This window comes from Apium graveolens, chromosome 3 (genome assembly GCF_009905375.1).
Source record: "Apium graveolens cultivar Ventura chromosome 3, ASM990537v1, whole genome shotgun sequence".
NCBI classification, from domain to species: Eukaryota; Viridiplantae; Streptophyta; class Magnoliopsida; order Apiales; family Apiaceae; genus Apium; species Apium graveolens.
Window position 1 is genome coordinate 293,650,333 of NC_133649.1, and position 72,089 is coordinate 293,722,421.

Genomic DNA, 72,089 nt, shown 5'->3' on the forward strand with positions numbered 1-72,089 from the left:
TTTAATTTTTAAATTTTATTAATGATTTTGATGATCCAATCGTACAGATATTAAAATTTTAAGGATTTTAGTTATATTGAAATATTCATTAAAATTTTATATCTATATGGTTCCATTTTGTCAAATACACAGTTCCAATAACAAGTAACACGTGTTGTCCCCAATGGTGATTTAAATTTATTTTCGGCAATCCAGCCCTAGGATATTAATATCTGACGAATTTAGGCATGTGAAATATTATTCTATAAAAATTCTTATTTATATAGTATAATTATAATTTCGTCAAAGGTCAATCCAATAACGTATGTCTCGATATTGTCATTATTTTTTTAAACTCTTTTCCGACGAGCCAATGGTACGGATGTTGATATCAAATGATTATCAGTGATGTTTTTTTAAAATTAATTTATATTTGTAAAAAGTGTAATTTAAATTAACTCAAGTTTACATATTGAAAATATGTATAATGATATTTAAATGTTATATATTTTCACTTTAAATTTCGATATGTAATATATCTAAAGTTATATCAATTTTTGTATTTCACATATATTTTTTAATGCCCTTAATATTTCAAAGTTATAAACTAATTAAGATTAAAAAAGAAATTTATAATAATTTACCAAAAATTTAAGATACACAGAACTAGCACAAGGTGAAATTTGTGAAATTTGTGAGCGGTTAGTCTTCCCCCCTTAACGAAAATTAGACTCAAAATTAAGTTCACTCTCAAAATTCATCTCAGTCTCAGACATCATAATTCTCAGTCACGATTCTTCGATTAAGTACTCAACCATCTTCGATCTCAACCATCTTCGATTAAGTTTGGGGCATAAACTCGATTCTTCGATTCAGTACTCTTAGTCTGGAAAGCCATCTTCGATTCAGTTTTGGGCTTTGGTATATTCAATTCGAACATGTTTGCTTATTATGGTTTTATTTAATGAAATATGTTTGTTTAGGACTTTCTTATTTTGATTTAGGATTTTATTTTTAGATGTTGATTTTTAATTTTCCAGTGGTGATTTTATGTTTTAGATGGTGATTTTTGGTTTAACGGTGGTGATTTGATATTTTACGGTGGTGATTTTCTGGTTGTCATCGGAGGTGGTGGTGGTCGGAAAAGGGGGTTGCCGGAGGTGGTGTTGGTTGGTGCTTGAATTAGAATGAAGACGGCCAAATATTAAATGAATGGTGAGATATTAATATAAGGCATACAAATGAATGGCTAGGATTAATTCTCATATCCCACAATAATAAAGGTTCTCATTTGAGCGCGACCTTATATATTGTGACGCCCCTATATCCACCATTTTGTAGATTCAGGTCGCTACGATATCAAGCTTCACACACCTGTATTATTATTAAAAACCATAGCCAAATATATCATTTATTGTGGACACCACTGCACAGATCTCAGGACCGAGTCTCTCTCACAACCTGTTTATTACATAAGCCATAGAAACCTAATACAAGTATGGCTAACAACTTAACTTTATTACGTATTACAGTAATTATATAGCAGTATTTTAGATGCTGTCACACAAACATGTCCCTTTTCCTTCCTTTTCCTTGACTGATCAGATGGTCTGCCAACCTCATTCTTTAATATTTTGGAGAAATACAAGACTAACAAGAGTGAGCAATCGAATGCTTAACACATATGAATATTTGATTAAAATAATAGAAATAGGTGCCAAAAGCAACAATATTTTAAATACTAAAAGGAATACTCCACAACACATTACAAACATCACAAATAAGCTCTTATATGGCACGATGCCACATGATTCAAGATTAACTGGTCATTTTTCCATCCTCGGTACATCAATGATGCGATCAACTATCACAGTGTACCGTCCTTCTACGAATCTTACCCTCACCCGATCATGGCTCGATGTAAGAACGCCTAGTACATACTTGCTAGAATAAAAGAAGGTTTAACGTCTTAACCCTCGGCTGCACTTGAGCCGAATAACATGTCCACACATCGGACTTGTCACCATAAATACCATGGTTTAAATTCCACGTTGACGTGTATAGATAGACACATCCCAATTCATTTCTCAATTCACGTCACATCACAATGATTCAAAATCACATCACATATTCTGGTTCGAACAATAAACCAGTCTCTTGTTTAGTAAGGATATTATTTTAACATCGATATGAACGATATATCGATAAACTCCAAGCACATGGATTATCCAGAATTATGAGAATAATCATGTCAAAAAAAATATCCATTCTTTCCGATGATAAATATATTCGAAGGTGTTTGTGCAAGAATTAAAAGAAAGAATAAATGATCGATTTATCAATCATGCATTTTGGAAGGGTTCAATGAATTGATAAAAGTAGATTTAATAAAGAAATTAAAAAATCGATCCGACTGATGAATCGATGTAAATTCAAGGATGATATAAACGAACATAGAAATTTATATTTGTCAGAAAGGGACTATGGTAACTGTCATGAATGATAGGAGCAGTCAGGAACATAAATATAAGTTATTATTTTGTTATATTTATGAGATTCAACAAGTGGTCTATATTAGGAAATTTCATCAAAAGGAAATAATCGCCAAAAAGTTCTCCAAATTTTAAATCCGTAATATTCACCATCAGTAAGAAATGTATATATAAGTCATAAATAGGAAGGGAGCAGAGAAAACTTGTCTTGTCTCCGATAATAGCGCACTAGCAGTGAAAATTCACCTTTACGGGTTAAATAATTCCACTTCGGGTATTTTTTAAAATAATAAATCACACCAAAACATTTTAGTATAAATATTTCAAAATACATCCTCTTATAGACCTTAAATAGTGTTTTTATATTTATCCATCGCTTAAACTTCTAATTTCTTGGGTGCTAATTCTAGTAACTCATCTCAAATCAAATTTATTAAATATCGAAAGAATTATTTAGCCTTAGAAAATAACTCGATTAGTTATTTAAATAATATAAGGATATTCTTGTTCCCAATCTATATCTAAAAAAAATATTTCTCTTTTAAGTGAAGAAAATATCCCAAATTACAAAATATTAACTATTTACAAATAAAATTTCTGATTAAGTATGATACTTCTCAGTACACCTAAAGTATTACTACAACAATCCTAGGTCAATTAATTTTGTCTCACTATAATTATTAACTAAATCCCCCACTTACAAAATAATATTAGTTGTCGAAATAAAATTCCAAATTAAAGTCGAGAGACAATCTTGATTTAACCCTTTAATTACTTATCTTCAATAATTGCTTAAAGAATTTAATATTTCTAATGAGTTCCAATAGTTCGGCTTATTCAGTTATATACGATTCAAACTTACATCCCATTAATATTTTTATTTTTAGTAATTTAGTCTCTTGTACCAAATATTATTAAATTAATAAGCCGATCACAGTCTAATATCCCTCACAGTTATCATTAAAATCCTTTTTAATTTTAATTTGCAATTATTACTCATCACAATATTCCTCAATCTATTTTCATTTTAATTTATTTATTACTATCTCCTTATTTTATTATTTATTTTTCACAATTTTCCAACTATTATTATTATTTGATCCCTTTTTATAACAATTATTTAATGTAATGGCAAAGGACTGTTCGGCCCCTATATTCTTCCTTCTGCTTCACCCCTCCACCCAACTGCATCCATGGCGGCACCAACGGTGGTTGGCGTACGGTCGTCGTCTGGAAAATTTTCCGGCGAGTTCCAAACGCAGATATTTTTTACCCTTATTTTTTCCCCTTTTTCCGATCTATAGTTCTACCTAATTAGTTATTCGAAACTCGATCTCGAACTCCATATCCGGTCAAACTCTGACCACTCCATTTCTCTCTCTCTGCCTAATCGATCAATGCCACCACCATTGACGAGGGTGGTTTCGCCGTTTTCCCGCCACACATGCTCAAACACACACAAAAACATAAGACATGCACGCACACTCAAACACTCACACACATACACACACAACATAGCACATACACAAACACCTCCTCAATCACATAACCACCCACCTCCTTCTCCTCTTCCACTTCTCGGCGTCAATCGCCGCTGCCTCCACCGCCATCGCGGTGGTTCCCGATTTTCCGGCCTCTCGAACACTTATCGTCACTCCACATCCACCCACTTTAATTCCAACAACACAAAACCACCACTTCTTCAATTAATTTACTAAAATCAAAACAATAACCAATTTCACCCTTAACCCGAATTCTAATTTAATTGATTATCGGTAAGGCCCAATTTCTTCAATTTGGACCCTAATAGCCCAAAATAATTTTTATTCACTAATTAAGATATTAATTAGCTTCCAAAAATATCACACTCTAATTACTACATAATAATATTACTAAAATCACATACTCACTCATTCTTTATTCATTCATTTATGAAGCCACACAAAATGCTAGTTGCTTAATTAAAATTTCAAGGCAAATCATATGCTTCTACTAATTAAAAAAAATCATGGGTAAGGAATGATTACCTTAATTATAATCTTTTAGTTAGAGTTGAGTAGAATTTTAATCTTCTTAAACTAAAATTCTCCTTGAATCACCCAAACTCATCTTGATCTTCCTCAAACCACAAATTATGATCTCCGACCTAGCCAATTTTTGTGACTAAAAATATTTGGGGGAAAATTTAGGGATTTAGGAAGAGGTGATCATTTTAGTAAAGTAAGATTTATTTTATAGACTCAATTAACTAAGGTTAGCATACTAACCTAAATTGTAACTAGAGTATACTCTACCATATTCTAGAATTCTCCACCATATTCTAGAATTATCTAGACTTATTATTGCTAGGATTTGTTTTCTAAATATTCATAAAATTAAAAATATAATAAGAGAACCCACTAGTCACTCTTTTTCAAAAATAATATTTGCATCATCAAATAATTTGGAGAGTAATATGTGTTTACTTAATAAAAATAATTTAATAACAACCTTAACCAATTTTGGAAAAGATGAAAATAAAATAAAAATAAATGATATCAATAAAATGAAAATAAATATTGTAAGCGTCTAAAATCCACCTTTTGTTTTCCTATAAAAATATAATTTAGTATGCGACACAAATATTTATATAAAAGTCTTGACCGAGAGAAAATTCCAAAAATATTTTATTATTATTCTCAATGAATATTTACACCGGAAATATCTATAATTACAAATGTAACATTCACTTTATAATTTAAATGGTCAGCAAAAGTTAATATGAAGAAAAACCCTAAAAACGTTACGTTTTTTAGAATCAAACGTACGAACGAAGGCTTTATCGAACTCCGATTCGGGCGTGCTACATATCAAAACGAATCTCTTGAAAAATCCTTTCCGAATCCACCATCTTTTTTGAGCAAGAATCAAGGTATTTTTTCTTATTTAATTATTTTATTTCAAATTTATTAAAGATTAAATTATGAAAATTTATTATTGATATTGTTGATATGATTTGATGATTCCATCGTGTAGATAATATTTTTCTGGTCAATTTGGTATATTATATGTCAAAAACCGAGTTCAATAACATGTAGAAAAGTTTGTTTGATTTTTGAGTTTGAATGTCCTTGGTCTACTTGAGTAATTCACCGGAAAAAATTATATTCTGGCCGGATTTTTGATCCGTTAAACCTGGGTACATACAACTTGCATTAATAAATAGATCATGTTATGGGCAATCATATCATATGACAAATAGTATGTTGAAGGCCGAAATCGATCGTCGGAATCTGGGGAAGCTCGCCGGCGGTGAATCTTCAACCTCAATTTCCGGCCAATCGATTACGTTTCTGGACAGTTCAAGAACGGCAACAAGTTCCTGGCGATGTAACGATCAATCCCAGTTATTTTTGCATGATTCTGGGCAGGTTCAGTCGCAGCCGGCGAGCTCGATGGCGGCGGCCATGGCTGCCGGTGGTGAGGGTGGAGGTGGTGGTGAAATTATATTTTCATCACCCACCTTTCACCTATTTTGCATTTTAGTCCTTTCTTTTTAAAAACATTTCAAAAATGATATTCTGTTATTTTAAAAATAATTTTTTATTTAATTATTTTAAATTCAGAAAATTCTTTTTAATTATTTATTTACATAAAAATAAATCTGATTTATTTTATCAATTAATTTTAATTAGTTTTTAATTATTTTAATTAATCGATTAATTTAATATTAATTAATTAATGTAATATTAATTGATTAATTAATTAATTTTAATAATTAATAATTAAATTAATTATTAAATTAATATTGTACATTAATATTTCGTCGACTCTATTGTCATTAAATTATTGTTCATGATCTTTTGTACTTTTCTCAAAATTTCAACTATATTAGAAGTCAAAATCCCGCACTTGTTAAAAGCAAACAACATATTATTATATTGATTATGGCTCCCCAAAATGTGCTAAGTTTTTTTTACTGTTGGGACTGAAGTGTAGTAATAGTACTAACTATAAAATTTTGGGGCCTACACAATCGACCTAAATATCATCCCTCTGTGTCAGACCTGATCAATTCACAAGTTTCATTTACTAAAATTCGACTTTATATTTCGTTGTCAACAAGAAGAACAATAAACTAGAAGTGTGTTAAAATTTTGTAACATTCATCAATGTTCCAAAGACTATAATAAAACTAGCATGAATACCTGTGTAAAGCACGTGCCATATTATAATTCATATAATTATTTTATTTATGTATCATTAAGAGTTAATTTTTGGTACGATCACAAGTTTATATAATATTTTTTATATTATTATATGAAAATCAATAATCAAACGAAACTCTCATTTATTAACTTTGTTTACTGTCATGGAATAAAAACTAGGGTTCGTTAGTATTTAATGCTAGAATTTATGAGTTTCGAGGTTTAATGGTTGTTCTTGCTAGGGGTGCAAACGAGCCAAACTGTTCGTGAGCTACTCGAGCTCGGCTCATAAAAACTCGAATTCGGCTCGAAAATAATCGATCCGAGCTCGAGCTTTTCTAATTTTTAACCGAGCCGAGCTCGAGCTTTAAATTATTCGGCTCGTAAGGTTCACGAGTCTTATCGAGCCTTTATTATTTTTTAAGTTTTTATTATATGTAAAAAATTTTATATATGACTTATTTGTATCGAGTCGAACTCGAGCCGCACTTGAGTCAAACCGACCATATTTCAATTTTTTTAATATTTAGTGAATTAATTTGAGCTTTCGAGCCGAACTCGAACCTACCGAACCTTTTACGAGCCGAGCTTCGAACTTGAAACTGAAGGCTCGGTCGAGCTCGATCCCAAACTATTTTAATCGAGCTCGAGCCGAGCCGAGCTTGGCAGTATTCGGCTCGGCTCTATTACACCCTTAGTTCTTGCGGTGGGGACTGGCTGTCCTCGCAAGATGCCTACGTAATTCTGTATTTTAGAGAATCAAGCCAAAACGTAGTTCTAGGTTGAGGGATGGAGCCTTACATATAAAGGTGAGTCTATGGTTAGACTGGTGTTAGGAGACTTGGTGGACAAGTCTCCAACTTAGATGGTAATTAGGACTCCCGTAAGGCGAGGAATTCTAGATCTTTCCTTGTAGGAGTTAGTGTTCATGTTGGACGTCATGTCTCTGTTTTTTCAGCCATACTAGGCCTAGTCCATGAACAACTCATGTTCGTGGACCTTGACGACCTCTGCTCGTGGGCCTCAATGACTTTTGCAGTCTTTATTTCCTTGACCAACCTGGTCTGTATTGAACTTTGGACAGGAATTGCAATCATAATTAATGTGACATTTATTATGTCTTTAGGATATATTTTCTATCCATATCATTTGCCCCCAACTTTCGGGAATACTACTTGAGTTTTCATAGAAGTTATAATGGTCTATTCGCGACTCAGGGTACTTTCGTCCCTTCACGGGTATCGGCCCTTCATGGGTATCGTCGTTTTATCGTAAAGTGTGGAGCAACCTACACGCTTATAGGGACTTATATAGTGTGAGTATATACACTTAGGGCCTTTGCACAGGCTAATTGAACAGTGTTCAACATTAAACGGTCCTAATAAGGTCTAAAAAGCGAGCATTTATCACCCCTTAACCTTCGTCAAGGTCAATTATGGAGTGAAAGCTGCTAACAGGCCCTAAGCGAGGCAAATCGGACCTAAGCGGGGCTAATCTCCATGTATAAGCTGCTAATTAGGCTTAAAATAGCCTAATTATAAGCTAAAATACACTAATTGGCCTTAATCGAGGCTAATCTGCCCTAATTGGGGCTAATGGGTATTAACCAGGACTATTTAATATGCATAAACAACTAATTATCCCTAACCCACGCTAATCAAGTGTGCGAATAAATTAACCGGCCTTAAACGGGGCTAATTATATCATACGATCCATTAATTACCCTTGATTCAGGTTAATTACTTGTAATATACATTAATCGAACCTAATTGGGTTTAAATCTCACTAATAGGCCCTAATCAAGGCTAAGTTTAAAATCCAGAAAATTTCCAATTTTTTTTTCGAATTTTTCCCAATTTTTCTAAAAATTTTCAAAAATTTTCACAGGAGGTTTACCGGAAAACCTCAAGGAGGTCCTGATCGGCTAGAGCCTCCCATGTGGAGGAATCGGCCCTTCTTGGTCGGCTGGGGGTGAGCCTCCTGTTGAACGAGAGGTGGATGTCCTGTAATTTTTTTTGCAATAGGTTCTACTCGTCCTAAAGCCCCCCAGTATGGAGGACTCGGCTCCTCCTACTCTTGGTCGGTCATGGAGCCACCTCCATGGTGGTCCTGGTCGGCTGGATCGTGGAGCATCTAGAAACTTTTCTGTTCTGGTTCTCGTGAACGCTTTGTACTTGTTCTAATGAATGTTTTGCTCTTGTTCTAGTGAACGTTTTGCTCTTGTTGTAGTGAACATTCTACTCTTCACGAAACTTGTTTCGTGGACGTTCTAGTGTTCACGAAACTTGTTCTCGTGGATGCTTCAACCCTTGCGAAACTTGTTCTCGTGGATGTTCTAACCTTCACGAAACTGGTTCTCGTTGGACGTCTAACTTTCCACAAAATTTCAAGAGATTTTCTAGGAGGGTCACCGGGAATCCGTCAGGAGGCCCTGGACTAACATTAAAGGAGGTTCTGGGCGGCTCTAAGCCCTCCATGTGGAGGACTCAATCCTTGTACTTGGTCTGTCATGGAATCACCTCCATGATGGTTCTGGTCGGCCGAGAGGTGAACGTTCTCCGAACTATTTTGTATTTGTTCTTGTGAAGGTTCTAGGCTTGTTATGGTGAACGTTCTACTCTTTTTGGTGGTGAACGTTCGGCCTTGTTCTCATGAACGTCCTGCTCTTCACAAACCTTGCTTATCAGAACATTCTCGTAATCGGGTCGTGGCTATAGATGGCCATTGGTGTTGGATTAAGAGCTTGATCTTGCTCTAATCTTCATGATTTTTACTAATCTTGGTGATTAGTATGATTAATCACCGAATTAAGACTAATAACTTATGTTTAACCTTCCGGGCATTTCTTATAGGACTGATACGATAAGCGAGATTCTGAGTCACTTTGTTTGTTTATTATGTCCTTTCTTCTAATCTCTTGATCATTTTCCTACCATTTTTAGGTCTTTTTCCGAGAGATACTTGCTAGCACAAACCAAGCAGAGTTATGACCTGTTGTAACAGGTACCTATTCTTCTATAAAAGAAGATGAGAATTGCTCATTTTCATTCACATTTTCATTTCAACTCCTCTCAAATTCTCTCAAGTTTTAGAAGCTCTCAACTTCTTAAGTTTTTTAAGATATTTCAAGGCCCTAGCAAGCCCTCCATCTCGGCCAAGAAAGCCATGCAAAAGAGAACTACAATCTGATCTCTAAAAGGTATAGTTTTTGTTTCTCCCTATTCCCATAACCGTTGTTCCAATAATTTAAGAAGCATGCTTGATGCGCGGGATGATGAGTATCTGAGCATCATTCAATTTGATGCATTCAAGCATAAGAGCATGCTCGATGAAGAGGACATCAACGAGATTCAGTCAAGTTACCTCGGACCTGATTGTGTAGAAGTTTGCAAAACCAAGTATAAATTGTATGTGTATAAGGCAGCTTTGAAATCTGGGCTAAGGTTTCCCCTGCACCCCTTTATTTGGAGACTCCTCGCTATGTTGAAGGTTCACCTGTGTCAGCTTTACCCAACGGATGGGATTTCATTATTATTTTTATCATGAGGTGCAACGACATTGGTATTCCACTGAGTGTTTCAATGTTCTGAAGTATTTTCATGTTGAAGGCATCTCCTTCCTCCAGGCCCGACTGGGTTCTTCTACAACACAAGCCCCGTGTTCCTCACATTGTGAACACGTATTCTCTCAATGACTTTATTAACCAGTGGATAAAAGAGTTTGTGGTCTTGGAGTGGAAGTAGGGTGACTGGGGAGTTTAATTCATACGTGATTTCAGCTGTCCAGTAGATAGTGCTCACTACATCCTTCACCTCACAGATGCTGAGCTCTACGATCTTGATCTCCTTATTGATGATAATGGAAGGACCCCTTATTGGGAGTTTGTTATGGAGACGAAGCTCGTCGAGGCTGGCATTAACAACCTCTCTAGAGAGGATATTTATTTTTATTCTATCTCAAACTTGGTCAAGTTTGTTCCTATATCCATCTTTTCTTTGTTTTGTTTAAGCTGATAAGGCCCTGGATGCACTGACTGATAAGAGTGACATGATTACGGGAATGATGGCCAGGGAAGCTGCCAAGCAAGTTAATCACATTCCCAAAGTCCCAACATTCCTTGAGTCCTCCGACTCTAGAAAGAAAAGGGTCAAGGATTCAGATGAAAATGTGAAGATCCCCTTCAAACCTTTGTGGGGCATATCCATCAATGACTTGGTGTTCAGAAGTTCGTCCCTTGTTCTTGAATGGTCCAAGAATTGCATCACTCCATAGAACTTCTTCACGTCTCATCGGGTGAAAAACTACTCGAGGCCGGCCGGGACTTTCGGTGTTGGGGACTCAGCCCTCTTGAGTCTTGATTAATCTTAGTATTTTACCTCTATTCCCTTTGGAGTTAATCTTCTTACGACTTCTCTTTTTTGTTTTTTGTGCAAGGCCAATCCCTACTTTGTTGCATCTTCTACATAAAGCATCAAGATAAGGAGTGACTACACTGCACTGCAAACCTCCATGAAAAAGAAGAAGATCTCTTCAGATAAGTGGGAGTCTAAGTACATCAAGCAGAGGACAAAGCCGCTCTACTCGAGAAGAAGCATGCCAAGGAGATGAAAAGCATGAAGATGGAGTGGACAAAGCTTGTGAATTGTATCATGGATCCAATGAGTTTCTTTGGATGATGGATGATCATGATGATCAGATACGTGAACCTGTCTATGGGATGGAAAAGGGGCATCAAGGATGTTTATGACATGTATACAAATGTGGTTGATCTGAGCCTTTTCACTTGCCCTTGGAAAGTTACCGTGTTGGATCCACCTGGAAAGGTCTCCGGGTCCGTACTAGAGACCTCCCTCCAGCAATATCTATCTAGTTCGAGCCGCAGGGGTTCTGGTTCTAAGGGAAAAGCTCCTTCAGGAAGCCTTGGCTCCAAGGCGGCTCTCTACGGAAAGATCCGGGAGCCAGTTCCAGAGAATAACAGCTCTTCCTTTGAGGCTGGTTCAAATGAAGATGGTGAAGAAGAAGAAGACGAGGACGAGGTCTCTCTCTCTCTCTCTCTCTCTCTCTCTCTCCCTCTCTCTCCACCATCCAACGCCGACTCCCACCACCAACAATACCACCTCTGCATCTGCAGCCGCGATAAAGCATCGTCGCCTCCTTACTGCCATAACTCCCTCTCGCCGAAACTCTCCTTCTCCCCCTCTTCTTTTCCAATTTCAATCGTTGATTTTACCCGATTTATTTTTTCTCCGACAAAACTCAGATTTAAAATTACTAGTTTGATTTGATTTTTCATAGTTTTATATCATTTTTGTAATTTTATATAATATAGTATTGTTTGTTAGTCAAATAATGATGATATTTGAAATATTTGTGATTCCGGTGGTGGTGTATTGTTGTGATGAAGGCGGCGTATGGTGGTGGTGATGGGTGATGTTATTGTGGTGGTAAAAATTGTAGGTGGTGGTTGTGGAGTGTGATTTTACGGTTGATGGTGGTGATTAGTGATGATTAATGATGATGTTGTGGTGATTATGTTGGTATAATAGGTAAAATTGGTGACTGTGATCGAAATTGGTGGGATATGATAGTAATCGAATCTGGTAATCTTATGTTTTTCGGCGATGATTTTATATTTGTAAGTGTTGATTTTTAATTTTTCAGTGGTGATTTTATTTATTTGACAGTGATGATTTTTGGTTTGACGATGGTGATTTTATATTTTAAGGTGGTGATTTTCTGATTGTCGTCGGAGGTGGTGGTGGTCAGAAAAGGGGGTTGCCGGAGGTGGTGGTGGTTGGTGCTTGAATTAGAATGAAGACGGTCAAATATTAAATGAATGGTGAAAAATTAATATAAGACATAAAAATGAGTGGATATGATTGGTTCTTATTTCTCACAATAATAAAGGTTCTCATTTGAGCGCGACCCTATATATATGATATAATATATTTCAGAGTATATAAACGAATAAGTAAATAAATTTATCTTTTTAAAATTATAATTATTAAATATTATAATATTAATAGATTAACACTACTTTTATTATGATTTCAAGCCTAGATCATTATTATAAGCCTTCAAGTTCAATTAGTCATTTACCTACCCATCTGTTAGCCCGATTACTCTATTAGCCGCACTCCCGTTAAGGATCAGACCCTATCTCTCTGACTATTACTAAGCTTTGCTGTTATTTTAGTTATTCAACATTAACATGACATTTTTCATTTTCAAAAATTGCATATAATAACAAATCCCCAACCGTAAATGATGCAGTTAACCGCTTGCTGACACGGTTGCTGAAATAATTGTGCAAACAATATCTTGTAATGCCATGTATAACATTCAAATAATTTTGAATTGTATAACATTCAAATAATTTTGAATTGTTGGGTGGGAAGATGATTGATTTAATATAATGAAATAAATGGCAATACATGTATGTGACATGTGCTTTGTTCATGCAGAGATAAGAACCAAAGAAAATAAATTTATATATGTTGATAGTTCTAAAATAAAACATATACATAAGAATAAAGATTACAAATATTTTCCCCTAATTAATATGGGAAAACATACATATATAAACGTACATAGATCCAAAAGCCTCAATATTTTAAAAATAGCATATGTGTTAAATTCACTAACATAATTTTTGGTGTTTTGATAGTAAAATGGATGGCCTTTTAGCTGTTTCAAAAATTAGACAAAACAAAATTAATATAACAAAAATAAATCATATAAATTGAAAGACCATGAAATTAGTGAGTATTGCCGTAAGAAATTTAGTGACTATGATTGATGTGGTTAGTATTTTATGAAGGAATATTGTTATTGTTAATAAACTAATGTTCTAGGCGTAAGTTCATATAAAATTTTTTGAGTTTTTTTCCATTTTTTTTATAAAATGATTTCAGCAATTACAATTGTTAAAATTTAAATTGTTAGAAAATACAATCCGGGAACTTGAGCACCCTAATACAATTTTAGTGTGTTTTTTTCAAAAAAAATATTTGATTTTAATGTTGATTAATGTTACAAAAAAAACTATAATAAAATATTGTTATTATATTTTTTATTTTATAATTTAATTTTATTATTTTCTAAATACAATCGTGTCTTATATTTATTGCAGTATCAAGTGATTTTGTGTGTCAACTAGCATATTTGTCCAACATAATGAGTATAGGCAGTGACTATTAGTTTATGATACATAAAATCAATTCCATCCAATTCTCTCCTTTTACAGAAGTGCAAGTCAGTATAAATAAATAAAATGTTAAATAAGTACACATACTTCTACATATTCCTCGACATTATCAAATCTAACAAGTACAAACTACAAATCCATAATTTATAGTCTTATAATACAAAAATCCCTCCATAATACTAATTACAGAGATGAAGAAACAACTAAACATGTCTTCATCATTCTTCTTAGGCTTACCATAATTTTGTTGGATAAGAATAAAAAGAGGGGTGTTACAAAGATTGTAAATATTGGAGACATTGTAATTAAGAGCAATACTTTTGTTAGATAAGTGTGGCCATAAAATATAAGAATATGGTGGTTTTGGGGAGAGTAGTCATCTCTTCTTTATAAATTTTTATTAAGGGGGACACAGAGGGAGGCTATGGAACAAAATATCGAAAAGCATGTTGTTGAGGCCATGATCAACCCACAAGCAGTTCTTGATTATTGTTTTAGTTCCGATGAGTCTGGGAAGATTAAAGGGATTCAAGATATTCAGATGAAGGCTAAGCAACATTTATCAAGTCTTGTATGGATTCTTCGGCCAATGATGATACTCCTGCCTTTTTCTTCTACTCAATTCAAGCTAACTGACGAATCCTTCAAAATTACCATTCAACCAATAAATAAGAAAACTTAAATTCCTAGATAAATATTTAGACCCAAATGATACTTGAAGGCTATAAGTTCTAATAAATCAATTTAATGGTAACCGGGTAATTATATAAAACTTTATTTTTGTAACTTGTGGCCAATCTTAATATAAACTGCTAGGCACAATAGTAAAGTATAAGCACATCTTAACTAGTGGCCATTCCAGAAATTTGAAAATGAGGTACAAATTGCACAAATCAAATTATCAAATAACACTTATATTTTTCCCTTCAATTTTAATCGAACAAAAACTATATATTATAACATGGTTACTAATATTAAAGGCCTACAATCAATCGCCCCTGATACTAAAATAATATACTTAAAATCTTGAATGGAAACTCTAGAATAAAAGTAAATTGTAAAAAATAATTTGCACACATGACCAAAATTTCAAACCACTTATAGAGCTGGGTTATTTTCTTTTATTATCAATTTTTTATTTAAAATTTAGATCTTATCCAAGACACATCATATTTCTACCAACTATACTGTAAGGATAAGTTACCATACCAGCATATAGTGCAACATCCGATCTTCTCCACTAATAAAATTTTGCTGATGTATCAAGAACAATCCCTATAAAATAAAAGAACAATTGTGACCCTCCACAATTTTACATAAAAATCAACTCTTATGTGTAAGGTGTATAAATATTTTGGTCAATAATTACTTTTTTTAAAAAATCTTACAAACATAGTATTGCAGATAAATTGAAAACTAGGAAGATGTGGACCAATTTTACAAATTGAAATTATACCTAAGATCAATTTTTTCCTTTATCATCTAATTCACTATCTCCTTCTTCATCTTCATCTATAATGCCACATGATAAGTTTACCATCTTCCGGTGCCTAATAGTTTGATGGATGACACCAAGTTAGTAATAGATGGTGACTAAGGGACTACAATAATTTTGTATATATAGTGTAAGCCTGAATCTAGAACCATCTACAATGATCGCGATATATTTAAAATATGTTTTTAGTTGTTAATTTTAGAAATCTCCAGAAGTTATTAGTGAATTTAATAAAACTAATATCTAGAATTTTCTAGAGATATCTTTCAATTATGTAAATGAGTTCTAGAAGTATGTAGAGATATTATTTTTTAAAATTTATTATTTGGTGTTAATTTTAGAAACTTCTCCAGAGGGAGAGGGTGTTACATGTTATTAGTAAGATGAAATGGAATTAAAAGAAGAGAAGAACGTAGAGTTGTCTAGAAATATCTTTATAATATATTATTGGTGCAATAAACAGAGGTAAAAGATGCAACCTTAATTACCCCACTTTTTCAACTATCTCCCATTTTTTATGGCCTTTGAATTGAAGTTAAGTTATTTTTCAATAATTTAATAGATTTCAATTTTATTGATAAATCAAATAGACTAGGAAGAAAATCATCATTATAAAAAAGAAAGAACACTAGAAATAAGAATGAGATGAATATGTGAAAATGATTGTCTAATTAAAGAGTTAAAAAAACAAGGTGACTCAAGTTAAATTTTTGAAAACACATGTGTAAATGTCAATTAAATTTAAGCAATACCGTTCAACTAATATATAAATTTTATAAGGGATGATATAGATTAAAAGTTGATATGTGTTTTATAAAATAATTATTTAGAGGTTTATTTGTATTTATTAAGTAAAATAATCAATTAATTTTATTAAATAACTATATTATGACAAGAACATCCAAACAAACTAATCATAAAAATTCTAATATTTTGATTTTAATATAATAAACATGTCATTTCTCAAAGGAGGAGTACTTCAACATATCTACATATATTTAAATACACATATATCAATATATATTAGGAATTTTTTCTTACTTTTTATAATCATTATTTATTAAATCGATAAGTATTTTATACTTGATATTTTTATATATAATAATTATAAGAGCATTATATGAGATATTGTAATTATAATTTTTATTTTATATTTTTATTCAAATATTTTATAAACACAATTTATCATGTTAGTTCAACTAGTTCTAATTAATGCAAGGCTGGTTTTGCTGGTAATCGGACAATGTTATCATGTTAGTTTGGTTACTGTTAATTGATGTAAGAGGTTGGTGTAAACCAACATATTTGTCGTACATAATAATTGTTTTTTGTTAACTATAAGAGGCCTATTTGTCCTGCATTATGACTATTTGTTACAAACTATGGACTTTTGAGATTTGTTGGCCAAGAGCGGGTAATATTATACGAATTAATAACTTCTTAGCAAGCTTAACAAGGGTATCAGAACTTTAGATAACGGTTCATAACAATCTCAAATGGGCTCATAAATGAGCCTCAAAAGACGAAGGTGGGCTACCAAATGATGGGATTAAGGTGAATGCAGGTGGGCCTTATAGCATGGGTTTATGAAAGGTAGAGAGTCTGATAGTTCCGGTCACACCAAAGGAGACAGATTCGACGGTATCAAGGCCGATGTGTGAAGGGAAAGATTGATGAGAGTTGTCACACAACCTTTGTGAGATGGACAGTTTTCTAATTAATAAGTAGTCGGTGTACTCCAGTAGCATGAGGTGTTTTGGTATATGCCCAAAAATAAATAGACTCGACAACTAAAAACATCATACTAATATGGAATTAAGCATGCTCAACAAGTTCAACAAGTTTTATGGGCCTAGTAAGAGGCAAACAAACAACCTCAAAATGAGCTCAAGAGAAAGGGCCTATTCTGATTTGGTTGTTTGGCATATGCTAGTGCACACTATTGTGACCAAGATGTTGCATAAAGTAGATTAGAATAAAAAAGAGTCTTTAGTCCAATCCAAAATGGAATATAAAGTCTCATTGAGCTACCACAGACTAGTCGACTAGGTAGGGTTGTTCATCTACTGAGTTGTTCCTGAACAAACTCGAGCTCCTTTGACTCGGTTCGTTTAAAAACTTGAGCTCGAACATAAAAATGTGTTCATGATGCAAAACGAGCTTGAGCCTAGTTTTAATATGTTCGACTCAAAGTCGGCTTGAGATTGGCACGTTAATGCTTAAAAACATTGTTTTCTGAATTTTTTAATTATACTTATAACATATAATTAGTTAGATATTCAAATATATACATAGACTAAGAGAGATGAGGACAAGGGATTTTCATGTTCACAACCAAATCACAACTAAATTAAAAACACAACCAAAGAGAACAAATATCTTTAAACAACTGCTTACAAATTCTTCACTTCTTAATAAAACCCAAAATCTGAAACTGCACTTTGTTGATAAAATCCTGAATCAGAAGCCGCACTTAATTGAAATAAGGAGGAAGTAATTTTCCCATGTTAATCGTAGTAAACACCCGTCTCAACAAACAAGAGCTTGATACTAGGCTTAAGAATGGTGGAAAAAGCAAGTGGTGAGGTTATGGGGGTTGTTATAATTTTGATGAGATTTGACGATGTTTTCGAGATAAGTAAAAATGATAATATAGGATCAAGAACTGAGAACAGAGAACTTATGATAGGGCGATTGATAATATAAGTTTAGTCTTTTAGATAATAGGGTTGGGCTTAAATTAAATGTTTAGATACTTGGGTTGGAGTTGAATTGGTTAGGTTGGACCGACAAGGTTGTTTTTAATTTTTGTATTTTATTTGTCAAAGAGTTGCTCGGTTGGGTTTGAACTCAGCTCAACTCGTATTTGTTGGTGAACAATCTCGAGTTCGGCCCGTTAGTAAACGAGTTCGAGTTCGAACACGCTTTTTTATTCAAGAAAGAAGCTCGACTCAGTTCGATTCATCAGAAAAAAATATAAACTCGACTTGTTTATGTCTAAAATCAGCTCGACTCAGGTCCAGTATGTATAGCCCTATGATTAGCTAGGATCCAGTCGATAATGAAATATAGTATTTGGAAGTGTTTTATAACTTCCAAGATTTTCATGGTAGCTCATGAAGGAGTAAACCAGGGTTGATAATATGATTTAGGGCCCAACATGTACCTAGGGCTACCAGAATGGAATTATTGTATTGGCATGATATCGTTACCAAAGATAGCTCACAAAAGGAGCTAATGGAGGGGCCTCCCTGTAGTTTGTGAGGTAGTTTTTCGAGTGCAATCTATCTCCTGTTTATATTTTCGGCACTACGCCATAAATGCTCATATGCGATGTTTTTTTGAGTTTTGCAAGAAAAGCGTTGCAATAAATGTAAGATTTTGGCTTATCTACAACCATAAAAAAATAATGTTGCATTATATTTCATCTGACATTCCCTATAAAAAATGGCGTTGCAGAATTTGTGGTGTTGCATTAGCCATCTGCCAAAGTAATATATTGCCATGTGGCAGAGGGTCCCATGCATGGGACTCAGACTACTGACATGGCAGCTTTCGTGGCAATAGGGGGTCACATTTGTGGTACCTACGCTGCTTACGTGGCATCTTATATGGCAGAAGTGGGGCAAGATGCAATGCAACACACTGCAGACGTGGCAGCCCAGGTGACAGGTGCGCCCACACGTGGGACCCACAATACTGACGTGTCTGCTGACATAGCAGGTGTTGTGACGTGGTGGCGTGGCATAAAAGCATTGCATTTGAATGGTTACTGTTGTATTTGACCTTGCAGGGTTGCATTTACTAGTATCCATGTACTAAGTTTGTTCAAATTGTGATTTTAATTTTACAATTACATTTTTTACGATCTAACTTGAGATGTTAATTATTAATGATTTTCATGATATGAAAATTTAAAAAAAAAATTATGTACTTATTTGTTAGGATTTTGGTTTAAGGTTTAGAATTTGGGGTTTAGCATTTAGGGTTTCGGGTTTGGGGTTTTGACATTTGGGGTGCTTTTAATTTTTAAATTTTATTAATGATTTTGATGATCCAATCGTACAGATATTAAAATTTTAAGGATTTTAGTTATATTGAAATATTTCTTAAAATTTTATATTTATATGGTTCCATTTTGTCAAATACACAGTTCCAATAACAAGTGTTGTCCCCAATGGTGATTTAAATTTATTTTCGGCAATCCAGCCGTAGGATATTAATATCTGACGAATTTAGGCATGTGAAATATTATTCTATAAAAATTCATATTTATATAGTATAATTATAATTTAGTCAAATGTCACCAATAATGTATGTCTCGATATTGTAATTATTTTTTTTCAAACTCTTTTTCGACGAGCCAATGGTACGGATGTTGATATCAAATGATTATCAGTGATGTGATTTTTTTTTAAAATTAATTTATATTAGTAAAATATGTAATTTAAATTAACTCAAGTTTAAATATTGAAAATATGTATAATGGTATTTTAATGTTATCTATTTTCACTTTAAAATTCGGTATTTAATATATCTAAAGTTATATCAATTTTTGTATTTCACATATATTTTTTAATGCCCATAATATTTCAAAGTTATAAACTAATTAAGATTAAAAAAGAAATTTACAAAAATTTACCAAAAATTTGAGATACACAGAACTGGCACAGGGCAAAATTTGTAAAATTTGTGAGCGGCTAGTCTTCCCCCTTAAAGAAAATTAGACTCAAAATTAAGTTCACTCTCAAAATTCATCTCACTCTCAGACTTCACAATTCTCAGCCACGATTCTTCAATTAAGTATTCAACCATCTTCAATCTCAACCATCTTCGATCTCAACCATCTTCAATTAAGTTTGGGGCATAAACTCGATTCTTCGATTTAGTACTCTTAGTCTGGAAAGCCATCTTTGATTCACTTTGGGGCTTTGGTATATTCAATTTGAACATGTTTGCTTATTATGGTTTTATTTAATAAAATATGTTTGTTTAGGACTTTCTTAGTTTGATTTAGGGTTTTATTTTTAGATGTTGATTTTTAATTTTCCAGTGGTGATTTATGTTTTTAGGTGGTGATTTTTGGTTTAACGGCGGTGATTTGATATTTTACGGTGGTGATTTTCTGGTTGTCGTCGGAGGTGGTGGTGGTCGGAAAAGGGGATTGCCAGAGGTGGTGGTGGTTGGTACTTTAATTTGAATGAAGATGACCAAATATTAAATGAATGGTGAGATATTAATATAAGGCATACAAATGAGTGGATAGGATTAATTCTCATATCTAACAATAATAAAGGTTCTCGTTTGAGCACGACCCTATATATTGTGACGCCCCCAAATCCACCCTTTCGTAGATTCAGGTCGCTACGATATCAAGCTTCACACACCTGTATTATTATTAAAAACTATAGCCAAATGTATCATTTATTGTGGACACCACTCCACAAATCTCAGGACCGAGTCTCTCTCATAACCTGTTTATTACATAAGCCATAGAAACCTAATACAAGTATGGCTAACACCTTAACTTTATTACAGATTATAGTAATTATATAGCAGTATTCTAGATGTTGTCACCACAAACATGTTCCTTTCCCTTCCTTTTCCTTGACTGATCAGATGGTCTGACAACCTCATTCTTTAATGTTTTGGAGAAATACAAGAATAACAAGAGTGAGCAATCGAATGCTCAACACGTATGGATATCATATTAAAATAATGGAAATAGGTGCCAAAAGTAACAATATTTTAAATACCAAAAGGAATACTCCATAACACATCACAAATGTCACAAAGAAGCTCTTATATGGCACAATGTCACATGATTCAAGATTAACTGGTCATTTTTCCATCCTCGGTACGTCAATGATGCGATCAACTATCACAGTGTACCGTCCTCCTACGAATCTTACGCTCACCCGATCATGGCTCGACGTAAGAACACCTAGCACACACTTGCTAGAATAAAAGAAGGGTTAACGTCTTAACCCTCGGCTGCACTCGAGCCGAATAACATGTCCATACATCGGACTTGTCACAATAAATACCATGGTTTAAATTCCACGTTGACCTGTATAGATAGACACATCCCGATTCATTTCTCAATTCACGTCACATCATAATGATTCAAAATCACATCACATATTCTGGTTCAAACAATAAACCAGTCTCTTGTTTAGTAAGGATATTATTTTAACATCGATATGAACGATGTATCGATAAACTCAAAGTACATGGATTATCCCGAATCATGAGAATAATCATTTTAAAAAAATATCGATTCTTTCCGATGATAAATAGATTCGAAGGTATTTGTGCAAGAATTAAAAGAAAGAATAAATGATCGATTTATCAATCATGCATTTTGGAAGGTTTCAATGAATTGATAAAAGTAGATTATATAAAGAAATTAAAAAATCGATCCGACTAATGAATCGATGTAAATTCAAGGATGATATAAACTAACATAGAAATTTATATTTGTCAGAAAGGGACTAAGGTAACTGTCGTGAATGATAGGAGCAGTCAGGAACATAAATATAAGTTATTATTTTGTTATATTTATGAGATTCAGCAAGTGGTCTATATTAGGAAATTTCATCAAAAGGAAATAATCGCCAAAGAGGTCTCCAAATTTTAAATCCGTAATATTCACCATCAGTAAGAAATATATATATAAGTCATAAATAGGAAGGGAGCAGAGAAAACTTGTCTTGTCTCCGATAATAGCGCACTAGCAGTGAAAATTCACCTTTACGGGTTAAACAATTCAACTTCGGGTATTTTTAAATTAATAAATCACACCAAAATACTTTAATATAAATGTTTCAAAATACATCCTCTTATAGACCTTAAATAGTGTTTTTATATTTATTGATCGCTTAAACTTTTAATTTCTTGAGTGCTAATTCTACTAACTCATCTCAAATCAAATTTATTAAATATCGAAAGAATTATTTAGCCTTAGAAAATAACTCGATTAGTCATTTAAATAATATAAGGATATGCTTGTTCCCAATCTATATCTAAAAAAATATTTCTCTTTTAAGTTAAGAAAATATCCCAAATAACAAAATATTAATTATTTGCAAATAAAATTTCTGATTAAATACGATTCTTCTCAGTACACCTAAAGTATTACTACAACGATCCAATGTCAATTAATATTGTCTCACTATAATTATTAACTAAATCCCCCACTTACAGAATAATATTAGTTGTCGAAATCAAATTCTAAATTAAAGCGGAGAGACAATCTTGATTTAACCCTTTAATTACTTATCTTCAATAATTGCTTAAATAATTTAATATTTTTAATGAGTTCCAATAGTCTGGCTTATTTAGTTATATACGATTCAAACTTACATCCGATTAATATTTTCGTTTTTAGTAATTTAATCTCTTGTACCAAATATTATAAAATTAATACGCTGATCACAATCTAATATCCCTCACAGTTATCATTAAAACCCTTTTTAATTTTAATTTGCAATTATTACTCATCACATTATTCCTTAATCTATTCTCATTTTAATTTATTTATTACTATCTCCTTCTTTTATTAATTATTTTTCATAATTTTCCAACTATTATTATTGTTTGATCCCTTTTTATAATAATTATTTAATGTAATGGCAAAGGACTACTGTTCTTCCCCTATCTTCTTCCTTCTTCTTTACCACCCCCACCCAACTGCATCCATGGCGGCACCGACGGTGGTTGCCGTCTGGTCGTCGTCCGAAAAATTTTCTGGCGAGTCCCAAATGCAGATATTTTTTACCCTTATTTTCTCCCCTTTTCCCGATTTACAATTCTACCCAATTCATTTTTCCAAACTCGATCTCGAACTCTATATATGTTCAAACTCCGACCACTCCATCTCTCTCTCTAGTTCTCTCTCTCTGCCTAATCGATCAACGCCACCACCATTGCTAGGGTGGTTTCGCCATTTTCCCGCCACACTTGCTGGGGGTGGTTTCGCCGTTTTCCCGCCACACACGCTCAAACACACACAAAAACATCAGACATGCACGCACACTCAAACACTCACACAAACACACACGCAACATAGACAAACACCTCCTCAATCACCTGACCACCCACCTCCTTCTCCTTCTTCAATTAATTTACTAAAATAAAAACAATACCCAATTTCACCCGTAACCCGAATTCTAATTTAATTGATTATCGGTAAGGCCCAATTTCTTCAATTTGGACCCTAATAGCCCAAAATAATTTTTATTCACTAATTAAGATATTAATTAGCTTCCAAAAATATCACACTCTAATTACTACATAATAATATTACTAAAATCACATACTCACTCATTCCTAATTCATTCATTTATGAAGCCACACAAAATGCTAGGTTCTTAATTAAAATTTCAAGACAAATCATATGCTTCTACTAATTAAAAAAAATCATGGGTAAAGAATGATTACCTTAATTATAATCTTTTAGTTATAGTTGAGTGGAATTTTAATCTTCTTAAACTAAAATTCTCCTTGAATCACCTAAATTCATCTTGATCTTCCTCAAACCACAAATTATGATCTCCGACCTAGCCAATTTTTGTGACTAAAAATATTTGGGGGAAAATTTAGGGATTTAGGAAGAGGTGATCATTTAGTAAAGTAAGATTTATTTATGGACTCACTTAACTAAGGTTAGCATACTAACCTAAATTGTAACTAGAGTATACTCTACCAACTTAGAATTCTCCACCAAATTCTAGAATTATCTAGACTTATTATTGCTAGGATTTGTTTTCTAAATATTCATAAAATTAAAAATATAATAAGAGAACCCAGTAGTCACTCTTTTTTAAAAATAATATTTGCATCATCAAATAATTTGGAGAGTAATATGTGTTTACTTAATAAAATATTTAATAACAACCTTAACCAATTTTGGAAAAGATGAAAATAAAAATAAAAATAAATGATATCAATTAAATGAAAATAAATATTATAAGCGTCTAAAATCCACCTTTTATTTCCCTCTAAAAATATATTTTAGTATGCGACACAAATATTTATATAATAGTCTTGACCGAGAGAAAATTCCAAAAATATTTTATTATTATTCTCAATGAATATTTATAACGGAAATATCTATAATTACAAAAGTAACATTCACTTTATAATTTACATGGTCAGCAAAAGTTAATATGAAGAAAACCCCTAAAAATGTTACGTTTTTGAGAATCAAACGTACGAACGAAGACGTTATCGAACTCCGATTTGGGCGTGCTACATATCAAAATGAATCACTTGAAAAACCCTTTCCGAATCCACCATCTTTTTTGTGCAAGAATCAAGGTATTTTTCTTATTTAATTATTGTATTTCGAATTTATTAAAGATTAAATTATGTAAATTTGTTCTTGATGTTGTTGATATGATTTGATGATTCCATCGTTTAGATAATATTTTTCTGGTCAATTTGGTATATTATATGTCAAAAACCGAGTTCACTACCATGTAGAAAAGTTTGTTTGATTTTTGAGTTTGAATGTTCTTGGTCTACTTGAGGAATTCACCGGAAAATTTATATTCTGGCCGGATTTTTGATCAGTTAAACCTGGGTACATACAACTTGCATCAATGAATAGATCATGTTATGGGCAATCATATCATGTGAACAAATCGTATGTTGAAGACCGAAATCGATCGCCGGAATCTGGGGAAGCTCGCCGCCGGCGAAGCTTCAACCTCAATTTTCGGCCAATCGATTACATTTCTGGACAGTTCAAGAACGACAACAAGTTCCTGGCGATGTAATGTGTTAGATATATTTGATTATGTCATGACTAATATGATTTATGTTTAGTTTTCAGATCTTACTTAAACAGGACAAATCAGTACTTAACTGAAACCGGCACTTATACTGAAGTCAGAACTTAAGTCATCAGTACTTAAGGTTCAGGAGATATTTATCAGAAGATAATATGAGGACTTAAAGGAAACGTACAGATAAGGAAGGCAGCTGATTTACAGGAAGAGAAGATCGAAACAAACATAAGAAGAGATATGCATGAAGAAGGAATTCTATGAAGAAAAGAATATTTAGAAGAAAAGATATCTGATTGATATATTTTAGGAAGTAGAATTAGATTCCATATTAATTAGCGATTATCTTGTAACTGTGTAGTATATAAACACAGACATAGGGTTTACACTATAAGTGTTATCATTATCGAGAAGATTATTTATTGTAACCCTAGCAGCTATCGTGATATTTGTTCATCACTGAGAGAGGACAGTTCCATACTGTAACAGAGTTTATTGTTTTGAATAAAGTTTGTTTTCTGTTACTTGAGTTATTAAAGTTTGATTTGACTGTGCTATACACTGTATTCACCCCCCTCTACAGTGTGTGTGACCTAACAAGTGGTATGAGAACCTATCTGTTAACACACAAACAGTTTTAAGATCCAAAAACAATCATGTCTGAAGTAGAAACTCCAACTAAGCCCACCAAAACTGAAGAACCTCCAAAGACACAAATTCAAAGCCGATATGAGACTATTAGAGTTCCCATATTGAGACCATCTGAATATCCCAAATACGAACCTCAAATATACGATACTACTCCACAAATACATATAAACTAAATATTAAATACTGAACCAGATTGCTTACACATTCAAACCATTGTATCTTATGCTTTGAAAGACCAAATCCTTGGAACCCTGAAATGTTGATTCCTTTGTTATCCAATTCTTTCATTACCTAACAGCCAAGCTTTGGAAATGCCATATTGATCTTTATACAAATTGAAACCATTTTCATTATTGAACGTCCAATGTTGTTAATGATCCTATATTGTTTATTACTGCTTATTCTGTTATTATGGTAGAATTGGATTGTTTTTATTAAATTGTGGACCAGATTCGTGGTCAGACCATATAATGGTCAAGTTAGGCCAATGTGTGTCTTGGATCCAGTAGTTAGAGCAGTGTTGTGTGCTTTATTCGGGGTTAGTGCGTGACTGATCAGCAGCCTAACCTTGGTTTTTAAAATGAAAATATAATATCCAATTCTAAATCATAATCCATTGTTCACTTGATATCATAACCATATTTACCTGATGATCATTATTCTCAGTTTTGTCATTGTGACTTGCTGAGCTAGTTAGCTCATTTGTGCGATATTGTTTATGTTCGTTCCAGTTAAATAGGAACCAGTTAATAACGAGGATCCCCAGTCCAGCACGAGAGCTAGGGGTTCAGGTTGATCAAGATGAGCTAGTAGGCTTCTTTTAGGATAATTTTAAGTTTGTAAAAGTTTGTAATAACGTTTAATACTCAGTTCTGAGTTTGGATAGTTGGGATTTGAACGGTTTGTAATATAAGTAGATGTATTTGGCTTGTGTGCATACTTTAACCTGTTGCAGTCCGTAGTAGTTGGTAGGTAGGGTCACTACATATTATTATTATCTTTATTATTATTATAAGCAAGTTATAAATAAGGTATGTGTGTGTGGACCCCAAACTTCTGACCCGGGTTTGGAGGGCGCCATAGCTAAAGCATCAACTGATGTCACCAAAACATCAATGGATAGGTGCATCAACGGATAAGAGCATCAACGGATAAAGCCATCAACAGATGAAAGCTTCAATGGATGCTCAGTTTCATAGCAGTTGATAGTGACAATTCATAAGCTGAAAGAGGCACATGGGTTGATAGAGACAATTGGAATATGGTAGCCTTTTGGAGGAATGAAAGAAAGAGCAGCATTTCCATTCTGGTGCAAACAATGAAGTATTCAAAGATTCATAATTTATCTTTGGTTGCATTGGATAGAGAAATGAAGAAGAAACATGTGAAGACCAATTTTATAATTGTATTTATTTTTGTCTTAACTTGTAAACTTGGTGGAATATAAACCAAGTTGCAGCTAGTAATTAGGTGTGAATTTTCCAGAGCTGTTTAGAAAAACTAAGAGAGAAAATCATCTAGTTTGTACTAGGAAGCAGCTGTGTACAATTCTTTGTATCACATATTTTATGAAATATACATCTCTGGTGGAACAACAATCCACCAGAAAAGTTTTTAAAGCCTTTGTGTTCTTTACATTTGTGTTTTTGAATATACACCTGTCTGCAACTGCACAAAGCAATTCACACACATTTGTTCATCATACACTTAGCTTTTCAAACTGCTCAAAACTTGAAAAAGTTTTGAGATTTACATTCAACCCCCTTCTGTAAATCTCATTGTTAGTTCCTTGGGAAATAACAACTAATACAATAAGCGACGTTCTATGTCACTTTGTTTGTTTATTATGTCCTTTCTTCTAATCTCTTGATCATTTTTCCTACCATTTTTAGGTCTTTTTTCGAGAGATACTTGCTAGCACGAACCAAGCAGAGTTATGACCTGTTGTAGCATGTACCTATTCTTCTATAAAATAAGATGAGAAGTGCTCATTTTCATTCACACTTTCATTTCAACTCCTCTCAAATTTCTCAAGTTTTAGAAGCTCTCAACTTCTTAAGTTTTTTAAGATGTCTCAAGGCCCTAGCAAGCCCTCCATCTCGGCCAAGAAAGCCATGCAAAAGAGAACTACAATCCGATCTCCGAAAGGTATAGTTTTCATTTTCCCTATTCCCATAACCGTTGTTCCAATAGTTTAAGAAGCATGCTTGATGCGTAGGATGATGAGTATCCGAGCATCATTCAATTTGATGCATTCAAGCATAAGAGCATGCTTGATGAAGAGGACGTCGACGAGATTTAGTCAAGTTACCTCGGGCCTGATTGTGTAGAAGTTTGCAAAGCCAAGTATAAATTGTATGTGTATAAGGCAGCTTTGAAATCTGGGCTAAGGTTTCCCCTGCACCCCTTTATTCGGAGACTCCTCGCTATGTTGAAGGTTCACCTGTGTCAGCTTTACCCGACGGGTGGGATTTCATTATTATTTTTATCATGAGGTGCAACGACCTTGGTATTCCACTAAGTGTTTCAATGTTTCGAAGTATTTTCATGTTGAAGGCATCTCCTTCCTCCAGGCCCGACTGGGTTCTTCTACAACACAAGCCCCGTGTTCCTCACATTGTGAACACGTATTCTCTCAATGACTCTATTAACCAGTGGAACAAAGAGTTTGTGGTCTTGGAGTGGAAGTAGGGTGATTGGGGAGTTTAATTCATACGTGATTTCAGCTGTCCAGTAGATAGTGCTCACTACATCCTTCACCTCACAGATGCTGAGCTCTACGATCTTGATCTCCTTATTGATGATAATGGAAGGACCCCTTATTGGGAGTTTGTTATGGAGATGAAGTTCGTCGAGGCGTGCATTAACAACCTTTCTAGAGAGGATATTTATTTTTATTCTATCTCAAACTTGGTCAAGTTTGATCATATATCCATCTTTTCTTTGTTTTATTTAAGCTTATAAGGCCCTGGATGCACTGACTGATAAGAGTGACATGATTACGGGAATGATGGCCAGGGAAGCTGCCAAGCAGGTTAATCGCATTCCCAAAGTCCCGACATTCCTTGAGGCATCGACTCTGGAAAGAAAAGGGTCGAGGATTCTGATGAAAATGTGAAGATCCCCTTCAAACCTTTGTGGGGCATATCCATCAATGACTTGGTGTTCAGAAGTTCGTCCCTTATTCTTGAATGGTCCAAGAATTGCATTACTCCCATAGACCTTCTTCACGTCTCATCGGGTGAAAAACTACTCGAGGCCGGCCGGGACTTTCTATGTTGGGGACTCAGCCCTCTTGAGTCTTGATTGATCTTAGTATTTTACCTCTATTCCCTTTGGAGTTAACCTTCTTACGACTTTTTTTTTTTCTGTGCAAGGCCAATCCCTACTTTGTTGCATTTTCTACATAAAGCATCAAGATAAGGAGTGACTATGCTGCACTGCAAACCTCCATGAAAAAGAAGAAGATCTCATCAGATAAGTAGGATTCTAAGGCACATCAAGCAGAGGACAAAGCCGCTCTCCTCGAGAAAAAGCATGCCAAGGAGATGAAAAGGAGGAAGATGGAGTGGACAAAGCTTGTGAATTGTATCATGGATCCAATGAGTTTCTTTGGATGATGGATGATCATGATGATCAGATACGTCATGTGAACCTGTCTATGGGATGGAAAAGGGGCGTCAAGGATGTTTATGACATGTATACAAATGTGGTTGATCCGAGCCTTTTCACTGGCCCTTGGAAAGTTACCGTCTTGGATCCACCCGGACAGGCCTCCGGGTCCGTACTAGAGACCTCCCTCCAGCAATATCTATCTAGTTCGAGACACAGGTATTCTGGTTCTATGTGAAAAGCTCCTTCAGGAAGCCTTGGCTCCAAGGCGGCTCTCTACGGAAAGATTCGGGAGCCAGTTCCAGAGAATAACAGCTCTTCCTCTGAGGCTGGTTCAAATGAAGATGGTGAAGAAGAAGAAGACGAGGACGAGGTCTCTCTCTCTCTCTCTCTCTCTCTCTCTCTCTCTCTCTATGCCCTCCCTCTCCACCATCCAACCCCAACTCTCACCACCGACAATACCACCTCTGCATCTGCAGCCGCGACAAAGCATCGTCGCCTCCTTCCTGCCATAACTCCCTCTTGCCGAAACTCTCCTTCTCCACCTCTTCTTTTCCAATTTCAATCATTGATTTTACTCGATTATTTTTTCTCCGACAAAACTCAGATTTAAAATAACTAGTTTGATTTGATTTTTTAGATTTTTATATCATTTTTGTAATTTTATATAATATATTATTGCTTGTTAGTCAAATAATGATGATATTTGAAATATTTGTGATTCCGGTGGTGGTGTATTGTTGTGATGAAGGCGGCGTATGGTGGTGGTGATGGGTGATGTTATTGTGGTGGTAAAAATTATAGGTGGTGGTTGTGGAGTGTGATTTTATGGTTGATGGTGGTGATTAGTGATGATTAATGATGATGTTGTGGTGATTATATTGGTATAATAGGTGAAATTGGTGACTGTGATCGAAATTGGTGGGATATGATAATAATCGAATCTGGTGATCTTATGTTTTTCGGCGATGATTTTATATTTGTAAGTGTTGATTTTTATTTTTTCAGTGGTAATTTTATTTATTTGACGGTGGTGATTTTTGGTTTGACGATGGTGATTTTATATTTTATGGTGGTGATTTTCTGATTGTCGTCGGAGGTGGTGGTGGTCAGAAAAGGGGGTTGCCGGAGGTGTTGGTGGTTGGTGCTTGAATTAGAATGAAGACGGTCAAATATTAAATGAATGGTGAGATATTAATATAAGGCATACAAATGAGTGGCTAGGATTAATTCTCTTATCTCACAATAATAAAGGTTCTCATTTGAGCGCGACCCTAAATATTGTGACACCCCCGTATTCACCCTTTCGTAGATTTAGGTCGCTAAGATATCAAGATTCACACACCTGTATTATTATTAAAAACCATAGCCAAATATATCATTTATTGTGGACACCACTCCACGAATCTCAGGACCGCGTCTCTCTCACAACCTGTTTATTACATAAGCCATAGAAACCTAATACAGGTATGGCTAACAACTTAACTTTATTACGTATTACAGTCATTATATAGCAGTATTTTAGATGTTGTCACACAAACATGTCCCTTTTCCTTCATTTTCCTTGACTGATCAGATGGTCTGCCAACCTCATTCTTTAATGTTTTGGAGAAATACAAGACTAACAAGAGTGAGCAATCGAATGCTTAACACGTATGAATATCAGATTAAAATAATAGAAATAGGTGCCAAAAGCAACAATATTTTAAATACCAAAAGGAATACTCCACAACACATCACAAACGTCACAAAAAAGCTCTTATATGGCACGATGTCACATGATTCAAGATTAACTGGTCATTTTTCCATCCTCGGTACATCAATGATGCGATCAACTATCACAGTGTACCGTCCTCCTACGAATCTTACCCTCACCCGATCATGGCTCGACGTAAGAACGCCTAGCACACACTTGCTAGAATAAAAGAAGGGTTAACGTCTTAACCCTCGGCTGCACTTGAGCCGAATAACATGTCCACACATCGGACTTATCACCATAAATACCATGGTTTAAATTCCACGTTGACCTGTATAGATAGACACATCCCGATTCATTTCTCAATTCACGTCACATCACAATGATTCAAAATCACATCACATATTCTAGTTCGAACAATAAACCAGTCTCTTGTTTAGTAAGGATATTATTTTAACATCGATATGAACGATATATCGATAAACTCCAAGCATATGGATTATCCCGAATTATGAGAATAATCATGTCAAAAAAAATATCAATTCTTTCCGATGATAAATAGATTCGAAGGTGTTTGTACAAGAAATAAAAGAAAGAATAAATGATCGATTTATCAATCATGCATTTTGGAAGGGTTCAATGAATTGATAAAAGTAGATTTTATAAAGAAATTAAAACATCGATCCGACTGATGAATCGAAGTAAATTCAAGGATGATATAAACGAACATAGAAATTTATATTTGTCAGAAAGGGACTATGGTAACTGTCATGAATGATAGGAGCAGTCAGGAACATAAATATAAGTTATTATTTTGTTATATTTATGAGATTCAACAAGTGGTCTATATTTGGAAAATTAATCAAAAGGAAATAATCGCCAAAGAGGTCTCCAAATTTTAAATCCGTAATATTCACCATCAGTAAGAAATTTATATATAAGTTATAAATAGGAAGGGAGCAGAGAAAACTTGTCTTGTCTCCGATAATAGCGCACTAGCAGTGAAAATTCACCTTTACGGGTTAAATAATTCCACTTCGGGTATTTTTTAAAATAATAAATCAAATCAAAACATTTTATTATAAATATTTCAAAATACATCCTCTTATAGACCTTAAATAGTGTTTTTATATTTATCGATCGCTTAAACTTCTAATTTCTTGGGTGCTAATTCTATTAACTCTTCTCAAATCAAATTTATTAAATATCGAAAGAATTATTTAGCCTTAGAAAATAACTCGATTAGTCATTTAAATAATATAAGGATATTCTTGTTCCCAATTTATATCTAAAAAAATATTTCTCTTTTAAGTGAAGAAAATATCCCAAATTACAAAATATTAACTATTTGCAAATAAAATTTCTGATTAAGTATGATACTTCTCAGTACACTTAAAGTATTACTACAACGATCCAAGGTCAATTAATATTGTCTCACTATAATTATTAACTAAATCCCCCACTTACAGAATAATATTAGTTGTCGAAATAAAATTCCAAATTAAAGTCAAGAGACAATCTTGATTTAACCCTTTAATTACTTATCTTCAATAATTGCTTAAAGAATTTAATATTTCTAATGAGTTTTAATAGTTTGGCTTATTCAGTTATATACGATTCAAACTTACATCCCATTAATATTTTCATTTTTAGTAATTCAGTCTCTTGTACCAAATATTATTAAATTAATAAGCCGATCACAGTATAACATCCCTCACAGTTATCATTAAAATCCTTTTTAATTTTAATTTGCAATTATTACTCATCACAATATTCCTCAATCTATTTTCATTTCAATTTATTTATTACTATCTCCTTATTTTATTATTCATTTTTCACAATTTTCCAAGTATTATTATTATTTGATCCCTTTTTATAACAATTATTTAATGTAATGGCAAAGGACTGTTCTGCCCTTATCTTCTTCCTTCTTCTTCACCACTACACCCAACTGCATTCATGGCGGCACCAACGGTGGTTGGCGTCCGGTCCTCGTCTGGAAAATTTTCCGGCGAGTCCCAAACGTAGATATTTTTTACCCTTATTTTCTCCCCTTTTCCCGATCTACAGTTCTACCCAATTCGTTTTTTGAAACTCGATCTCGAACTCCATATCCGGTCAAACTTCGACCACTACATTTCTCTCTCTCTGCCTAATAGATCAACGCCACCACCATTGCCGAGGGTAGTTTTGCCGTTTTCCCGCCACACACGCTCAAACACACACAAAAACATCAGACATGCACGCATACTCAAACACTCACACAAACACACACACACACAATATAGCACATACACAAACACCTCCTCAATCACATGACCACCCACCTCCTTCTCCTCTTCCACTTTTCGTCGTCAATCGCCGCTGCCTCCACCGCCATCGCGGTGGTTCCCGATTTTCCGGCCTCTCGAACACTTCTCGTCACTCCACATCCGCCCTCTTTAATTCAAACAACACAAAACCACCACTTCTTCAATTAATTTACTAAAATCAAAACAATACCCAATTTCATCCTTAACCCGAATTCTAATTTAATTGATTATCGGTAAGGCCCAATTTCTTCAATTTGGACCCTAATAGCCCAAAATAATTTTTATTCACTAATTAAGATATTAATTAGCTTCCAAAAATATCACACTCTAATTACTACATAATAATATTACTAAAATCACATACTCACTCATTCTTAATTCATTCATTTATGAAGCCACACAAAATGCTAGGTGCTTAATTAAAATTTCAAGATAAATCATATGCTTCTACCAATTAAAAAAAATCATCGGTAAAGAATGATTACCTTAATTATAATCTTTTAGTTAGATTTGAGTAGAATTTTAATCTTCTTAAACTAAAATTCTCCTTGAATCACCCAAACTCATCTTGATCTTCCTCAAACCACAAATTATGATCTCCGACCTAGCCAATTTTTGTGACTAAAAATATTTGGGGGAAAATTTAGGGATTTAGGAAGAGGTGATCATTTAGTAAAGTAAGATTTATTTTATAGACTCACTTAACTAAGGTTAGCTTACTAACCTAAATTATAACTAGAGTATAATCTACCATATTCTAGAATTCTCCACCATATTCTAGAATTATCTAGACTTATTATTGCTAGGATTTGTTTTCTAAATATTCATAAAATTAAAAATATAATAAGAGAACCCACTAGTCACTCTTTTTCAAAAATAATATTTGCATCATCAATTAATTTGGAGAGTAATATGTGTTTACTTAATTAAATAATTCAATAACAACCTTAACCAATTTTGGAAAAGATGAAAATAAAAATAAAAATAAATGATATCAATAAAATGAAAATAAATATTGTAAGCGTCTAAAATCCACCTTTTGTTTCCCTCTAAATATATAATTTAGTATGCGACACAAATATTTATATAAAAGTCTTGATTGAGAGAAAATTCCAAAAATATTTTTTTATTATTCTCAATGAATATTTACACCGGAAATATCTATAATTACAAATGTAACATTCACTTTATAATTTAAATGGTCAGCAAAAGTTAATATGAAGAAAAACCCTAAAAACGTTACATTTTTTAGAATCAAACGTACGAACGAAGGCGTTATCGAACTCCGATTCGGGCGTGCTACATATCAAAACGAATCTCTAGAAAAACCCTTTCCGAATCCACCATCTTTTTTGTGCAAGAATCCAAGTATTCTTTCTTATTTAATTATTTTATTTCGAATTTATTAAAGATTAAATTATAAAAATTTGTTCTTGATATTGTTGATATAATTTGATGATTCCATCGTGTAGATAATATTTTTCTAGTCAATTTGGTATATTATATGTCAAAAAACGAGTTCAATAACATGTAGAAAAGTTTGTTTGATTTTTGAGTTTGAATGTTCTTGGTCTACTTGAGTAATTCACCGGAAAAATTTATATTCTGGCCGGATTTTTGATCCGTTAAACCTGGGTATATACAACTTGCATCAATGAATAGATCGTGTTATGGGCAATCATATCGTGTGACAAATAGTATGTTGAAGGCCGAAATCGATCGTCGGAATCTGGGGAAGCTCGCCGGCGGCGAAGCTTCAACCTCAATTTCCGGCCAATCGATTACGTTTGTGGACAGTTCAAGAATGGCAACAAGTTCCTGGCGATGTAACGATCAATCCCTGTTATTTTTGCATGATTCTGGGCAGGTTCAGTCGCCGCAGGCGAGCTCGATGGCGGCGGCCATGGCTGCCGGTGGCGTGGGTGGAGGTGGTGGTGAAATTACATTTTCATCACCCACCTTTCACCTATTTTGCATTTCAGTCCTTTCTTTTTAAAAACATTTCAAAAATGATATTCTGTTATTTTAAAAATAATTTTTTTTAATCATTTTAAATTCATAAAATTCTTTTTAATTATTTATTTACTTAAAAATAAATCTGATTTATTTTATCAATTAATTTTAATTAGTTTTTAATTATTTTAATTAATTGATTAATTTAATATTAATTAATTAATTTAATATTAATTAATTAATTAATTAATTTTAATAATTAATAATGAAATTAATATTCTACATTAATATTCCGTCGACTCTATTGTCATTAAATTATTGTTCATGATCTTTTGTACTTTCCTCAAAATTTCAACTGTCTTAGAAGTCAAAATCCCGCACTTGTTAAAAGCAAACAACCTATTATTATATTGATTATAGCTCCCCAAAATGTGTTAAGTGTTTTTTACTGTTGGGACTCAAGTGTAGTAATAGTACTAACTATAAAATTTTGGGGCCTACACAATCGACCTAGATATCATCCCTCTGGGTCGGACCTGATCAATTCACAAGTTTCATTTACTAAAATTCGACTTTATTTTTCGTTGTCAACAAGAAGAACAATAAACTAGAAGTTTGTTAAAATTTTGTAACATTCATCAATGTACCAAAGACTATAATAAAACTAGCATGAATACCTGTGCAAAGCACGTGCCATATTATAATTTATATAATTATTTTATTTATGTATCATTAAGAGTTAATTTTTGTTATGATCACAAGTTGATATAATATTTTTTATATTATTATATGAAAATCAATAATCAAATGAAACTCTCATTTATTAACTTTGTTTACTGTCATGGAATAAAAACTAGGGTTCGTTAGTATTTAATGCTAGAATTTGTGAGTTTCGAGGTTTAATTGTTGTTCTTGCTAGGGGTGCAAACGAGCCAAATTGTTCGTGAGCTACTCGAGCTCGGCTCGTAAAAACTCGAATTCGGCTAAAAAATAATCGATCCGAGCTCGAGCTTTTCTAATTTTTAACCGAGCCGAGCTCGAGCTTTAAATTATTCGGCTCGTAAGGTTCACGAGTCTTATCGAGCCTCTATTATTTTTTAATTTTTTATTATATTTACAAAAATTTATATATGACTTATTTGTATCGAGTCGAACTCGAGCCGAACTCGAGTCGAACCAATCATATTTCAATTTTTTTAATATTTAGTGAATTAATTTGAGCTTTCGAGCCGAACTCGAACCTACCGAACCTTTTACGAGCCGAGCTTCGAACTTGAAATTGAAGGCTCGGTCGAGCTCGAGCTTGAGTTCGAGCCCAAACTATTTTAATCGAGCTCGAGCCGTGCTGTGCCTGGCAGTATTCGGCTCGGCTCATCTCGATTACACCCCTAGTTCTTGCGATGGGGACTGGCTATCCTCGCAAGATGCCTATATAACTCTGTATTGTAGAGAATCAAGCCAAAACATAGTTCTAGGTTGAGGGATGGAGCCTTACATATAAAGGCGAGTCTATGGTTAGACTGGTGTTGAGAGACTCGGTGGACAAATCTCCAACTTAGATGGTAATTAGGACTCCCGTAAGGCGAGGAATTCTAGATCTTTCCTTGTAGGAGTTAGTGTTCATGTTGGACGTCATGTCTCTGTTCTTTCAGCCATACTAGGCCTAGTTCATGAACAGCTCATGTTCGTGGACCTTGACGACCTCTGCTCGTGGGCCTCAATGACTTTGGCAGTCTTTAGTCTGTAACAAGCCTTGACCAACCTGGTTTGTATTGAACTTTGGACAGGAATTGCAATCATAATTATTGTGACATTTAATATGTCTTTAGGATATATTTTCTATCCATATCATTTGGCCCCAACTTTCAGCAATACTACTTGAGTTTTCATAGAAGTTATAATGGTCTATTCGCGACTCAGGGTACTTTCGTCCCTTCACGGGTATCGGCCCTTCATGGGTATCATCGTTTTATCATAAAGTGTGGAGCAACCTACACGCTTATAGCGACTTATATACTGTGAGTATATACACTTAGGGCCTTTGCACAGGCCAATTGAACAGTGTTCAACACTAAACGGTCGTAATAAGGACTAAAAAGAGAGCGTTTATCACCTATTAACCTTCGTCAAGGTCAATTATGGAGTGAAAACTGCTAACAGGCCTTAAGCAAGGCTAATCGGATCTAAGCGGGGCTAATCTCCATGTATAAGCTGCTAATTAGGCTTCAAATAGCCTAATTATAAGCTAAAATATGCTAATTGGCCTTAATCGAGGCTAATCTGCCCTAATTGGGGCTAATGGGTATTAACCAGGACTAATTAATATGCATAAACAACTAATTATCCCTAACCCACGCTAATCAAGTGTGCGGATAAGTTAACCGGCCTTAAACGGGACTAATTATATCATACGATCCATTAATTACCCTTGATTCAGGTTAATTACGTGTTATATACATTAATCGAACCTAATTGGGTTTAAATCTCACTAATAGGCCCTAATCAAGGCTAAGTTTAAAATCCAGAAAATTTCCAATTTTTTTTTCCAAATTTTCCCAATTTTTCCAAAAATTTTCAAAAATTTTCACAGGAGGTTTATCGGAAAACCTCAAGGAGGTCCTGGACCAACCTTCCAGGAGGTCCTGATCGGCTAGAGCCTCCCATGTGGAGGACTCGGCCCTTCCTGGTCGGCTGGGGGTGAGCCTCCTGTTGACCGGGAGGTGGACGTCCTGCAATTTTTTTTGCAGGAGGTTCTACTCGTCCTTAAGCCCCCCAGTGTAGAGGACTCGGCTCCTCCTGCTCTTGGTGGGTCATGGAGCCACCTCCATGGTGGTCCTGGTCAGCTGGATCGTGGAGCATCTCGAAACTTTTGTGTTCTGGTTCTCGTGAATGCTTTGTACTTGTTCTAGTGAATGTTTTGCTCTTGTTCTAGTGAAGGTTCTACTCTTGTTCTAGTGAATATTCTGCTCTTCACGAAACTTATTTCATGGACGTTCTAGTGTTCACGAAACTTGTTCTCGTGGACGCTTCAACCCTCGCGAAACTTGTTCTCAGTGGATGTTCTAACCTTCACGAAACTGGTTCTCGTTGGGCGTCTAACTTTCCACAAAATTTCAACAGATTTTCTAAGAGGGTCACCGAGAATTTGTCAGGAGGCCCTGGACCAACATTAAAGGAGGTTCTGGGTGGCTCTAAGCCCTCCATGTGGAGGACTCAATCCTTGTACTTAGTCTGTCATGAAATCACCTCCATGATGGTTCTGGTCGGCCAAGAGGTGAACGTTCTCCGAACTATTTTGTATTTGTTCTTGTGAAGGTTCTAGGCTTGTTATGGTGAACGTTTTACTCTCTTTTGGTGGACGTTCTACTCTTTTTGGTTTTTTGGTGGACGTTCTACTCTTTTTGGTGGTGAACGTTCGGCCTTGTTCTCATGAACGTCCTGCTCTTCACGAACCTTGCTTATCAGAACATTCTCGTAATCAGGTCGTGGCTATAGATTGCCATTGGTGTTGGATTAAGAGCTTGATCTTGCTCTAATCTTCATGGTTTTTACTAATCTTGGTGATTAGTGTGATTAATCGCCGAATTAAGACTAATGACTTGTGTTTAGTCTTCCGCGCTTTTCTTATAGGACTGATATGATAAGCGACATTCTGCGTCACTTTATTTGTTTATTATGTCCTTTCTTCTAATCTCTTGATCGTTTTTCTACCATTTTTAGGTCTTTTTTTTACAGATACTTGCTAGCACGAACCAAGCAGAGTTATGACCTGCTGTAACAGGTACCTATTCTTCTATAAAAGTAGATGAGAATTGCTCATTTTCATTCACACTTTCATTTCAACTCCTCTCAAATTCTCTCAAGTTTTAGAAGCTCTCAACTTCTTAAGTTTTTTAAGATGTCTCAAGGCCCTAGCAAGCCCTCCATCTCGGCCAAGAAAGCCATGCACAGGATAACTACAATCCGATCTCTAAAAGTTATAGTTTTCGTTTCTCCCTATTGCCATAACCGTTGTTCCAATAATTTAAGAAGCATGCTTGATGCGCGGGATGATGAGTATCCGAGCATCATTCAATTTAATGCATTCAAGCATAAGAGCATGCTCGATGAAGAGGACGTCAACGAGATTCAGTCAAGTTACCTCGGGCCTGATTGTGTAGAAGTTTGCAAAGCCAAGTATAAATTGTATGTGTATAAGGCAGCTTTGAAATCTGGGCTAAGGTTTCCCCTGCATTCCTTTATTCAGAGACTCCTCGCTATGTTGAAGGTTCACCCGTGTCAGCTTTACCCAACGGGTGGGATTTCATTATTATTTTTATCATGAGGTGCAACAACCTTGGTATTCCACTGAGTGTTTCAATATTCCGAAATATTTTCATATTGAAGGCATCTCCTTCCTCCAGGCCCGACTGGGTTCTTCTACAACACAAGCCCCGTGTTCCTCACATTGTGAACATGTATTCTCTCAATGACTCTATTAACCAGTGGAACAAAAAGTTTGTGGTCTTGGAGTGAAAGTAGAGTGACTGGGGAGTTTAATTCATACGTGATTTCAGTTGTCCAGTAGATAGTGCTCACTACATCCTTCACCTCACAGATGCTGAGCTCTACGATCTTGATCTCCTTATTGATGATAATGGAAGGACCCCTTATTGGGAGTTTGTTATGGAGACGAAGCTCATCGAGGCTGGCATTAACAACCTTTCTAGAGAGGATATATATTTTTATTCTATCTCAAACTTGGTCAAGTTTGTTCCTATATCCATCTTTTCTTTGTTTTGTTTAAGCTGATAAGGCCCTGGATGCACTGACTGATAAGAGTGATATGATTACGGGAATGATGGCCAGGGAAGCTGCCAAACAGGTTATTCGCATTCCCAAAGTCCCGACATTCCTTGAGGCCTCCGACCCTGGAAAGAAAAGGGTCAAGGATTCAGATGAAAATATGAAGATCCCCTTCAAACCTTTGTGGGGCATATCCAACAATGACTTGGTGTTCAGAAGTTCGTCCCTTGTTCTTGAATGGTCCAAGAATTGCATCACTCCCATAGACCTTCTTCACGTCTCATCGAGTGAAAAACTACTCGAGGCCGGCCGGGACTTTCTGTGTTGGGGACTTAGCCCTCTTGAGTCTTGATTGATCTTAATATTTTACCTCTATTCCCTTTGGAGTTAACCTTCTTACGACTTCTCTTTTTTGTTTTCTTTGCAAGGTCAATCCCTACTTTATTGCATCTTCTACATAAAGCATCAAGATGAGGAGTGATTACGCTGCACTGCAAACCTCCATGAAAAAGAAGAAGATCTCTTCAAATAAGTGGGAGTCTAAGGCACATCAAGCAGAGGACAAAGCCGCTCTCCTCGAGAAGAAGCATGCCAAGGAGATGAAAAGGAGGAAGATGGAGTGGACAAAGCTTGTGAATTGTATCATGGATCCAATGAGTTTCTTTAGATGATGGATGATCATGATGATCAGATACGTCATGTGAACCTGTCTATGGGATGGAAAATGGGCGTCAAGGATGTTTATGACATGTATACAAATGTGGTTGATCCGAGCCTTTTCACTTGCCCTTAGAAAGTTACCATGCTGGATCCACCCGGACAGGCCTCCGGGTCCATACTAGAGACCTCCCTCCAGCAATATCTATCTAGTTCGAGACGCAGGGGTTCTGGTTCTAAGGGAAAAGCTCCTTTAGGAAGCCTTGGCTCCAAGGAGGCTCTCTACGGAAAGATCCGAGAGCCGGTTCCAGAGAATTACAGCTCTTCCTCTGAGGCTAGTTCAGATGAAGATGGTGAAGAAGAAGAAGACGAGGTCTCTCTCTCTCTCTCTCTCTCTCTCCCTCTCCCTCTCCACCATCCAACCCCAACCCTCACCACTAACAATACCACCTCTGCATCTGCAGCCGCGACAAAGCATCGTCGCCTCCTTGCTGCCATAACTCCCTCTTGCCAGAACTCTCCTTCTCCCCCTCTTCTTTTCCAATTTCATTCGTTAATTTTACTCGATTTATTTTTTCTCCGACAAAACTCAGATTTAAAATTACTAGTTTGATTTGATTTTTCAGATTTTTATATCATTTTTGTAATTTTATATAATATAGTATTGCTTGTTAGTCAAATAGTGATGATATTTGAAATATTAGTGATTCCGGTGGTGGTGTATTGTTGTGATGAAGGCGGCGTATGGTGGTGGTGATGGGTGATGTCATTGTGGTGGTAAAAATTATAGGTGGTGGTTGTGGAGTGTGATTTTACGGTTGATGGTGGTAATTAGTGATGATTAATGATGATGTTGTGGTGATTATGTTGGTATAATAGGTGAAATTGGTGACTGCGATCGAAATTGGTGGGATATGATAATAATCGAATCTGGTGATCTTATGTTTTTCGGCGATGATTTTATATTTGTAAGTGTTGATTTTTAATTTTTCAGTGATGATTTTATTTATTTGACGGTGGTGATTTTTGGTTTGACGATGGTGATTTTATATTTTATGGTGGTGATTTTCTGATTGTCGTCGGAGATGGTGGTGGTCAGAAAAGGGGGTTGCCGGAGGTGGTGGTGGTTGGTGCTTGAACTAGAATGAAGACGGTCAAATGTTAAACGAATGGTGAAAAACTAATATAAGACATAAAAATGAGTGGACATGATTGGTTCTTATATCTCATAATAATAAAGGTTCTCATTTGAGCGCGACCCTATATATATATATATGATATAATATATTTTACAGTATATCAACGAATAAGTAAATAAATTTATCCTGTTAAAATTATAATTATTAAATATTATAATATTAATAGATTAACACTCCTTTTATTATGATTTCAAGCCTAGATCATTATTATAAGCCTTCAAGTTCAATTAGTCATTTACCTACCCATCTGTTAGCCCAATTACTCTATTAGCCGCACTCCCCTTAAGGATCAGACCCTATCTCTCTTACTATTACTAAGCTTTGCTGTTATTTTAGTTATTCAACATTAACATGACATTTTTCATTTTCAAAAATTGCATATAATCGCAAATCCCCAACCGTAAATGATGCAGTTAACCACTTGCTGACACAGTTGCTCAAATAATTGTGCAAAAATATCTTGTAATGCTATGTATAACATTCGAATAATTTTGAATTGTATAACATTCAAATAATTTTGAATTGTTGGGTGGGCAGATGATTGATTTAATATAATGAAATAAATGGCAATACATGTATATGACATGTGCTTTGTTCATGCAGAGATAAGAACCAAAGAAAATAAATTTATATATGGTGATAGTTCTAAAATAAAACATATACATAAGAATAAAGATTATAAATATTTCCCCAAATTAATATGGGAAAACATACATTTATAACCGTACCTAGATCCAAAAGCCTCAATATTTTAAAAACAGTATATGTGTTAAATTCACTAACATAATTTTTGGTGTTTTGATAGTAAAGTGGATGGCCTTTTAGCTGTTTCCAAAATTAGACAAAACAAAATTAATATAACAAAAATAAATCATATAAATTGAAAGACCATGAAATTAGTGAGTATTGCCGTAAGAAATTTAGTGACTATGATTGATGTGGTTAGTATTTTATGAAGGAATATTGTAATTGTTAATAAACTAATGTTCTAGGCATAAGTTCATATAAAAATTTTTGAGTTTTTTTTCCAATTTTTTTTTATAAAATGATTTCAGCAATTACGATTGTTAAAATTTAAATTGTTAGAAAATACAATGCGGGAACTTCAGCACCCTAATACAATTTTAGTGTGTTTTTTCCAAAATAAAATATTTGATTTTAATGTTGATTAATGTTACAAAAAAAACTATAATAAAATATTGTTATTATATATTTTATTTTATAATTTAATTTTATTATTTTTTAATACAATTGTGTCTTATATTCATTACAATATCAAGTGATTTTGTGTGTCAACTAGCATATTTGTCCAACATAAACATAAGATATATACATGTGTTTATTAGGAACGGTTTATGGCCGTGCCAATACAATGAATATAAGCACTGACTATTAGTTTATGATAAATAAAATCAATTCCATCCAATTCTCTCGTTTTACAGAAGTGCAAGTCAGTATAAATAATAAAATGTTAAATAAGTACACATACTTCTACATATTCCTCGACATTATCAAATCTAACAAGTACAAACTATAAATCCATAATTTATAGTCTTATAATACAAAAATCCCTCCATAATACGAATTACAGAGATGAAGAAACAACTAAACATGTCTTCATCATTCTTCTTAGGCTTACGATACTTTTGTTGGATAAGAATAAAAAGAGGGGTGTTACAAAGATTGTAAATATTGGAGACATTGTAATTAAGAGCAATACTTTAGTTAGATAAGCGTGGCCATAAAATATAAGAATATGGTGGTTTTGGGGAGAGTAGTCATCTCTTCTCTATAAATTTTTATTAAGGGGGACACAGAGGGAGGCTATGGAACAAAATATCGAAAAGCATGTTGTTGAGGCCATGATCAACCCACAAGCAGTTCTTGATTATTGTTTTAGTTCCGATGAGTCTGGGAAGATTAAAGGGATTCGAGATATTCAGATGAAGGCTAAGCAACATTTATCAAGTCTTGTGTGGATTCTTCGGCCAATGATGATACTCCTGCCTTTTTCTTCTGCTCAATTCAAGCTAACTGACGAAGCCTTCAAAATTACCATTCAACCAATAAATAAGAAAACTTAAATTCCTAGATAAATATTTAGACCCAAATGATACTTGAAGGCTATAAGTTCTAATAAATCAATTTAATGGTAATCGGGTAATTATATAAAACTTTATTTTTGTAACTTCTGGCTAATCTTAATATAAACTGCCAGGCACAATAGTAAAGTATAAGCACATCTTAACTAGTGGCCATTCCATAAATTTGAAAATGAGGTACAAATTGCACAAATCAAATTATCAAATAATACTTATATTTTTCCCTTCAATTTTAATCGGACAAAAACTTTATATTATAACATGGTTATTAATATTAAAGGCCTATAATCAATAGCCCCTAATCCTAAAATAATATACTTAAAATCTTGAATCGAAACTCTAAGAATAAAAGTAAATTATAAAAAATAATTTGCACACATGACCAAAATTTCAAACCATGTATAGAGCTGGGTGATTTTCTTTTATTATCAATTTTTTATTTAAAATTTAGATCTTATCCAAGTCACATCATATTTCTACCAACTATACTATAAGGGTAAGTTACCATACCACCAGATAGTGCAACATCTGATCTTCTCCACTAATAAAATTTTGTTGATGTATCAAGAACAATCCCTATAAAACAAAAGAACAATTGTGACCCCTCCACAGTTTTACATAAAAATCAACTCTTATGTGTAAGGTGTATAGATATCACTACAACATTTTTGCAATCATACAACTGTTTTTTTTCGTTGTCTGAAAGGTAGTTTTTCCGTTGTCTATCCAACACTCGTGTGATCGAAGGTTGGACAACGGTTGTTAATACAGTTGTAATAAGGGAGATTCAACAACAGTGTTTAACACTGGTTACAATCTGGATGACACAACGGTTGTTTTAGAAAAACAATTGTTGGAACATTTTTAACATGACAGTTTTCTTAGTAATAAACAACGGTTTATTTACGTTAAGAGAAAGTTCTAAATTTTCTTTCCAATTTTAAATATCTTTTCCAAACAACAGTTATTTTATCCATCTATTATTTATGTAATAGAACAACAACAGTTATTTTCAGAGGTAGTAATATAAGTATCTTTTAGACAACAGTTTTAGGGTGGTGTTATAATGCAAAAGAGATAACGAATTACTTTTCGGGAACCATTGAAGAAATATTTGTAACACAACAGTTTACTAAGTAATAGACAACAGTTTAAAAAACCATTATCTTATTAGGTATATGCATTTTGCATATCAATTTCATATTTAATTAAAACCAGCTGCATAAAAAACCACAAAAATTAGTCCCCTGCCAAAATAAAAATACCATAATCCATACCATAATCCAAAACAAAATCATACCATAATCTAGGCCCCTGCCAAAACAAAACCAATTCACTACCATACCATAATCCATACCATACCATAATCCATCCGTTCAACAATCCAAAACAACCAGATCTACCTACCAAACTACCAGCAATCCACCGAACACAAAATACATTATCGCAAGTCTACTTATCACCAACTACATACATAAAACATCCACTTTACGATAAGTTCAAACGAGTCTACTTGTCAACATACGATAAGTTCAAACGAGTCTACTTGTCAACATACGATAAGTTCAAACGAGTCTACTTGTCACCAACTACATACATAAAACATCCAGTTTACGATAAGTTCAAAAGAAAAGAAAGGCGAGGACCTAGCTTGCACAATGTTTCATAAAATATTTTGCAAACTCAACCCTGATCTCGTTGATGTCATCCTCAGTGTAAACCAGGTTTGATCTACGCAGCCACTGAAATATGATCCAAAATTTTGTATAAGGAACATGTTCTGCCCTTATAAGAGTAAATACAAAGTGGATGAAAAGGCCCATAGATAGTCAATTGTCACCTTATTAGCAAAGTCCAGCTCCTTATCATGAATGATTTCCATCATGTATCGCATCACAAACAGGCCACAATCCTTGTTCCCGGTTTGCACTGGAACTCCCTAAAATATCAAACAAAAAATCATTTAAAATATCCAGTCTCCTTTAATAACATAATTAATATATGATCACAAAAATAAATAAATACCGCCATGTTCTCCCACAATACTTTCTTCTTCGGAACCTTTTTCAAATCCTCCTTGTACATTTTAATGGCACTGCAACCAAAACGAGATATATCAAAACACAAAATAACCACTACAAAATATGGTCGGACAAGATTTTTAAGTTAAGACTTAATAATCAAATTTTATAACGTGAACTCTTACTTGTCGACAACATCCACCCATTCTCCATTTGCAATTCGGCGTTTAAGAGGGTCCATATAGTAGACTACCTCTGCGTCTGGATTGACAACTGTGAGGGTCCAGTGGTTGCTACAAAAAATAAACAGAGGTGCTTGTTAAATAGTAAAGCCTAAATTTGATTACGTTTATACTGAACCAATGCAATTAATATAAATTTCAACAAATATTATCGAGTTTAACTATACAATTGAACCCATTCCTTACAAAATTAAAGCTAAATTCTTGAAAAAATTAATAAAAAACTGGCAAGGCTTAACAGCTTAATAGCTTGGGATAGTAAAAATACTTACACATCATTGTACGGCAGGAGAAAATGCTGCCCTTTCCTAGAATCTTTAAATCTTGTACACAATTCACGCGACCTCTGCACTGCACTGCCACATCCAATGGCACCGATTGTGCCTGGATCTACAAAGCTAATCATGTTGACCATCTTATGCTTCTTCACATATTCATTCAAGAAGCTACAAATTAAATTAAGCAGTCCTTAGTAAAGATTGTCATATTTATTCCAAGGCTATATACTCCGAAAAAAAACTTAAAATGAAAAGCTTACTGAATAAAAAGGCAAATGACAGAGCCGGCCATTTCACCGCCAGAGCACACTGCATGTATATCAGATAAGAACATGATTTGCTTCTTTGTAAAGCCAAATGCTTCTTTGCTTAGCTCAAAAGAAATTGTTCGGCCACCACTCAAGGCTTCCTTTGCCCATGTCCACAAACGTTTCATTGCAGAAGGATAATTCGGACCAATTTGAACAACAAGCTCTGGTTCAACATCTTCAATTACTTTATACGTCTTCTTCATTTTCTTAGCACGGGCTTTCTTGGTTTTCTAAAACAATTGCAAATAAAAATAATTAAAAAAACAGACTAAACAAACACATAGTACATATATTAACCATACTAAAAAAGCATTCTGACCTTGGCGGCCAAAACATGAGAAATACTGCTATTGTTTCCTGCAATTATCATGTTTCTCGGCCATGCAATAAAAGTTCCCATGGCTTCTTGAACAGTCAAAATTTCATCCCCGATAGGGAAGGGAATCTTAGCATCTCCTTGAATGACTTTAGTGATAGACACCCTTGCGTTCTTTTCTCCAAGACTTACTCCATGGATAGTCTTCTCATGTCCTTCGGAAACACGTACTTCATCAATTGTTGCACAAGCAACAATGTTGCTCAACGATCCAACAGCCAATCGGCATACAGAACCACCTGAAGAATCCACTTTCATTTCCTCAACAGCCCTTCCATTATCATCCTCACCTGCCACCTTTTTATTATCCTCAAGCTCCACCGCTAAATCTACAAACAAATTATCTATCAATGTCACATTTTTATGATCACCTACAGCCACATCCACATCCACATCAACCCCACCCTTAGAGTGACAGCTTGCCTGCTGGGAATTTGGTTTCGGACTACCATCATATTGTACACCATTTTTCGATGAATGTGCATTGTATTTTTCAAATTCAGCAGCCCAAAATGCATCTCTCTCTTTAATAATTTTTGGAGTCTCCTCTGCCATGTACTTTTGAATTGCCTCACGTACCCTTTCTTCCACTGTCCTCACTTTTTTTTCCCTCGGAAAATCAAAATAAACCGACTGCTTCACATGAATTCCCTGACCACGTACTCTGCCTCCGTGCTCAGGCTTACCGAGCGCCATTGTTAACACATCATTAGTACCTTCAACTTTAAGCTTTCCTTCCTTAACCTCCTCCTTCATCTTTTTCTATAAAAAATTCAGTAACATTTTTCACCATAAGCACATACATCCTTTAAGCACATTCATCCTTTAATTAAAATATTACACAACTAACACCAATTTGTTTTTACTAGTTATAAGCACATTCATCCTTTAATATATTTAATTTAATAGATTCAATTGCAAGCACAAGAGACAACTTAGTTTACTTGGTGGTACAGGGGACCTAGTAAGTACATTCATTGACAAACTAATCCAAGGATAAAAAAATAATAAAATAAAATATTAACCAACACAGAATACAAAATCTAAACATTTAATATTATGAACCAATTTTCAATATAAACATGTGTATTTGACTCTCTTAGTGAACAGGGGATTATTAAAATATATAATTAACTACTAATATTAAATATGATACAATCAACATGCTACTAGCACTAAAGGCATACAAACAAATCCTAAGTTAAACTAGAGACCACTAATTCGAATTATACATTGTAATAGAAAAAGATAAACTATAGAAAGGCTTCATGTGTATATAATTTATTAAAATTTAACTTTTGAAACTTCAGTTCCTTATTAAAAAATACACAAATATGTGCATCAAATAGAATGGACAATTATATTAATAACTTACAATTTCCTTAGCTTTTTCTGCAACTTCATCATCTAAAAAATTACCATCTTCGTCCATCCTTGCTAGGATCCAAGTGTCCGACCGATCTACTTCCTCTGCATCTGGATGAGATTCAGTCTACATTTACATGTAAAGGATCACCTTAGTAATAACATAAACATGCTTGTAAAATTAATATGAAGCAAAAAATGTGCTTGTTATTTCATTTCACTAACCCATTCATTCTCGAGATTAGCATAACCTTTTCGAGACATTCGATGTGGATATTTACTCAGCTTCCTTCTTTCTTGTTGTTCTTTATGAATTTTCTTCATAAAAAGCAGCAATAAGGTTAGAAGATCATAACTAAGTAAATATTAAAATGAATAAAGCTAAGTAGAAATATACCAGAAACTCAGGCGACGTGCGGTCAGCAACAAATATGTCCCAGTGTGATTTTTCTATAAAAGTAAAATCTGCAGGAGGATGTGCAAAAAATTGAGGTTGATCTAGATAAGGAAGAATGTAGTACTTGGTCAGCCGACATTTAAATTCCCTCCATTTTGCCCCGGCCGATCTGAATACCAACTTTTTTGCAGACTCAGGTACAACATAAGCCATCTACGTACATATACCAACAAATTTAAAGTTAAAAGGTGCTAGTTAATGAAGAACAAATAATAAAAATAAAAGTTAAAATGATGGAAGTTATTTATATTCATTTTACCTGCACACAGTCCCAAATTTTTGTCTTTGTCTCTTTAGGAACACATTTCCAAGAATCATGCCAGATCGGGGTTTTGGTTCTTGCCAAAACTCCAATATATGATTGCATCTCTTTACCTTCTTCACCATATGGCTCTCCTTTTGCATTAAAAGACACAGTAAGTTTGATCCCTCGGATCTTGCGTTTCACAATTCGGTGCATCGTTACACAGCCTCGCTTCAATAGTTTTAGTCCTTGAGTATTGTCCGGTTTGGTAACAACTTTTTCTCGTTTTCTTTTCTTTGATATTTTCTTTTGTAAGTTTTCAGAAATGGCCTTCTTCACAGTTTTTGGGGGAGAACTCAATGGAGTGGAGGTCTTGCTATTCGTGGACTTTGTCTTTCTTAAAGCCCTTAGCACACTCATTGTCCTTGGATGGGGTGAAGATCGTGTCTTTTTGAACCCATTCCTGTGAGACGCTTTCTTTTTCAAATTTCCCTTATCTGCCTTGGTCTTCTTCTTACGAGTAGCCATAACCTATGAAGTACATAAACAAGGAATAAGTACAACATTAACATGACAGTAAACTCAATAAAACTCGAAGACATTACAGGTAAAAGAACCTAAAAACAACAAAAGAATAACCATCTGAGATATCTTAACTTTCCCACTTAAAAGCGTATTATAAATTTTACTTAAAATGACACACTTTGAGTGCCTAAACTAACCAGAGATGTACACAAACAAACATTCAACCACCAATAAAATCTAGCTTATAATCGTACAACTTACGGCATGTGAATAAAGATAAATTATCCATTTATTATAGGACAGTAGCACAGGGCACATTCAACTAACTAATCGACTGCAGAGTTATAACAAACAAACCAGTAATTTTATCTCAAAAATCAATAGAAACATGAAACAAAAAACAAGAAATTAGCACAGTTACAAGATTTCAAACAGAAATTAGCACCCTGTTAATATCCATTTGGAACAAAAAACAAGAGAATAGCAAGAACCGGGGGTTTCATCATGAGATAATTACAGTTTAAAACCAGGGGTTTCATCATCAACACTCAACACTCCACAATTGCATGCAAAATTTACATAATAAAACAAACCAAAGACACTCCACAATACCATCAAACATTGCATGCAACATTCCGCAAAGCAAAGACACTCCACAATACCATCAAACAGAGCATGCAACATTTAAATCTCATAAAATATTGAGTTAAAAATAAAAAACCCCAACATAAATTGAAGAGGGTTTTATAGTTCTAAAATAAATCAAAAAACCCCAAATAAATTGAATAGCATTTTAGAAACTTATTAAAAACATGTAAAAATCAAAAACCCCCAAATATAGATGAGGGCTTTACGGTCTCTAATTGAATTAGAAACATACCAGTATAATCGAATGGAAGAAGAGGAAGAAGATTGTGTGAAGAAGAGGAAGAAGATTGTGTGAAGAAAATCGCCGTGAAGAAGAGTAACTGATGATGGGGAAGAAGGGGGTTGGGGAGTTATGACGAGGAGTAACTGATGGGGAAGAAGGAGGTTGGGGAGTAAAGTTTTTGGGGGATATTTCGGGGGGATACTAAAAAATAAAGGGGGGAGATGAAATTTAAAAGAGAGGGAAAATGAAAAAAATTCACTTCAAACCAACGACCTAGATACAGATCTGGTTTAATCCAACGATCAACAAAATCTGTTATTATTTAATTTTTTTAAAACCTAAAAATCAAAAATTAAAATATATATAAATTATCCATATATTTGGAGATATAGTAACTGTTGTAAGATCAACTATCACATAACGGTTCTTACAGGATACCGTTATCGTATGCTATATTATTTAAATAGTAGTTGTGTAACGGTTTCTTACACACACCGTTGTCTCATATATTTTCCAACAAGAGTTTTTTGTCCTAAACCGTTGTCTATAATCTAAAACAAAAATAAGAATAATCTATTGTAAAACTTTTAATTTTTAAATGTTCGATGTTTGCGAGTGCACATATGTTGATAAAACATTTGACGTAATCCATAAAAGTTAAATTTTTGGTACCTTAAAAGTTCGATAATCTGATTCGAAGACTTCGATTATATCACTATAAACAAATAATAATAATAATTAAGAATATTACTATAAACAAACGTAGATTACGCTGACAGAGACGTTTGTGAATAAAAATTTATTAAACAACTAATAATTAAGGATATTAAGTTTCTCTTTGTAAAATTTTAAAATAATTAAAGATGGAGTTGTAACTAGGGTGGAGCACGGTTTGGTTTGGGACATTTTTTGGCCAAAACTGAAACTAAAACCTTATGTCCTTAATTTTAATATTTAATAAATATAAGTTGAATTTACGACTTATAAGTTGATAAGTAAGTTATGTTTCAAGATGTCAATCTAATCAAAATTCATTAATTTTAATTAGATGTTGAATTGTTGCATTATGATTTTAGTGAAAATAAATGTAAAGCTATTTTATTGAAAGCTGAAAAAGACTTTCATTCATAAGAAAAAAGAATTACTATCGTTGGGATCTGATTCTGCAGTAGAATCAGATCCCAACGATAGTAATTCTTTTTTCTTATGAATGAAAGTCTTTTTCAACTTTCAATAAAATAGGTTTACATTTATTTTCACTAAAATTATAATTCAACAATTCAACATCTAATTAAAATTAATGAATTTTGATTAGATTGACATCTTGAAACATAACTTTATAAAATAAAGTTTATGAAGAAGAAAAAATCAAAATATATTCAGAACAAAGTACGTCGTTACTAACATTCAACTTATCAGCTTATAAGTCGTAAATTCAACTTATAAGTAGGGTCGACTGATAAGGTGACTTATAAGGGGTTACGGTTACGATATAAGGATCACTAGGGGAGGAGAATTTATGATTATGCCTCCTGAGTTAGAGTCTGTCCCTAAATGCGGTTTAGCTTGGTTCACGTGGTTTGCAGGCTATTGCGTGAACCCGTAGGGTTTACCCAGTGCGCACCTGAAGGGTAGCGGCTGCGGGTTACCTACAATAAAAAAAATTATTCGGGGTTAAGATAGGGTTTAAAGTATAATGTTTAGAATAATTGATGAATATGCTTAATAAGAAAGATTCAATTAATATAAAAACACATCGGAACATCTTTTTCTAGAAAAGGTATCAATATTGTATATGATAATCATATTCATATTCGAAGCACATCCATATGTTTGGATCATTGAAAGGGTGATTTAAACATCCGTATAATTGGATCGTCGAAAATATTTACAAATTTAGAAAATATCGATAAACATGGGATATCAACTCCAAAAAGTCGAACTTATCGCTAGTGAGTTATATGTAACAGTTTACAAACAACTATTTAATCTAGTGTTGGGCAATAGTTTTTCAAAAACACTATTATGTAAAACAATATATAGTTCGGAACTCCCAATTGTCGATACGATCAAGTTGTAAAAACAAATAACAAACTAAAGATAATTAGATGATTTATTTACCGATCGTTTAACACTAATAATATAAAAAATATTGAAATTGAAAATGATAATAAAGACATTCTAAACGATTCAAACTACACTAATATCTATTAAAGAACATCTTCATAATTTTTCGTGTAATATAAATTCGATATTCTTATTACCGACATACTATTTCGTTAAAATAATTTGTGATTATTTATTTTTTAATAAATTATATAATTTATTCCTCTATATTAATTTATTCAAATACATAAAATCCAAATTATTGTGGTCCTAGAGAATAAATGAATTAATATTATTCAAAATATTTTAATTTATGAGCCATGTATTTTTTATATAATAATTTAGTTGAGACTTAAACATATTATTAATTACTTTTTATTTGAGACATATATTTGTTCAGACATATGTATCTGTCGGAACAAGAACACATTTATTTACTTGGTAGTTAGGTCGTTCATCCATGTCCATGTGCTCTCAAATCCATAATACTCTCAAATCTACGCTCAAATTCGTGCTAATACTCTCAAATCTATGCTCAAAATCATGCTCATACCCTCAAGTCCTCAAATCTAGATATCAAATCCATGTCACATCAAGATTCCAAGACATCAAGATCTCGGGTTTTAAATTTATTTTCACACTTGAACAGGTAAGTACAGTCTTTTATGAAGTCGGGTTTATATGTACTCTCTTTTGAATTCATTTTGATGAATTCATTCTTTTGTGATTCTGAACTAGGGTTCATATTGATTTGGGGGAAATATAAAGACTTCACAATTCATTTTTAAGAAGCTATAAGGACAGGTAAGTACTTTAATTTATGCATTTGGGTTATATAAGTCCTCTGTTTTGAATTCATTTTGATGCCTTTTTTACTTCAATTAGGGTTCAGTTATAAAGATTTTGGGGAAATTTAAAGATTTCATAATTTAGTCTGAATTTGAGGTTCTATTCAGACTTTTAAAAGATGGATAGGTCATGGTTAAAAGCGGATAGAAGAACGAAAGAGTTCAAAAAAGGAGTGGAAGATTTGTTAATATTTGCATTTGAGAATGGTTATAATACAGAAAAAATCAGTTGTCCATGTGTAAACTGCGCACATAGTAAATCATGGAGAGCGCAGATAGTTAAAAACCATCTTTTTCAAAATGGTATTGATCAAACTTATACACGTTGGATATGGCACGGGGAGAATAATTCTGTAGAAAGTTCTAATGAAACCGACACTTCGGAATCTATCAATCAAGGCACCTCAAGAATGGGTGAACGTGACGAGGACGACGACGATGATATGTCTTCTGATGAAAGTTCTGACGAAACCGACACTTCTGATTTCATTAACCATGTTAAAGGTGAACATCAACCTCTTTATCCTGGATGTGGGAGGTACACTAAGATGAAAGCTCTGGTCCAGTTATACAACTTGAAAGTGAAGCATGGTATGTCTGATTCATGCTTCAGTGATATTCTGTTATTACTTGGCTCTTTACTTCCAGAAGGCAACAACATCCCTTCTTCCTTCAATGAAGCAAAAAAAACCTTATGTGCATTAGGAATGGGGTATGAAAAGATACACGCATGTCCGAATAATTGTCTCTTATACCGTGGCGATTTAGATGAAGAACAAACTACTTGTCGCGTATGTAAGGCCTCTAGATGGAAATTGAACAAAAAAGGAGATGAACTTGAAGGGGTCCCTGCTAAAGTTCTATGGTATTTCCCGCTGATACCAAGATTACGAAATTTATTCAATACACCTCACATTGCAAAGGACATGACGTGGCATGACACCGAGCGACAAAAGGATGGTAAAATGAGGCATCCGGCTGATTCAATAACATGGAAGGATGTCGACCAAAAATGGCCTGATTTTGCATCAGAGACTAGGAACCTTCGATTAGCTTTATCTTCCGATGGTTTCAATCCTTTTCATGGAAACCGTACTGATTACTCAAGCTGGCCTGTTTTGCTATCAATTTATAACCTTCCTCCATGGCTTTGTATGAAGAGAAGGTATATTATGCTCTGCTTGTTAATATCTGGACCGACTAAGCCTGGAAATGATATCGACGTGTTCCTTCAACCACTAATAGAAGATCTGCAAGAGTTGTGGCATGGGAAACAAATGTACGACACTTATAAGAAAGAGTTTTTCATGCTTAGGGGCATTTTATTATGGACAATAAGTGATTATCCTGCCTTAGGGAACTTGTCAGGAAATGTTATTAAAGGGTATAATGCGTGTACTATTTGTATTGATGAAACAAAAGCTACTAGGTTGGTTAATTACCGTAAGACGGTGATTATGAGGCATCGAAGATGGTTGCCCCATAATCATCCTTATAGAAGGCAGAAATCAGCTTTTGATAACACTGTGGAGAAGGGGGTCGCCCCTGTTCCATTAACCGGAGAAGAGGTTTTTCAAAGAGTACAGCATTTAAGGGCCCATGTATTTGGAAAGAAACAACGGCAACCACGATGGAAGAAAGGTAAACCTAGACCTGTTTGGAAAAAGGTTTCAATATTCTTCCAACTTGAGTATTGGGAATTTTTGCCAGTTAGGCATGTTCTCAATGTGATGCACATCGAGAAAAATATATGTGAAGCCCTTGTTGGAACTTTACTAAATATTCCGGGGAAGACAAAAGATAGGGAATCTGTTCGTCTTGATATGGCTGAAATGGGAATAAGAACGGAGCTGAGACCTAAGACTCCTGGAAAGAAAGAAAAGGTACCGTTGGCATCATGGAACTTAACGCATGCAGAAAAAAAAACAGTTTGCTCATCATTTCTTAAAATGAAGTTGGCAGATGGATTTTGTTCAAATATTAAGAATCTTGTAAACATGGAAAATCTTCGGCTTGTTGGAATGAAATCTTATGATTGTCACACGATATTGCATCATTTGCTTCCAATCTCAATTCGATCAGTATTACAAAAACAAGTTAGGTGCACAATTATTAGGTTTTGCCTTTTCTTCAAGGCAATTTGCAGTAAAGTGATCAATGTAGACAAGTTGGAAAAAATGCAGAGTGAGTTAGTGGAAACATTGTGCCAGCTTGAAAAGCACTTTCCCCCTTCGTTCTTTGATGTGATGATCCATCTCTCAGTTCATCTCGTGAGAGAGGTTAAACTTTGTGGGCCAATATTCCTTCGTTGGATGTATCCCTTCGAGAGATATCTAAAAGCATTTAAAGGATATGTACGGAACCCGGCTCATCCCGAAGGGTGTATTGCTGAGGCATACGTTGCCGAAGAGGCGGTGGAGTGTTTGGTGAATTTTGAAAAATCTACCGTAGGAGTGTCAAATGCAAAGTATGAGCAGAATGCAAGACCTCTATCTGGTGCGACATTGATAAAGCCGAGCGATGAGGACTTGCATTAGCACATTTGTGTTTTCTCCAAAATACAACTAACATTAGACCATATTTTGAGTAAGTTAGTGATATTTAAGTGTGTGTTATTTCATTATTTTATGCACTTTGATTAATATACTAAAGAAAGTGATTTTTCTCGCAGCGAGCATATGGCATCTTTGATGACAAGATACCAACAACATGAAAATGATGAAGTCTGGCTTAAAAACAAGCAAAATGCAGAATTTCATAAATGGTTCAAGAAAAAGGTATAATTGTTATTTGAATAAAAACATCATAAATAGGCCTAGTTTATATTTTTTCCTGGTAAATGTATTTGTTATTTGTTTATTTAAGCAAACATCATAATTAATATTTATCAATTTGTTTTAAATAGATTCAATCAGAATTGTTGGATGACCATAACAACATACCTGAGGAGATAAGGTGGATTGCTGAAGGGCCCAACAAGAATGTCCCTACATTTAGCGGATATAGAATCAATGGTGTTACGTTTAGCACCAAGGAGCGTGATGACACTCGACAAGTTGAGTGTAGTGGTGTCTGTGTCGTTGCAGATACAATGCTTGTACAGGGTAAGGAGAAGAATATTGAACATACTTCACAGACCTACTATGGAGTTATAACAAGTATATGGGAGTTGGACTATAACAAATTTAGAGTCCCAATATTTCGTTGTAATTGGGTAGATATGAACCAGGGGGTTAAGGTAGATGACTTGGGATATACAATTGTTAATTTGAACAAATTAGGTTTTGTAAATGATCCGTTCGTGCTAGGGAAACATGTTAAGCAGGTTTGTTACATTGATGATCCTCTTGAAAAACATTGGTATGTCGTGTTGAAATTACCGGAAAAGAACTGTTATGAACAATGTGACGATGAAAATGATGGATCAGTAGAAATAGAACTTGAGAATGAGCTGCACTTGCCAATGTTTCCCAATGTTGACGAACTTGATGAGGAAAAAGCTAGTTATATGCGGGACGAAGATGAATGGATTCAACTCCCATGATGGTAAAAATTACCTTCTTTTAAGTTAAATTGTCTAGAAAATTACCCCAACATGAGTTACCTCTCTGCCTTCTATAATTTATTTATTCGTAAATCTTTTTTTATTTCTCGAATTATTATTTGCCAAAATTTGATAATTTTAATTAATCAGTGTCAATTACGATTACTGTTTTAATATATATGAAGTTAGCAGTTTTTTTTAATTTTTATAAATGATTTATCATACTGGAATTTGTCATTTTCTAATTTATCGCTCCCTTTTTTCTTGATTGTTTGGACTGTCTGGCATTTATATGTTGGATTCAGTGTCATCTAATTATTGGACAGTAGTGTTGATGGGCCATAAACCCTGTTAATCTTAAATTTGTAACCATGTTTAGTTTTTTTATTTTTCTTTCAGTGACCAATGTGATTATTGATCCGGATTTCATTGTTTCCCGTTTTTGCCCATTTTCGTGGAAAAGCCTGTTTGATTGCATTATTGGTTTTATGGACATGCCTAATTAAAACTGTTGGTCGCTTGTCAAGGTTTTGGTTGGAATTCTGATCGAATAAGGTGTTCATATATGATACCCTGCTTCTTCTCTGCCAACAACTTGTTACTGGGGGTGGAGGGTTACCAGCACCTTCTTCCACTGTCTTCAGCTGGAGGAATTTGGTCCAAGTCAACTGGTGACGATTAAAAAACGGGAACTTACTGCCAATGAAAAGACCCTGCTCTAGCTGCAGAAAAAGTCAAGAACACGGGTATTAGAAAGACACAGCGAGGAAGAAAATACTCAGTAATCATCTAACATCAACTCATCAAGTTTCTTCAAGAAATACTCTTGATATTTTACTTATTTATGAACTTTTATCAATTTGCTTACCTGGAATACATTTCTTTCACCCACAATTGCTCCATTGACAAACTTTGTGTTGTCTCTTGTTATATTAGCCTGTAAGAATGCCATTCGGTCAATGCCAGTGCCACTGAGGGTTGTCGGAGGTCCATCAGCACTTACGCCTCCACTTGGCAACACCCTTTGCTCAGCTGGACATATATTACTACTTTCATCTCGTGTTGTTATCTCTTTCATCACAATTCCATAAGTGAACTTGCTTTGACGAGTGAAATTCTGCAATAAGTAATTATTTGTTGGGTGTGATAAGTAAGCTTACATAACATCTTAATAAGTAATTTGGTTTGTGAATTATCCAATTGAAATTAGTTGTTGACTTGAGGAAATATTCTGATTTGCCAACTTGATTGAGGGTTTTTTGCTAGTCTATATTGGTTGGATGATATTTTGTTAGGTAGTCATTGGTTGGCTACTTTTGGATTAATTTTCTGGGGATTTAATATATATACAACTCATTTTTTTCATTTTAACATTACTCAGAGACAACAGTTTATAGATAATCTATTAAACCATCTTCTACCTAGAGTTTAGACAACATGCATGAAGAACCAAACCATTGTGTGTTTAAGTTTCTAACAAGTTTTTTACATCTCAAACCGTTGTCTATTAGTTGATAGATGAAAAAAGTAAACTGCTGAGTTGTTAAAATTTTGTGGGAGATTAAATTAAAATAGGAGGGAGAATGAAAAATAAATAATTCAAAACAACCTCTAAAAGTATCTTTTAAAGTGTGGTGTTTAGACAACGCGTTATAAATCCGTCGTGTAAATCTTATAAATATAATGCTTTAAAACACCATTATCTGTGGCCTTTCCTTTTAACAATGGTATAAACGCACAGTTGTTTGATTTTTAATGAGACAAGGGTAAGAATAAGCACTTGTCCAAATTACACAACATAAGCAGCAAAACCATCGTCTTAATCTGATAAATGGTTGTTATTTAACAACAGTTCTAGCGTGTTGTCTTAGTATTCTAAGACAACCTTTTAGTTTGCACACTGTTGTCTGATTCCATGGGAGGGCATAACAAAGACAACAGTTTTTGAACTAATAGATAACTATTGTCTGTCCTTAAGCTCACACAACTGTTTTTTTTTCAAAATCATTTCACCGTTGTTGTATTTTTTAGGACAACGGTATTTTTTTTAACCGTTGTCTTTCAACCGTTGTCTGATTGCATTTTTCTTGTAGTGTATGTTGGTCAATAATTACTTTTTTTAAAAAATCTTACAAACATAGTATAGCAGATAAATTGAAAACTAGGAAGATGTGGACCAATTTTACAAATTGAATTTATACCTAAGATCAATTTTTTCCTTCATCATATAATTCACCATCTTCTTCTTCATCTTCATCTACAATGCCACATGATAAGTTTACCATCTTCAAGGTGCCTAATAGTTTGATGGATGACACCAAGTTAGTAATAGATGGTGGCCAAGGGACTACAATAATTTTGTATATATAGTGTAAGCCTAAATCTAGAACCATCTACAATGATATAGATATATTTAAAATTTGTTTTTATGTGTTAATTTTAGAAATCTCCACAAGTCATTAGTGAATTTAATAAAACTAATATCTAGAATTTTCTAGAGATATCTTTAAATCATGTAAATGAGTTCTAGAAGTATGTAGAGATATTATTTTTTAAAATTTATTATTTGGTGTTAATTTTAGAAACTTCTTGAGAGGGTGTTACATGTTATTAGTAAGATGAAATTAAATTAAAAAAGAGAAGAATCCGGAGTTGCCTAGAAATATCTTTATAATATATTATTGGTGCAATAAACAGAGGTAAAAGATGCAACCTTTATTACCCCACTTTTTCAACTATCTCCCATTTTTTATGGCCTTTGAATTGAAGTTAAGTTATTTTTCAATAATTTAATAGATTTTAATTTTATTGATAAATCAAATAGACTAAGAAGAAAATCATCATTATAAAAAAGAAAGAACACTAGAAATAAGAATGAGATGAACATGTGAAAAGGATTGTCTAATTAAAGAGTTTAAAAAACAAGGTGACTCAAGTTAAATTTTTGAAAACACAACATGTGTAAATGTCAATTAAATTTAAGCAATAATGTTCAACTAATATATAAATTTTATAAGGGATGATATAGATTAAAAGTTGATATGTGTTTTATAAAATAAATATTTAAGAGATTTATTTGTATTTACTATGTAAAATAATCAATTATATTTATTAAATAACTATATTATGATTATAACAGCCAAACAAACTAATCACAAAATTCAAATATTTTGATTTTAATATAATAAGCATGTCATTTCTCAAAGGAGTACTTCAACATATCTACATATATCTAAATACACATATATCTATATATATTAGGATTTTTTTTCTTACTTTTTATAATCATTATTTATTAAATCGATAAATATTTTATACTTGATATTTTTATATATAATAATTATAAGAGCATTATACGGGATATTGTAATTATAATTTTTATTTTATATTTTTATTCAAATATTTTGTAAACACAATTTATCATGTTAGTTCAACTAGTGCTAATTAATGCAAGGCTGGTTTTGCTGGCAGACAATGTTATCATGTTAGTTTGGTTACTGTTAATTAATGTAAGAGGTTGGTGTAAACCAACATATTTGTCATACATAATGATTATTTTTTGTTAACTATAAGAAGCCTATTTGTCCTACATGATGACTATTTGTTGCAAACTATAGACTTTTGAGATTTTGCTGGCCAAGAGCGGGTAATATTATACGAATTAATAATTTCTTAGCAAGCTTAACAAGGGTATCAAAACTTTAGATAACAGTTCATAACAATCTCAAATGGGCTCATAAATGAGTTTCGGAGGAGGAAGGTGGGCTACCCAATGATGGGATTAAGGTGGATGCAGGTGGGCCTTATAGTATGGGTTTATGAAAGGTAGAGAGCCTGATAGTTCCGGTCACACCAAAGGAGACAGGTTCGACAGTATCAAGGTCGATGTGGGAAGGGAAAGATTAACGAGAGTTGTCACACAACCTTTGTGAGATGGGTAGTTTGCTAATTAATAAGTAGTCGGTTAACTCCAGTAGCATGAGGCGTTTTGGTATATGCCCAAAAATAAATAGACTCGACAACTAAAAATATCATACTAATATGAAATTAAGCATGCTCAACAAGTTCAACAAGTTTTATTGGCCTAGTGAGAGGCAAACAAACAACCTCAGGATGAGCTCAAGAAAAAGGGCCTATTGTGATTTCGTTGTTTGGCATATGCTAGTGCACACTATTGTGACCAAGATGTTACATAAAGTATATTTGAATAAAAAAGAGTCTTTAGTCTCATTAATGGAATATAAAGTCTCATTGAGCTACCACGGACTAGTCGACTAGGTAGGGTTGTTCACCTACTGAGTTGTTCATGAATAAACTCGAGCTCGATAAGGGCTCATTGGCTCGGTTCGTTTAAAAACTTGAGTTCGAACATAAAAATATGTTCATGATACAAAACGAGCTTGAGCCGAGTTTTAATATGTTTGACTCAAAGTCGGCTTGAGATTGGCACATTAATGCTTAAAAACATTATTTTCTAATTTTTTTAATTATACTTATACCACATAATTAGTTAGATATTCAAATATATACATAGACGAAGAGAGATGAGGACAAGGGATTTTCATGTTCATAACCAAATCACAAATAAATTAAAAACACAACCAAAGAGAACAAATATCTTTAAACAACTGCTTATAAATTCTTCACTTCTTAATAAAACCCTAAATCTGAAGCTGCACTTTGTTGATAAAATCCTGAATCAGAAGCCGCACTTAATTGAAATAAGGAGGAGGTAATTTTCCCGTGTTGATCGTAGTCAACACGCGTCTCAACAAACAAGAGCTTGATACTATGATTAAGAATGGCAGGGAAAGCAAGTGGTGAGGTTATGGGGGTTGTTATAATTTTGATGAGATTTGACGATGTTCTCGAGATAAGTAAAAATGGTATTATAGGATCAAGAACTGAGAACAGAGAACATATGATAGGGGGATTGATAATATAAGTTTAGTCTTTTAGATAATAGGGTTAGGCTTAAATTAAATGTTTAGATAATTTGGTTGGACTTGAATTGGTTAGGTTGGACCGACAAGGTTGCTTTTTATTTTTTTATTTTATTTGTCAAAGAGTTGCTCGATTGGGCTTGAACTCGGCTCGACTCGTATTTGTTGGCGAACAACCTCGAGTTCGGCCCGTTAGTAAACGAGTTCGAGTTCGAATACACTTTTTTATTCAAGAAAGAAGCTCGACTCAGTTCGATTCATCAGAAAAAAATATAAACTCGACTTGTTTATATCAAAAATCAGCTCTACTCAGGTCGAGTATGTAAAGCCCTATGACTAGCTAGGATCCGGTCGATAATGAAATATAGTATTTTAAAGTGTTTTATAACTTGCAGGATTTTCATGGTAGCTCATGAAGGAGTAAACCGAGGTCAATATGATCTAGGGTCCAACATGTACCTAGGGCTACCAGAATGGAATTATTGTATTGGCATGATATCGTTACCAAAGATAGCTCACAAAAGGAGCTAATGGTGGGACCTCCTCGTAGTTTATGAGGTAGTTTTCCGAATGCAGTTTTTTTTTGGCACTACACCATAAATGCCCTCTACAGTGTGTGTGACCTAACAAGTGGTATCAGAACCTATCTGTTAACACACAAACAGTTTTAAGATCCAAAAACAATCATGTCTGAAGTAGAAACTCCAACTAAGCCCACCAAAACTGAAGAACCTCCAAAGACACAAATTCAAAGCCGATATGAGACTATTAGAGTTCCCATATTGAGACCATCTGAATATCCCAAATACGAACCTCAAATATACGATACTACTCCACAAATACATATAAACTAAATATTAAACACTGAACCAGATTGCTTACACATTCAAACCATTGTATCTTATGCTTTGAAAGACCAAATCCTTGGAACCCTGAAATGTTGATTCCTTTGTTATCCAATTCTTTCATTACCTAACAGCCAAGCTTTGAAAATGCCATATTGATCTTTATACAAATTGAAACCATTTTCATTATTGAACGTCCAATGTTGTTAATGATCCTATATTGTTTATTACTGCTTATTCTGTTATTATGGTAGAATTGGATTGTTTTTATTAAATTGTGGACCAGATTCGTGGTCAGACCATATAATGGTCAAGTTAGGCCAATGTGTGCCTTGGATCCAGTAGTTAGAGCAGTGCTGTGTGCTTTGCTCGGGGTTAGTGCGTGACTGATCAGCAGCCTAACCTTGGTTTTTAAAATGAAAATATAATATCCAATTCTAAATCATAATCCATTGTTCACTTGATATCATAACCATATTTACCTGATGATCATTATTCTCAGTTTTGTCATTGTGACTTGCTGAGCTAGTTAGCTCATTTGTGCGATATTGTTTATGTTCGTTCCAGTTAAATAGGAACCAGTTGGTAACGAGGATCCCCAGTCCAGCACGAGAGCTAGGGGTTCAGGTTGATCAAGATGAGCTAGTAGGCTTCTTCTGGGATAATTTTAAGTTTGTAAAAGTTTGTAATAACGTTTAATACTCAGTTCTGAGTTTGGATAGTTGGGATTTGAACGGTTTGTAATATAAGTAGATGTATTTGGCTTGTGTGCATACTTTAACCTATTGCAGTCCGTAGTAGTTGGTAGGTAAGGTCACTACATATTATTATTATCTTTATTATTATTATAAGCAAGTTATAAATAAGATATGTGTGTGTGGACCCCAAACTTCTGACCCGGGTTTGGAGGGCGCCACAGCTAAAGCATCAATGGATGAAAGCTTCAATGGATGCTCACTTTCATAGCAGTTGATAGTGACAATTCATAAGCTGAAAGAGGCACATGGGTTGATAGAGACAATTGGAATATGGTAGCCTTTTGGAGGAATGAAAGAAAGAGCAGCATTTCCATTCTGGTGCAAACAATGAAGTATTCAAAGATTCATAATTTATCTTTGGTTGCATTGGATAGAGAAATGAAGAAGAAACATGTGAAGACCAATTTTATAATTGTATTTATTTTTGTCTTAACTTGTAAACTTGGTGGAATATAAACCAAGTTGCAGCTAGTAATTAGGTGTGAATTTTCCAGAGCTGTTTAGAAAAACTAAGAGAGAAAATCATCTAGTTTGTACTAGGAAGCAGCTGTGTACAATTCTTTGTATCACATATTTTATGAAATATACATCTCTGGTGGAACAACAATCCATCAGAAAAGTTTTTAAAGCCTTTGTGTTCTTTACATATGTGTTTTTGAATATACACCTGTCTGCAACTGCACAAAGCAATTCACACACATTTGTTCATCATACACTTAGCTTTTCAAGCTGCTCAAAACTTGAAAAAGTTTTGAGATTTACATTCGACCCCCCTTCTGTAAATCTCATTATTAGTTCCTTGGGAAATAACAACTGATACAATAAGCGACGTTCTGCGTCACTTTGTTTGTTTATTATGTCCTTTCTTCTAATCTCTTGATCATTTTTCCTACCATTTTTAGGTCTTTTTTTGAGAGATACTTGCTAGCACGAACCAAGCAGAGTTATGACCTGTCGTAGCATGTACCTATTCTTCTATAAAAGAAGATGAGAAGTGCTCATTTTCATTCACACTTTCATTTCAACTCCTCTCAAATTTCTCAAGTTTTAGAAGCTCTCAACTTCTTAAGTTTTTTAAGATGTCTCAAGGCCCTAACAAGCCCTCCATCTCGGCCAAGAAAGCCATGCAAAAGAGAACTACAATCCGATCTCTAAAAGGTATAGTTTTCATTTTCCCTATTCCCATAACCGTTGTTCCAATAGTTTAAGAAGCATGCTTGATGCGTAGGATGATGAGTATCCGAGCATCATTCAATTTGATGCATTCAAGCATAAGAGCATGCTTGATGAAGAGGACGTCGACGAGATTTAGTCAAGTTACCTCGGGCCTGATTGTGTAGAAGTTTGCAAAGCCAAGTATAAATTGTATGTGTATAAGGCAGCTTTGAAATCTGGGCTAAGGTTTCCCCTGCACCCCTTTATTCAGAGACTCCTCGCTATGTTGAAGGTTCACCTGTGTCAGCTTTACCCGACGGGTGGGATTTCATTATTATTTTTATCATGAGGTGCAACGACCTTGGTATTCCACTAAGTGTTTCAATGTTTCGAATTATTTTCATGTTGAAGGCATCTCCTTCCTCCAGGCCCGACTGGGTTCTTCTACAACACAAGCCCCGTGTTCCTCACATTGTGAACACGTATTCTCTCAATGACTCTATTAACCAGTGGAACAAAGAGTTTGTGGTCTTGGAGTGGAAGTAGGGTGACCGGGGAGTTTAATTCATACGTGATTTCAGCTGTCCAGTTGATAGTGCTCACTACATCCTTCACCTCACAAATGCTGAGCTCTACGATCTTGATCTCCTTATTGATGATAATGGAAGGACCCCTTATTTGGAGTTTGTTATGGAGATGAAGTTCGTCGAGGCTGGCATTAACAACTTTTCTAGAGAGGATATTTATTTTTATTCTATCTCAAACTTGGTCAAGTTTGATCATATATCCATCTTTTCTTTGTTTTATTTAAGCTTATAAGGCCCTGGATGCACTAACTGATAAGAGTGATATGATTACGGGAATGATGGCCAGGGAAGCTGCCAAGCAGGTTAATCGCATTCCCAAAGTCCCGACATTCCTTGAGGCATCGACTCTGGAAAGAAAAGGGTCGAGGATTCAGATGAAAATGTGAAGATCCCCTTCAAACCTTTGTGGGGCATATCCATCAATGACTTGGTGTTCAGAAGTTCGTCCCTTGTTCTTGAATGGTCCAAGAATTGCATTACTCCCATAGACCTTCTTCACGTCTCATCGGGTGAAAAACTACTCGAGGCCGGTCGGGACTTTCTATGTTGGGGACTCAGTCCTCTTGAGTCTTGATTGATCTTAGTATTTTACCTCTATTCCCTTTGGAGTTAACCTTCTTACGACTTTTTTTTTGTTTTCTGTGCAAGGCCAATCCCTACTTTGTTGTATTTTCTACATAAAGCATCAAGATAAGGAGTGACTATGCTGCACTACAAACCTCCATGAAAAAGAAGAAGATCTCTTCAGATAAGTGGGATTCTAAGGCACATCAAGCAGAGGACAAAGCCGCTCTCCTCGAGAAGAAGCATGCTAAGGAGATGAAAAGGAGGAAGATGGAGTGGACAAAGCTTGTGAATTGTATCATGGATCCAATGAGTTTCTTTGGATGATGGATGATCATGATGATCAGATATGTCATGTGAACCTGTCTATGGGATGGAAAAGGGCCGTCAAGGATGTTTATGACATGTATACAAATGTGGTTGATCCGAGCCTTTTCACTTGCCCTTTGAAAGTTACCGTCTTGGATCCACCCGGACAGGCCTCCGGGTCCGTACTAGAGACCTCCCTCCAGCAATATCTATCTAGTTCGAGACACAGGTATTCTGGTTCTATGTGAAAAGCTCCTTCAGGAAGCCTTGGCTCCAAGGCGGCTCTCTACGGAAAGAGCCGGGAGCCAGTTCCAGAGAATAACAGCTCTTCCTCTGAGGCTGGTTCAGATGAAGATGGTGAAGAAGAAGAAGATGACGACGAGGTCTCTCTCTCTCTCTCTCTCTCTCCCTCCCTCTCCACCATCCAACCCCAACTCTCACCACCGACAATACCACCTCTGCATCTGCAGCCGCGACAAAGCATCGTCGCCTCCTTCCTGCCATAACTCCCTCTTGCCGAAACTCTCCTTCTCCCCCTCTTCTTTTCCAATTTCAATCATTGATTTTACTTGATTATTTTTTCTCCGACAAAACTCAGATTTAAAATAACTAGTTTGATTTGATTTTTTAGATTTTTATATCATTTTTGTAATTTTATATAATATATTATTGCTTGTTAGTCAAATAATGATGATATTTGAAATATTTGTGATTCCGGTGGTGGTGTATTGTTGTGATGAAGGCGGCGTATGGTGGTGGTGATGGGTGATGTTATTGTGGTGGTAAAAATTATAGGTGGTGGTTGTGGAGTGTGATTTTATGGTTGATGGTGGTGATTAGTGATGATTAATGATGATGTTGTGGTGATTATGTTGGTATAATAGGTGAAATTGGTGACTCTGATCGAAATTGGTGGGATATGATAATAATCGAATCTGGTGATCTTATGTTTTTCGGCGATGATTTTATATTTGTAAGTGTTGATTTTTATTTTTTCAGTGGTAATTTTATTTATTTGACGGTGGTGATTTTTGGTTTGACGATGGTGATTTTAAATTTTATGGTGGTGATTTTCTGATTGTCGTCGGAGGTGGTGGTGGTCAGAAAAGGGGGTTACCGGAGGTGTTGGTGGTTGGTGCTTGAATTAGAATGAAGACGGTCAAATATTAAATGAATGGTGAGATATTAATATAAGGCATACAAATGAGTGGCTAGGATTAATTCTCTTATCTCACAATAATAAAGGTTCTCATTTGAGCGCGACCCTAAATATTGTGACGCCCCCGTATTCACCCTTTCGTAGATTTAGGTCGCTAAGATATCAAGATTCACACACCTGTATTATTATTAAAAACCATAGCCAAATATATCATTTATTGTGGACACCACTCCACGAATCTCAGGACCGCGTCTCTCTCACAACCTGTTTATTACATAAGCCATAGAAACCTAATACAAGTATGGCTAACAACTTAACTTTATTACGTATTACAGTCATTATATAGCAGTATTTTAGATGTTATCACACAAACATGTCCCTTTTCCTTCATTTTCCTTGACTGATCAGATGGTCTGCCAACCTCATTCTTTAATGTTTTGGAGAAATACAAGACTAACAAGAGTGAGCAATCGAATGCTTAACACGTATGAATATCAGATTAAAATAATAGAAATAGGTGCCAAAAGCAACAATATTTTAAATACCAAAAGGAATACTCCACAACACATCACAAACGTCACAAATAAGCTCTTATATGGCACGATGCCACATGATTCAAGATTAACTGGTCATTTTTCCATCCTCGGTACATCAATGATGCGATCAACTATCACAGTGTACCGTCCTCCTACGAATCTTACCCTCACCCGATCATGGCTCGACGTAAGAACGCCTAGCACACACTTGCTAGAATAAAAGAAGGGTTAACGTCTTAACCCTCGGCTGCACTTGAGCCGAATAACATGTCCACACATCGGACTTATCACCATAAATACCATGGTTTAAATTCCACGTTGACTTGTATAGATAGACACATCCCGATTCATTTCTCAATTCACGTCACATCACAATGATTCAAAATCACATCACATATTCTAGTTCGAACAATAAACCAGTCTCTTGTTTAGTAAGGATATTATTTTAACATCGATATGAACGATATATCGATAAACTCCAAGCATATGGATTATCCCGAATTATGAGAATAATCATGTCAAAAAAAATATCAATTCTTTCCGATGATAAATAGATTCGAAGGTGTTTGTACAAGAAATAAAAGAAAGAATAAATGATCGATTTATCAATCATGCATTTTGGAAGGGTTCAATGAATTGATAAAAGTAGATTTTATAAAGAAATTAAAACATCGATCCGACTGATGAATCGAAGTAAATTCAAGGATGATATAAACGAACATAGAAATTTATATTTGTCAGAAAGGGACTATGGTAACTGTCATGAATGATAGGAGCAGTCGGGAACATAAATATAAGTTATTATTTTGTTATATTTATGAGATTCAACAAGTGGTCTATATTAGGAAAATTAATCAAAAGGAAATAATCGCCAAAGAGGTCTCCAAATTTTAAATCCGTAATATTCACCATCAGTAAGAAATTTATATATAAGTTATAAATAGGAAGGGAGCAGAGAAAACTTGTCTTGTTTCCGATAATAGCGCATTAGCAGTGAAAATTCACCTTTACGGGTTAAATAATTCCACTTCGGGTATTTTTTAAAATAATAAATCAAATCAAAACATTTTATTATAAATATTTCAAATTACATCCTCTTATAGACCTTAAATAGTGTTTTTATATTTATTGATCGCTTAAACTTCTAATTTCTTGGGTGCTAATTCTATTAACTCTTCTCAAATCAAATTTATTAAATATCGAAAGAATTATTTAGCCTTAGAAAATAACTCGATTAGTCATTTAAATAATATAAGGATATTCTTGTTCCCAATTTATATCTAAAAAAATATTTCTCTTTTAAGTGAAGAAAATATCCCAAATTACAAAATATTAACTATTTGCAAATAAAATTTCTGATTAAGTATGATATTTCTCAGTACACTTAAAGTATTACTACAACGATCCAAGGTCAATTAATATTGTCTCACTATAATTATTAACTAAATCCCCCACTTACAGAATAATATTAGTTGTCGAAATAAAATTCCAAATTAAAGTCAAGAGACAATCTTGATTTAACCCTTTAATTACTTATCTTCAATAATTGCTTAAAGAATTTAATATTTCTAATGAGTTCCAATAGTTCGGCTTATTCAGTTATATACGATTCAAACTTACATCCCATTAATATTTTCATTTTTAGTAATTTAGTCTCTTGTACCAAATATTATTAAATTAATAAGCCGATCACAATATAACATCCCTCACAGTTATCATTAAAATCCTTTTTAATTTTAATTTGCAATTATTACTCATCACAATATTCCTCAATCTATTTTCATTTCAATTTATTTATTACTATCTCCTTATTTTATTATTTATTTTTCACAATTTTCCAAGTATTATTATTATTTGATCCCTTTTTATAACAATTATTTAATGTAATGGCAAAGGACTGTTCTGCCCTTATCTTCTTCCCCACTACACCCAACTGCATTCATGGCGGCACCAACGGTGGTTGGCATCCGGTCCTCGTCTGGAAAATTTTCCGGCGAGTCCCAAACGTAGATATTTTTTACCCTTATTTTCTCCCCTTTTCCCGATCTACAGTTCTACCCAATTCGTTTTTTGAAACTCGATCTCGAACTCCATATCCGGTCAAACTCCGACCACTACATTTCTCTCTCTCTGCCTAATAGATCAACGCCACCACCATTGCCGAGGGTAGTTTTGCCGTTTTCCCGCCACACACGCTCAAACACACACAAAAACATCAGACATGCACACACACTCAAACACTCACACAAACACACACATACACAATATAGCACATACACAAACACCTCCTCAATCACATGACCACCCACCTCCTTCTCCTCTTCCACTTTTCGTCGTCAATCGCCGCTGCCTCCACCGCCATCGCGGTGGTTCCCGATTTTCCGGCCTCTCGAACACTTCTCGTCACTCCACATCCGCCCTCTTTAATTCCAACAACACAAAACCACCACTTCTTCAATTAATTTACTAAAATCAAAACAATACCCAATTTCACCCTTAACCCGAATTCTAATTTAATTGATTATCGGTAAGGCCCAATTTCTTCAATTTGGACCCTAATAGCCCAAAATAATTTTTATTCACTAATTAAGATATTAATTAGCTTCCAAAAATATCACACTCTAATTACTACATAATAATATTACTAAAATCACATACTCACTCATTCTTAATTCATTCATTTATGAAGCCACACAAAATGCTAGGTGCTTAATTAAAATTTCAAGATAAATCATATGCTTCTACCAATTAAAAAAATCATCGGTAAAGAATGATTACCTTAATTATAATCTTTTAGTTAGAGTTGAGTAGAATTTTAATCTTCTTAAACTAAAATTCTCCTTGAATCACCCAAACTCATCTTGATCTTCCTCAAACCACAAATTATGATCTCCGACCTAGCCAATTTTTGTGACTAAAAATATTTGGGGGAAAATTTAGGGATTTAGGAAGAGGTGATCATTTAGTAAAGTAAGATTTATTTTATAGACTCACTTAACTAAGGTTAGCTTACTAACCTAAATTATAACTAGAGTATACTCTACCATATTCTAGAATTCTCCACCATATTCTAGAATTATCTAGACTTATTATTGCTAGGATTTGTTTTCTAAATATTCATAAAATTAAAAATATAATAAGAGAACCCACTAGTCACTCTTTTTCAAAAATAATATTTGCATCATCAATTAATTTGGAGAGTAATATGTGTTTACTTAATTAAATAATTCAATAACAACCTTAACCAATTTTGGAAAAGATGAAAATAAAAATAAAAATAAATGATATCAATAAAATGAAAATAAATATTGTAAGCGTCTAAAATCCACCTTTTGTTTCCCTCTAAATATATAATTTAGTATGCGATACAAATATTTATATAAAAGTCTTGACTGAGAGAAAATTCCAAAAATATTTTTTATTATTCTCAATGAATATTTACACCTGAAATATCTATAATTATAAATGTAACATTCACTTTATAATTTAAATGGTCAGCAAAAGTTAATATGAAGAAAAACCCTAAAAATGTTACATTTTTGAGAATCAAACGTACGAACGAAGGCGTTATCGAACTCCGATTCGGGCGTGCTACATATCAAAACGAATCTCTAGAAAAACCCTTTCCGAATCCACCATCTTTTTTGTGCAAGAATCTAAGTATTCTTTCTTATTTAATTATTTTATTTCGAATTTATTAAAGATTAAATTATGAAAATTTGTTCTTGATATTATTGATATAATTTGATGATTCCATCGTGTAGATAATATTTTTCTAGTCAATTTGGTATATTATATGTCAAAAACCGAGTTCAATAACATGTAGAAAAGTTTGTTTGATTTTTGAGTTTGAATGTTCTTGGTCTACTTGAGTAATTCACCGGAAAAATTTATATTCTGGCCGGATTTTTGATCCGTTAAACCTGG

General features: G+C 34.2%; 2 protein-coding genes and 1 long non-coding RNA gene across 3 annotated transcripts; 1 reads left to right on the plus strand and 2 right to left on the minus strand.

Annotated features, from left to right (window-relative positions):
* Positions 1 to 45,545: 45,545 nt before the first annotated feature.
* Positions 45,546 to 46,380, minus strand: LOC141715202 (uncharacterized). The gene is made up of 4 exons (XM_074518680.1): positions 46,325 to 46,380; positions 46,144 to 46,213; positions 45,959 to 46,057; positions 45,546 to 45,860 (listed from the first exon to the last, which is right to left on the minus strand). Exons 1-4 carry the CDS (start codon positions 46,378 to 46,380, stop codon positions 45,765 to 45,767), a joined length of 321 nt encoding a protein of 106 aa, XP_074374781.1. The 3' UTR covers positions 45,546 to 45,764.
* Positions 46,381 to 48,763: 2,383 nt separating this feature from the next.
* Positions 48,764 to 49,575, minus strand: LOC141711279 (uncharacterized). The gene is made up of 4 exons (XR_012571284.1): positions 49,428 to 49,575; positions 49,233 to 49,321; positions 48,937 to 49,029; positions 48,764 to 48,838 (listed from the first exon to the last, which is right to left on the minus strand). It is a non-coding gene; the product is annotated as an uncharacterized LOC141711279 (long non-coding RNA).
* Positions 49,576 to 53,881: 4,306 nt separating this feature from the next.
* Positions 53,882 to 56,299, plus strand: LOC141715203 (uncharacterized). The gene has a single exon (XM_074518681.1). It carries the CDS (start codon positions 53,882 to 53,884, stop codon positions 56,297 to 56,299), a length of 2,418 nt encoding a protein of 805 aa, XP_074374782.1.
* Positions 56,300 to 72,089: the final 15,790 nt, after the last annotated feature.

What these genes read in the sequence shown, in the direction of transcription:
- LOC141715202 (XM_074518680.1), bottom strand. Translation starts at nt 46,380, where the DNA reads ATGGACCCTCTTAAACGCCGAATTGCAAATGGAGAATGGGTGGATGTT. An exon ending in TGGGTGGATGTTGTCGACAA is followed by an intron (nt 46,214 to 46,324) that starts GTAAGAGTTCAC and finishes TTTTGGTTGCAG; the next exon opens with TGCCATTAAAATGTACAAGG. An exon ending in AGCTGGACTTTGCTAATAAG is followed by an intron (nt 45,861 to 45,958) that starts GTGACAATTGAC and finishes ATCATATTTCAG; the next exon opens with TGGCTGCGTAGATCAAACCT.
- LOC141715203 (XM_074518681.1), top strand. Translation starts at nt 53,882, where the DNA reads ATGGATAGGTCATGGTTAAAAGCGGATAGAAGAACGAAAGAGTTCAAA.